Raw genomic sequence first — 72,089 nt, 5'->3', positions numbered from 1 at the left:
TGACTTCAAATTAACCATAAACATCAACATCTAAAGCTCTGTTATTTCTCAGTAAGAGCTTCAGTAGACGTCTGACAGAAATAGTCAAAGTGTCTCTTATGTCTGTGATTAAGGGCAGCACCAGTGTCTCAGTGGGAAACACTGTCTCCTCACAGCAAGAAGATCCTGGATTGAATCCCACGATTCTCTCACGATCCAAAGATGTGTGAATTACAGATGCTAAGTTGTCTAATGTGTCTAAAGGTGTGAGCTAAGTTTCTTTTATTTTCATGATTTCTGGACAAACACACACTGTCTGTGAGTTGCTTTGCAATTACAAATGGAAAATATGTCCACAATGAGCACATTACTTTTTAACTTTGAGGTTCCATGAACGTCTATATCGGACGTGCAGAACACGTCAAAAACAGACGTCATAAAAACTTTCATTCTGGCTCCTCAGTGGACGTCTTTTCAACGTACGCCTCTAGGGGCAAAGACATTGAAAAGACGTCTTTTGGACAAAACTTTGCTCAGTGGGATATTCTATATAAACCCATCACAGGTGATTCAGAGGAGAATGGACGGCAGTGTGAATTTCTATCGGGGGTGGGAAGAGTACAAGAGAGGATTTGGGAATGTGGAGGGCGAATACTGGCTGGGTAAGATCTCACAGTGTGTGTCCGTTTGTGTGGATGATCATGTGTTTGGCTGAACATGTTCTTCATGTGTGTGTGTGTGTGTGTGTGAACAGGGCTGGAGAACATGTACCAACTGACACGTAACAGGAAGTACATGTTGAGAGTGGATCTGGAGGACTTTAAAGGAAGGAAAGTTTTCGCTCAGTACTCGTCCTTCTCTGTGGGTCCTGGAAGTGACGGGTATACACTGCAAGTTTCAGGGTTCACTAATGGAGGAGCTGGTATGGCACTTTCATTCACATAAAAAAAAAAAAATCACACTCAGTTGAGTAAATGTGCACCTGATGTCCTCAGTGATGCTCTTCCTCTCTGCAGGCGACTCTTTATCATCTCGCCATAATGGACAGAAGTTCTCCACCTTTGACAATGATCAAGACACCTGGGAGAAGAACTGTGCCAAAGAGTTTCTCGGGGCATTTTGGTACAAAAGCTGTCATTACGCAAACCCTAATGGTTTGTATTTATGGGGAGAAGATAATACTCATAGGGGCATTGGAAATATTTGGGTCACCTGGAACAACAATTGGAATGTCGGTATGAAATCCATCAGCATGAAGATCAGACGTGTGTCTTAGACATTTGAAGAAACATTACAGTGTTTCTCAGAAGAAGAAAAATAAATCAAATTAAGGTTTTGGGTGTCCTTTCCTCTGTTAACTGTGTAACTTAGTAAATCATGGTATATTAAATTAACACTGCTGGTGTTTATATGAGTCCACTATGAGTCCACACTCAGAGTGTTAAAAGGTAACACTGAATCAGTGTTGAAGTTAATGAGATAATTAAGTGATGATTGAGCATTAGTGATGAACACCTGATGATAATAGAAACAACTCCACAAACAGCATTACCAGCTTCACACATTACTAATAGGGCTGGGCGATATATATCGTGAGATTAATTGATTAGTAGTAAATCGCCTTCACCTGCTTTCAGATGGAGCGGCATTTACTACAAAGCTAAAACTCCAGTGTTAAATTAAGAAAGAAGTTAGAGAAGTTAATGAGATAATTAAGTGATTAATTTAGTGATGATTGATCATTATTGAAGACACCTGATGATAACAAGCAGAATCTCTGAAGGAGAAAATCTCAAATTGTAAGCCACCGTTATGGGGATGGGTGTTTGCATTAGTTGGGCTCTTGACCCTTATATTATTAACTTTAGATTTTGTTTGTCTGCTGTTATTGATTTATAACTGTAAACTTAACAAAGAAAATTGTGATCTGATAGTGTTGGCTATGTTTTGACATAATCATGCTGTGATCAGAAAAATGAAACTTTTTGAGATAGTTTGGTTTTATATTGTTAGCAGCAGCGTTGTTATTTTACAGCATGTGATTATCATTTTTTCTTATAATCCAAAATATTTAATAAACATTGTTCTGATCAACAGACTTTCAAATAAATTAATTTAGAAACACAGACATCAATAATCAGCATGTGAGTCTCAACAATGGTGACAATAATAAAGCATGTTGCAGTGGCTACCACCAATCACAACTCATTAATGGATCCCATCATGCATTGCGGTATGAATAAATTATGATCTGAATTGTCTATGTAATTTTCTTTTCCTAATTGAATATTCTGCTCGTCACCATTGTTGAGATGCATAGACTGAATCTTGACGTCTGTGTGTGCCTAAAAGAAATACTTTTTTTAAAAAACAACTTTTAAGAAATCCTTTACGTTATATCTAAAAATTTGTATATTTATGTAGAATCAAAGTTATGCTGTAAACAACAACATAAATCAAAAACATAGTTAAAATGATGATTGTCATAATATAACCAAAAGATCACTTTTTATCTTTGTTCTTCTGGCAATTATAACTCAGATACATCAGCCAGACAAAATCTAAAGTTAATAACATAAGGGTCAAGAGCCCAACTAAAGCAAACACCCATCCCCATAACGGTGGCTTACAATTTGAGATTTTCTCCTTCAGAGATTCTGCTTGTTATCATCAGGTGTCTTCAATAATGATCAATCATCACTAAATTAATCACTTAATTATCTCATTACCTTCAACACTCTTGAGTGGACTCATATACACTCCCAGGAGTGTTAATTTAACACTGGAGTTTTTGCTGTGTACAAAGAGCCGTAGTTAACTGACAAGCTGAGCCATATCGCATTAATTATCGCTGGCGATACGTCCGCGATATTAATGCGATATGGCTCAGCTTGTCAGTTAACTACGGCTCTTTGTAGTAAATGCCGCTCCATCTGAAAGCAGGTGAAGGCGATTTACTACTAATCAATTAACCGGCTTTACTGATGAGATGCGCATAACAATCTCACGATATATATATCGCCCAGCCCTACTCCAGACCTCCAAACTTCTGTGGCCTTCAGATGAGCTCAAGAACAGTGTGTAGAACTTCATGGAATGGGTTTCCATGGCCGAGCAGCTCATCCAAGCCTTACATAACCAAGTGCAATGCAAAGTGTGGGATGCAGTGGGGTAAAGCGCGCCACCACTGGACTCTAGAGCAGTGGAGACGTGTTCTCTGAGTGACCAATCATGCTTCTCTGTCTGACAATCCCATGGACGAGTCTGGGTTTGGTGGTTGCCAGTTTGGGGACAGCCCCTTCCTGTCCCAGCATGACTGCGCACCAGTGCACAAAGCGTCGCTCTATAAAAACATGCATAGTAAATTCCCCGTTGTTGAATTAACACCGCTCGGTGTTCATATGGGAACCACCCGCAGGTTGTTAAAGTAACACTGAAGCAGTGTTAGAGTTAATTAGATACTTAAGTGATTAATTGAGTGATGATTGTTTGATTATTGAAGACACCTGATGATAATGAGCAGAATCACTGAAGTAAAGAGAAACACAAGGGCCCGGTTTTTCAAAAGGTTTAATCCGGATAAAATTGATCCGGATTTAGTAATCCTTTTTTTGCGATCCGTGATCACGTAATCCAGCTTACTTTTGGAGACAGTTTTTTAAAGCAACATCGGATTGGATCAATCTGATCCGGATAGGAACTTTTTAGGATCACCAAATCTGGATAACCAGTGCTGGATAACCAGTGCTCAAACAGGATAGGAAATCACAATGTAGAACTATAGATATGTAAAGAGCAACAAGTAGAATAGCCAGTGTGGGGTCAATATAAGTTTATTTTTATTTGAAATGAAAACACACACATTTAAAAAAAACTAAAAACAAGAAAAACCCTTGCCTGTATTGTCCTGCACAACATCGCTACTAAGCGCAATGTCCCTCTCTGTGCTGACAATGATGCACCTGAGCCCCTTGGAGACCCTAACCAACCTCCTGCATTCTGCCAGAACGAGCAAACAGGACGTGCAACAAGGGACGCAATAGTTAGTTGTTTTGGATTTCAAAAATCAGTGATTGCCATTCTTTGCATTTTTTTGGTTATTCTGTAATCATTGCATCACTAATAAATATTCTAAAAACAAAAATATTTTCGATTGTAATGAATATATATATCAATTAGTGACAGAATAAAATGTATTGTTTTTGCTCAATTTTGACAGCTGTTTGGGGGATTATTTTATGAGGCCAAACTCTTTCTACTTTGCTGTAGGCCTATACTGAGAGGCCGAATACGTTAAAGCCTACCTAATCACTGTAGCCTGACGGATGAACAAATAAAATTAAAACCTTATGAATAAATAGGATATCTTGTAAGATACTGCATGATCCAAATATAGTATTATTTGATACATTTTTAAAGTTTTCATTACATTTTGGGCATGAAATCCACGCTGAATCCACCCTTCTGATGGGATCAGTTTAATCCAGATTTTTTGGATCAAAGTGATCCAAATCCTACAAAAAAGTTCTGAAAAACCCAAACTAAAGGTTTGATCCGGATCAAAACCAAGATTGGATTACATGATCTAATCCGATTATGTAATCCGTTTTTTCTTTTGAAAAACACATTTTCAAGATTTGATCCAATCCGTTATCCAAAATCCTAGTGGATTACTTTTGAAAAACCGGGCCAAGAACTACAACTGACTTCAGCCTTAGATTAAATCAACTGAAGATCAAATAAGACATTCAATCTATCTTAATAAAACCAGATTGACTTTATTTCTGACATCTACAGAAGTTCTTATTGAGAATTAACAGAGGTTTAGAGCTTGGTTTTATTGAAAATATTTGGTCACCATTATGGTGATCAGTGTTTCGTTTAGTTGGGCAGTTTCACTCTTGGCTTTCGATGTTAGTTTGTGGTCTTTGTAACAGTGTTTATTCAAACACAATTTGTTGCAAAAGAAATCATGAACAGAAACAGTCTAGTGATTTATCTTTCAATAGCATAAAAGAGAATGATATTTGAAACATAAAAAATAAATCTGACCAATTGTTATTAATAGATAATTATCAGCAGTCCTTTCTTGCCCTATATCAAATATTCAGAAACTTGTTGTTTAAATACATTGTGAAGAAAACCACTTTATGCACAGCCACACAAACATCAAGAATCAGCATATTAATCTCAATGATGGTGACATGCTTCATGCTGCAATGCATGCTGGGATATATAATCATCATAGTATAACACTCATGACTCCTAGCATGCATTGCAGCATGTCACCATTGATGAGATTCATATGATGATTCTTGATGTCTGTTTGCGCAAACATTCTTAGTCCCCTTAGATGTATCTAAAAATCTACATTTAGACTGGTTTGTTATTGTTTGACCTCGTGCGAACTAACGCGTTTTTTATGGGCGTGGCCATAAGTCAGCGTGCTATATAGAGCGTTCATTGTTTACTTTGAGTCAGAGAGAAGCATCGAACATCAGGGAAAACAGCTAGTGTGTGAGTTCTGTTTACATTTTCCTCATTTGATCTGTAGTTCAGCTGTTCTTTAGAACGCTGTCTGTTTGCTGTAGTTGGCTGTTTGTTGTAGTCTGGTTTGTTATTGTTTGACCTCGTGCGAACTAACGCGTTTCACTGGGAGTAGCCAGCTGTATTCAATAACGACATTTAATGCGAGTATAAATTGAGTAGTACTCCGCGGCAGCGGAAGCGGCAGCCCTCGTGTGAAGACCGAAGAGTGTAAAGACCATTCGACTCTACTCTGCGCGACTCCACTCGAGCAAGGACACCGACAAGGCACTTGAGTATAGCTATATATATATATACTTTTTCCACTTTTGTGTTTTTGCTTGTTTTCATCTGCTAATTTCTCTGACCCGTATTCACAATGTGCTTCCAAATCTCTACTATTATCACACACACCCGTAAATCACGCTCTGTACATTCTAGACGCCGTAATCCTACTAATCTGCGTAGTGTACCCATTTCCTCTGCTTCATTAATGTCCATTCCAATTGGTCTCTGGAATTGCCAGTCTGCTGTAAACAAAGCAGACTTTATTTAATCTATTTCCACTCATTCACATCTCAGTCTCATGGCTCTAACTGAAACCTGGATCAAACCAGAAGACACTGCCACTCCTGCGGCCCTCTCAAATAATTTCTCTTTTTCACACACCCCACGCCCGATTGGGAGGGGTGGAGGTACTGGTCTGCTCATCTCAAAGGATTGGAAATTTGAGCCCATCCCTTCTCTATCTAGCAACTGCTCATTTGAATCGCACTCAATCACTGTCACTCACCCTGCTAAAATCCATGTTGTAGTTATTTATCGTCCTCCAGGTCAACTGGGTAACTTCCTGGAGGAATTGGATATGTTACTCTCTCACTTCCCTGAGGATGGCACTCCTCTGGTACTGCTCGGTGACTTCAACATTCACCTTGATAAACCCCAGGCTGCAGACTTCACCACTCTTCTGACCTAATTTGATCTTAAGCGAGTATCTACTACAGCTACTCATAAATCAGGTAACCATCTTGATCTTATCTACACACGCTACTGCTCCACAGACGTCACTTTAGTTACTCCTTTACACACCTCAGATCACTTTCTCATCACTCTTAACCTCCTACTAACTCCTAACACAACACACACTCCTCCGCTGATTACCTTTCGGCGTAATCTACGCTCGCTCTCTCCCTCCCGTCTATCCACTATGGTTTCCTCCTCACTCCCTCCACCTGCTCAGTTCTCAGCACTGGACACTAACAGTGCTACTGACACTCTTTGCTCCACTCTAACATCTTGCTTAGACAACTTCTGTCCCGTTTCATCCAGGCCAGCCCGCACCACTCCCTCTGCCCCCTGGCTGTCTGATGTTCTCCGCGAACATCACTCTGGGCTCCGGGCGGCAGAGAGGAAGTGGCGCAAAACTAAAAACACTACTGACCTGACCCTGTATCAGTCTCTTCTCGCTTCTTTCTCTAGTAACATCTCCACTGCTAAAACTACATACTATCACAACAAAATACACAACTGCTCTGACTCTCGTGCACTCTTCAGAACGTTCTCTTCGCTCCTCTGCCCCCCCCCCCCTCCTTCATCAACTCTTACAGCTGATGACTTTGCATCATTTTTCACACAAAAAACCTCCTCCATCAGCAGCCAATTCTCCGCACCACAAACCGACACGCACATCTCAACAACCATAACACATACACTACCCTCTTTTTCTCTGCTCTCTGAAGCTGAAGTCTCCAAACTCATCCTTTCCAACCACCCCACTACCTGTCCGCTTGACCCTATCCCCACTCACCTCCTTCAGGCCATTTCTTCTTCTGTTACTCCTGCACTCACTCACATTGTCAACACCTCTCTTCACACCGGGACCTTCCCCACAGCATTTAAGCAGGCTCGGGTAACCCCACTGCTTAAGAAACTCTCTATGAACCCAGCACTTTTAGAAAACTACAGACCGGTATCCCTTCTACCTTTCATTGCAAAGACACTCGAGCGAGTTGTTTTTAACCAGCTCTCTACGTTTCTTGAACAGAACAACCTCCTGGATATCAACCAATCAGGCTTCAAAAGCGGCCACTCAACTGAGACTGCCCTGCTCTCGGTTACGGAGGCACTGAGGCAGGCAAGAGCGGCTTCCAGATCCACAGTACTTATCTTACTGGATTTGTCTGCTGCTTTTGACACAGTTAACCACCAGATCCTCCTGTCAACTCTCATGAAGATGGGCATCTCAGGAACTGCTTTCCAGTGGCTCAAGTCTTACCTCTCAGGTAGGTCCTTCAGGGTGTCATGGAGAGGTGAAGTGTCTAAGTCACATCATCTAGCTACTGGAGTTCCCCAGGGCTCAGTGCTTGGACCACTTCTCTTCTCCATCTACATGTCATCACTGGGATCGGTCATTCAGAAACATGGCTTTTCCTATCACTGCTATGCAGACGACACTCAACTCTACTTCTCATTTCAACCAGATGATCCCACGGTTGGTGTTCGTATTGCTGCCTGCCTAACAGACATTTCTGCCTGGATGAAGGAGCATCACCTGCAACTCAACCTTGCAAAGACTGAACTGCTTGTGGTCTCAGCCAACCCAGCACTTCATCACAATCTCTCCATTCAGCTAGGATCATCAACCATAACTCCGTCCAGGACAGCCAGGAATCTTGGAGTTGTGATCGATGATCAGCTAAAATTCACTGACCACATTACTGCAACAACCCGGTCCTGCAGATTTGCATTATACAACATTAGGAAGATTAGAGCCTTCCTATCTGAGCAGACCACACAACTCTTGGTCCAAGCTCTTGTTCTCTCCAGACTGGACTACTGTAATGCTCTTCTAGCAGGCCTTCCGGCATGCACTATCAAACCCTTGCAACTGATCCAGAATGCAGCAGCGAGGGTGATCTTTAACGAGCCGAAGAGAGCGCACGTCACGCCTCTCTTCATCAGACTCCACTGGCTACCAATAGCCGCTCGCATCAAATTCAAGGCACTGGTACTCGCCTTCAAAGCAACCACTGGCTCTGCACCAATTTACCTTAACTCGCTTGTTCAGACATACACACCCTCCAGGAGTTTGCGTTCTACCAGTGAACGACGCCTTGTGGTGCCATACCAGAGAGGCATGAAATCACTGTCACGGACCTTTTCCTGGACTGCCCCCACCTGGTGGAATGACCTGCCTACTAGGGCTGGGCGATATATATTGTGAGATTGTTATGCGCATCTCATCAGTAAAGCCGGTTCCTTGATTAGTAGTAAATCGCCTTCACCTGCTTTCAGATGGAGCGGCATTTACTACAAAGCTAAAACTCCAGTGTTAAATTAAGAAAGAAGTTAGAGAAGTTAATGAGATAATTAAGTGATTCATTTAGTGATGATTGAGCATTATTGAAGACACCTGATGATAACAAGCAGAATCACTGAAGGAGAAAATCATAAATTGTAAGCCACCGTTATGGGGATGGGTGTGTGCATTAGTTGGGCTCTTGACCCTCATGTTATTAACTTTAGATTTTGTTTGTCTGCTGTTATTGATTTATAACAGTCAAATTGACAAAGAAAAGTGTGATCTGATAGTGTTGGCTATGTTTTGACATAATTATGCTGTGATCAGAAAAAGGAAACTTTTTGAGATAGTTTGGTTTAACTTGTTAGCAGCAGCTTTGTGATTTTACAGCATGTGATTATCATTTTTTTCTTATAATCCAAAATATTTAATAAACACTGTTCTGATCAAAAGACTATCAAATAAATTTATTTAGAAACACAGACATCAATAATCAGCCTGTGAGTCTCAACAATGGTGACAATAATAAAGCATGTTGCAGTGGCTACCACCTATCACAACTCATAAACAACAACATAAATCAAAAACATAGTTCAGATGTTGATTGTCATAACATAACCAACAGATCACTTTTTATCTTTGTTCTTCTGGCAGTTATAACTCAGATACAGCAGCCAGACAAAATCTAAAGTTAATAACATAAGGGTCAAGAGCCCAACTAAAGCAAACACCCATCCCCATAACGGTGGCTTACAATTTGAGATTTTCTCCTTCAGGGATTCTGCTTGTTATCATCAGGTGTCTTCAATAATGATCAATCATCACTAAATTAATCACTTAATTATCTCATTACCTTCAACACTCTTGAGTGGACTCATATACACTCCCAGGAGTGTTAATTTAACACTGGAGTTTTTGCTGTGTACAAAGAGCCGTAGTTAACTGACAAGCTGAGCCATATCGCATTAATTATCGCTGGCGATACGTCCTCGATATTAATGCGATATGGCTCAGCTTGTCAGTTAACTACGGCTCTTTGTAGTAAATGCCGCTCCATCTGAAAGCAGGTGAAGGCGATTTACTACTAATCAATTAACCGGCTTTACTGATGAGATGCGCATAACAATCTCACGATATATATCGCCCAGCCCTACTGCCTACCTCAATTCGAGCAGCCGAGTCTGTAGCCATTTTCAAAAAACATCTAAAGACGCATCTCTTCCAGCAGCACCTGACCAATCAAGAATAGCACTTAACATTCTATTCATTTTTCTGTCTGTCTAATTTATTAAAAAAAAAAAAAAAAAAAAAAAAATCCTGTGTGTTCTGTGTTAGATTAACTGAGACTTGTTACAGCACTTGCATACTGTAGCCTCTGACTGTTGTAGTTGCTTCTATTGCTCTCATTTGTAAGTCGCTTTGGATAAAAGCGTCTGCTAAATGACTAAATGTAAATGTAAATGTACATTTAAGATGACTGATCTGCGGCAGTGAAGCATTTATGGTGAAAATCTACAACAACAAAAAAACTTTTATTAACATTTCTTTTAACCACTTTTCTCAAAGATTAGTTTGGTAAAAAAAAAAAGATAACTATTTCACCTGATAATTTATGTTTATGGATTGCTTTGCAACAAAGTACACAGTAAAATCCCCAGAGTTAAATTAACACTGCTCAGAGAACATTTGGTCCCACTCTACAGAGTGTTAAAGTAACACTGAATCAGTGTTAAAGTTAATGAGATAATTGAGAGATTAATTAAGTGATGATTGGCCATTAGTGATGAAAACCTGATGATAATGAGTAGAATCACTGAAGGAAAGAGAAAAAGAAAAACACAAGAACTACGACAGACTATAAAAAAGACATTAAATCTCTGAAGATCTCAGCAGAGGAGGATTAAACAACTCCACAAACAGCATTACCAGCTTCACACACTACTAACCAGACTGACTTTATTTCTGTCAGACGTCTCTTATTGAGAATTAACAAATGTTTTGTTTGATTTTGTTGTGAAAATTGTTAGTTTTTAATGTGACCATCATGGTGATCAGTGTTTTCTTTAGTTGGGCAGTTTGATGACTTTTTAACATTAGTGTTTCTCTGGCTGCTGTAACTGAGTTTGCTATAGCAAGAGTAAACACAATCAGATGCTGTCGGCTGCTCGATGATGAGAATATGATCATTGTATAATGATTTAATTCATTGATTTTATGACTGAGTATGAGCAATATACTATTCACTTTTTTTATTGTGATTTTAGAAAAGATCCAACACTGTTTTAATCAGAAAAGCTGAATAAGTTTTGCAACCGATTGTACACTAATCGTTTCTAACTCCTGCGAGATGAACTCACACACATACATCAAGAATCTGCCTATGAATCTCAACAATGGTGACATGCTTCATGCCACAATGCATTCTGGGAGCCATAGATGAGTTTTGCGTGATACACCCAGAATGCATTGTGGCATGAAGCATGTCACCATTGTTGAGATTCATAGGCAGATTCTTGATATGTGTGTGTGAGTAAAAATCGCAGGAGTTAGAAGTGCTTATTGTGTGATGTGTTATTAAACCGCAGTACAAATCTTACGTAAAATTTTTTTGATAATTGTTTAGTTTCTCTGATGATAACATTGCTGGATTTTCTGCCCTAGAATCACAATGCTCCTATAATCAATGACTTTCAGGGGATCAGCAAATAAGGCACTATATGATGATAACAACTGTATCATAAACAACAAACGTCAAGATTTTCTTGCCATTTTCACCGTAACGAACAGTTACAGCAGCCAGAGATAAACTTATGTTGGCAAGTCAAGGGTCAAGAGCCCAATTAAAGCAAACACTAATCACAATAATGGTAACTTCAAACAACTTTAATTTTCAATAAAACAACATCTAAACCTCAATAAGAGCTTCTGTAGTCATCTGATAGAAATAAAGTCAGTCTGGTTAGTAATGTGTGAAGCTGGTAATGCTGTTTGTGGAGTTGTTTAATCCTCCTCTGCTGAGATCTTCAGAGATTGAATGTCTTTTTAATAGTCAGTCGTAGTTCTTGTGTTTTTCTTTTTCTCTTTCCTTCAGTGATTCTACTCATTATCATCAGGTGTTCACCACTAATGGTCAATTATCACTTAATTAATCTCTTAATTATCTCATTAACTTTAACACTGATTCAGTGTTACTTTAACACTCTGTAGAGTGGGACCAAATGTTCTCTGAGCAGTGTTAATTTAACTCTGGGGATTTTACTGTGTACACAGCAAAATCCCCAGTGTTAAATTAACACTCCTCAGTGTACATATGTGTCCACACTACAGGGTGTTAAAAGTAACACTTAAGAAGTGTTAAAGTTAATGAGATAATTAAGTGATTAATTAAGTTATGATTGACCATTAGTGATGAGAAACACAAGAACTACAACTTCAGCCACAGCTTTAGATGAAATCAACTGAAGATAAAAGAAGACATTAAATCTCTGAAGATCTCAGCAGAGGAGGATTAAACAACTCCACAAACAGCATTACCAGCTTCACACATTACTAACCAGACTGACTTTATTTCTGTCAGACGTCTACAGAAGCTCTTACTGAGGTTTAGATGTTGATGATTTATTGAAAATAATTGTTTTGTTTGACGCCACCATTATGGTGATCAGTGTTGCTTTAGTTGGGCTCTTGACCCTTGACTTGTCAGCATTTTCTCTCTGGCTGCTGTAACTGATTGTTACAGTGAGAACAGCAAGAGAAAATTGATGATGACAAGTTGATGACAGATGATGTTGGCTTGTTGTTGGTGATACAGTTGTTATCATATACTGGCCTTATTTGCAGATCTCCTGAGAGTCATTGATTATAGTAGCCTTATGACTCTACAGCAGGAGATCCAGCAGTGTTTTCATCAGATAAACTGATCAATGTTTAAAACATGTACATAAGTCTTGTTTTCCGGTTTAATAACACATCACACAATAAGCACTTCTAACTCCTGCGAGATTTACTCACACACAGACATCAAGAATCAGCCTATGAATCTCAACAATGGTGACATGCTTCATGCCGCAATGCATTCTGGGTGCATCATGCAAAACTCATCCATGGCTCCCAGAATGCATTGCGGCATGAAGCATGTCACCATTGTTGAGATTCATAGGCTGATTCTTTATGTCTGTGTGTGAGTTACTCTCGCAGGCGTTAGAAGTGATAAGTGCACAATCTGCTTTAAAACATATTCAGGTTTATTAATTAAAACCGATCTGGATCTTTCCTGGAATCACAGTAAAAACAGAGTTAATCAGTGATTTAAATCACTATACAATGATCATATTCTTATCACTAAGCAGCCAACAGCATCTGATTGTGTTTACTCTTGCTTTTCTTGCCATTGCAAACTCAGTTACAGCAGCCAGAGAAACACTAACATTAAAATGTCATCAAACTGGCCAACTAAAGAAAACACTGATCACCATGATGGTGACATTAAAAAAGTTTCAACACAAAATAAACAAAAAAGTAATTCTCAATAAGAGCTTCTGTAGTTGTCTGACAGAAATAAAGTCAGTCTGGTTAGTATTGTGTGAAGCTGGTAATGCTGTTTGTGGAGTTGTTTAATCCTCCTCTGCTGAGATCTTCAGAGATTTAATGTCTTCTTTTATCTTCAGTTGATTTCATCTAAAACTGTGGCTGAAGTCAATTGTAGTTCTTGTGTTTCTCATCACTAATGGTCAATCATAACTTAATTAATCACTTAATTATCTCATTAACTTTAACACTTCTTAAGTGTTACTTTTAACACCCTGTAGTGTGGACACATATGCACACTGAGTAGTGTTAATTTAACACTGGGGATTTTGCTGTGTAGAAGGCTGGAAAATCAGAAGGCGCTGTCACTGCCTTCTGCCATTTCTTCTCGTTCAAAAAACGATGTTGCGCATTGCATCTGTGTCAGACTGATGCTGGACAGGATTTACTGTGAGTTTACAAAATCACGATAATCAAACACGGTTTTAATGATAATTATATTTTAAACAATATTACTCACCTTCAGTAAATTGTATCGTGGTTTATCTAGAAACCGGTAACCGTCCCATCCCTAAACTTTAGAACGCATGCGCGCTACCTGACCTGTGACCGTGCATCAGTGTTTATAAGGAATAGATATATCTAATACTGCCAGCAAATGATAGAAATAAATAGGGAATGGCAGTAATGTTACAGCAGCATAATATAATTATGTGAACACCATTAACTGGATTCAGGCGGAATAGCGTTAGTTGAGAATGTTCAATAATTATGTTCAATAATTATGTGCTTACTTACAGTGTGATGCACGCACATGCACAGTCAATAAAACTCCTCTGATTTGGACTAATACACTTTATTTTACTCTACAAACTACACACAATATTCAGCCAATCTCCTTTTCCCATTATAATCTGTATGCTCTCTTCTCCGTCACTTCGCAAACTCTGGTGGAAAGTTTTGGAATAGTCTATTTCACACACTGAATGACAGATGTATTGTATCAGATTCTTCTGCTTCTGAGAAGGACTACATTATGTAAAACCGTTAATATGGCTTTAAATCATAATAACGATTGCCTCTGGCTGATTTTTGTTTACAATTATTGCACAATCCTCCCAATTGACTTTTGGCAATAATCCTGATTGGCTTAGGGTGGCCATGACTTTCCTCAAGCACTATTGTTGTGTTCTTCTGTGCATATTGGCCAGTAGGTGGCGGTAGTAGTTTTTGATTGTCTAATAAAGGAGTAAGATAGTCAGAACTGTACTGTTACTTAATTTGGTTAACCCCCTGGGGTCTGAAGTGTTTTCTGGGCCCTGGAGTTGTTTTGACATGCACTGACATTTTAGCTTATTTCTGTTACTTATAACATTTTCATGGCTAAAGTCTGATTACTCTGTATTCAGCACAAACTCTGCTACAATAATATGTGAGCAGCATGTTTTTTTTGTTGAGAAAAAAGTTTGTAGTTTTGAGAAAATTACGTTTATGCGTGGTTTGTGAAAAAAAAAATTGTCACTGAAATAAGGCCATAAACCCATACTGCATATTTGTTCACAAGACTTTTGATAAATGGTAGCCTGGATGCCAGCCGAACTTAGCCCCGCCCACAACATTTTTACTCGGGCAGTTCGGTCTGGACTTGATCCATAGAGAAGTAATTATGCCCGAACAGAAACTGTTCGGACCAATGAAATTGTCAGGGCGGGCTTTAGACGATGATGGACAGATGATCAACATTAACGTAATCATCCACGTCATCAAAGACGCTTGGATTGAGTTTGTTCTAATCCTAAACGGAGAACTTGTTCGTATATGCATTCACCTTTACTATTTCTCTCAGAAATGATGATCGTGTTGGTAAGTACTCTGTGTATCCTTAAATTCTTTTTTACAACACCGGCAAAGATCGTTTACACTCATCTTTTTCTTCTAACGTAACTTATTCCAGCGTGCGTGCAGTGACAGGGTTGCCAAGTTTTTACAACAAAACCCGCCAAATTGCTAACGTTCCTCAAAACTAGCCAAAAACAAGCCCAATAGCTTTCCAGGGGGGGTTCTCCGGGAAAAAGCATTTGGGGGGTAAAATATGTGTTATTTTGGCAGGGCTGGCAGCTAAAAATCGCATTGCTGGGTCTGTATGTCACATAATTGGGGTCACTTCAACCCGCGGACATGGCAACACAGTGTAGTTGAGTTCTGTTGACATTTGACAACTAACGTTATGCCTCGCTCCGTTGCTCTGATTGGTTGTAGGTCTATCCAATTGAGGTCTTTCCTGGTTCGGTTGAAACGCGCCCCATAATCACAGCCCAACGGAGCAGTATCAGACTCATATTCTGACTAGAATTGAGTATGACGACGTCAGGCTAGATAAATGGATCACGTAGGCTAGAATTTCTGCTTTAAAACAGGGATCTCCAAACTCAGTCCTGGAGGGCCACTGTCCTGCAGAGTTTAGCTCCAACACCCAATTAAACACACCTGAACCAGCTAATCAGTGTCTTACAAGGCCCTAGTAAAACACTAATTAACTGGTTCAGGTGTGTTTAATTGGGTGTTCGAGCTAAACTCTGCAGGACAGTGGCCCTCCAGGACCGAGTTTGGAGACCCCTGGTTTAAAACGATGTGAAATCATCCTGCTCACTCATTAACATAAAACAATATATTGATTTAAGACTGTGTGTAAGACATGTTTCGAGGAGAGAGTGAATCATCATGAATATCGATGTGTTTCACACCTTGAAAGACAAAGACACTCCCCTAATGGCCCTATATCAGCTGAAATGGGACTGAGAGGGAACTAGAACAAAGAATGTGACACAACACAATCCAAATATACATAACAAAGTGCAAAATTATTGAGCACATTGATCTAAACAGACAGACTTGAACAGTCACACACCTTTGCACCATTCCATAAATAGATCCTGTTAAACATGTCACTTCCAAGGTGTTTGCTTTTTCTTTTTACCAAGTTCATGTAGTAGCTTGCTGATGTTGCTACAGCATTCTCAGAGAAAAACAGTTTGAAGAGACACTCGTGAAAGTCAGGACTCATCAGTGGCATCTGGTCCAAAGGACAAAATTGTACCTTTTAAGGTCCAACTGGGGTGGGACCCTTAAAGGTACATTTTTGTACCTCTAAGTCAGGGGTAGGCAATTTCGGTCCTAGAGAGCTGATGTCCTGCAGAGTTTAGCTCCAACCCTACTAAGCCACCACAGTATAAAACTCATGGCTCCCAGCATGCATTGCAGCATTAAGTATGTCACCATTGTTGAGATTCATATGCTGATTCTTGATATCTGTGTGCATATGAAACTATAATAATTCATTAGAAAGGATCACTTCAGTACACTACACTAGAGAAAAGAATATGGATTATCATATGATACTTAAAATATTTTAATACGTTAAGAAGTAAGCTTTTTGCACAGCGCGTGGGTGTGTTCACATCACAGATAATGACCAGACGCTTGAGAAACTGAACCTTGCGTTGGTTTCATATGAATTACATAAACAGAGAATATTTATTTTTAATAATTTCTTAATTTAAAAGTAGACACTTCAAGCTTTCTAAAGACATATCTCTCATGTCTTTAGAAAGTGGCAAGTATTCACTGAGTAATGCTGCGTTCACACCAAACGCGAATTGAGCGTCAAAATCGCGTCTACCGCGTCTAGTTTCACGCGCGTACATTTTGAATGCATTCGCGCGTCAGCAGAGAATTGGACGCGCGTAGAAATCGAGCGTTGGAAGCGAAATTGACGCGCGTTCAAGGCACTCCAGGAGAAATATGTCATAAAACACCACTCTGCCTCTTTTCATTTTCATTAAACATATATATTAAGCATTAATAGCCACACAAATGTGGTCCAGGCAACTCCTACATCATCTTCAGTACATGTATATTTAAATATCCTTAAAACATAAAGTTATTAAACTTGTCTTTGCCCTCAGTCAAAACGATTTGGCAGACAACAAATTATAGATTCATGAGAGCAAAGCTCGGCCGTTAGATCTACACAAAACGAACCACTACAGGACATCAGAGCCAGCGGCAGACGCCAGAAGGACTGGCCGAGGAAAGGCTGCCTTCGCCGGGGTTATGAGCAGTGATTGCCCGGTGATCGCCTGGATCTCACAACTCCAAAAACACAAGATTATTTTTTTAAAATAGGCGCTCTCTTTATAAATAAACCACAGATTTGAGCTTTAAACAACTGAATTCCCACCTGAAAACGTCTTAAAACTACATTTTGTGACACAATAGTACTGTTTTTAATTTATGCAGGGTTTCTCATACACGTCACTTTACCACGTGACAGCAGCAAGCAGGCTCCTGATTGGTTAACGCGGCGCGAATTGACGCCAAAGTTCAAATTTTTCAACTCGGGCGTCAGACGCGAATTCGCTTCAAACGCGTGAATGCACAAAAGCACCATTCGCGTGTAACGCGCGTATCGCGCAAGACGCTCAATTCGCGTCCAATTCGCGCCATTCGCGCGAACTGGACGCGCGAATGAAGCGGATTCGCGTCCTTCGCGCCGCGCGTAACGCGCCTTCCGCGCCGCGGGACCTCCAGACGCGCGTCAACGCGCCTTTCCATTGACTTAACATTGAAATCACTCGCGCCTGACGCTCAATTCGCGTTTGGTGTGAACGCAGCATTACAGTTAATCTTCAGATGCGTTTCAAAATGGACTTCACTGAGAGTAGGCAGAATGGGCATCCTTTTTGATTTCTTTATTTTATGAAAAGCACGGCATTTTGTTTTTATGGTGAGTGTCCACAAATAGACACTTACCAGTTTTGAATGATATATCAAATTATGTACCAAAATCAAGTTATTCGAGTCTCTTTTGCACTGATACGGCCGAACCCTGGAGGGTTAACTACCATTAGCTTCCATATGAAATATTACATTTTGTCTGAAAAAATACTTTAAAGATGATCTAAATTAAATATGAGTTGTTTCTGGATATTGGTTTAGGTGTCAGAGGCAGAATTTTGCCATCTGCTGGTTAGAAGAAAACATAGGAATTACAGTTTTAGAAAAAGTGTTTTGGCCATATATATATATATATATTGTGAATACATATATTTGAATTTATGTGCGTGTGTGTGTGTGCATGTGTGTATGCGTACTTGCATGTGTGTGCGCGTGTATGCAAAAGTGTGTGTGTGTGCGTGTGTGTTAGGTCTCACCCCTTCAAATCTTCATTTGTGGCTGGTTTTGTTTGCCAAAATCTATACAAATGCTGTCATTTGCAGTCACACCTGTGTGTGTTTGTGTGTGTGTGAGCATGTTTATTCCACAATGCATTTGTGCTCTAGTACCAGGGGTCCGTTCTTCGTACCTCGCTTAATACATCTGAGATAATCATAATAACTGATCTCTGGCTAATTTGGTTCTAGTACCAGGTCTTCATTTCTGTGACAAAATCTTCAGACTTATGCCTTATTTATTTGTTTTAATTGATAAAAAAAAAAAAAAAAATCAATTCTTAATTATTTCACCTTTCCCATTTAATTTCAGAGTACCTTCAAAACAACCAAATTGTTGTCATGCCCATTTTATGTGCGTGTGTTTTAGAAAATTCGGTTACATTTATTTCGATTGTCCACTTTAAACATTCTACACAGTAAAATCCCCAGTGTTAAATTAACACTGCTCAGAGCACATATGGTCCCACTCTACAGAGTGTTAAAGTAACACTGAATCAGTGTTAAAGTTAATGAGATAATTAAGAGATTAATTAAGTGATGATTGGCCATTAGTGATGACACCTGATGATAATGAATAAAAAATCACTGAAGAAAAGAGAAAAAAAGAAAAACACAAGAACTACAACAGACTATTAAAAAGACATTAAATCTCTGAAGATCTCAGCAGAGGATGATTAAACAACTCCACAAACAGCATTACCAGCTTCACACATTACTAACCAGACTGACTTTATTTCTGTCAGACGTCTACAGAAGCTCTTATTGAGGTTTAGATGTTGATGTTTTATTGAAAATAAAAGTAGTTTGATACCATTATGGTGATCAGTGTTTGCTTTAGTTGGGCTCTTGACCCTTGACTTATTAATATAAATTTTTCTCTAGCTGCTGTAACTGTTCGTTATGGAGAGAACGGAGATACGGTTGTTATCATCATATAGTGCCTTATTTGCTGATCTCCTGAGATTAATTGATTATAGTAGCCTTGTGGCTCTAGGGCAGAAGATCCAGCAATGTTTTCATCAGATAAACTAAACGATTATCAAAAAATGTTTACATAAGTTTTGTACTGCGGTTTAATAACACATCACACAACAAGCACTTCTAACTCCTGCGAGTTTTACTCAACCATAGACATCAAGAATCAGCCTATGAATCTCAACAATGGTGACATGCCGCAATGCATTCTGGGTGCATCATGCAAAACTCATCTGTGGCTCCCAGAATGCATTGTGGCATGTAGCATGTCACCATTGTTGAGATTCATAGACAGATTCTTGATGACTGTGTGTGAGTTACTCTCGCAGGAGTAAGAAGTGATTAGTGTACAATCTATTTAAAAACTTATTCAGCTTTTCTGGTTAAAATGGTTGGATCTTTTCTAGAATCACAATAAAAAAAAAGTTAATAGAATATTGCTCATACTCAGTCATAAAATCGATGAATTCAATCACTATACAATGATCATATTCTCAACATCGAGCAGCCAACAGCATCTGATTGTGTTTTCTCTTGCTTTTCTTGCCATAGCAAACTCAGTTACAGCAGCCAGAGAAACACTAATGTTAAAAAGTCATCAAACTGCCCAACTAAAGAAAACACTGATCACCATGATGGTCAAATTAAAAACTAACAATTTTCACAACAAAATCAAACTAAAAATCTGTTAATTCTCAATAAGAGCTTCTGTAGACGTCTGACAGAAATAAAGTCAGTCTGGTTAGTAATGTGTGTACTGACTTTTTTATAGTCAGTCATAGTTCTTGTGTTTTCTTTTTCTCTTTCCTTCAGTGATTCTACTCATTATAATCAGGTGTTCATCACTAATGGCCAATCATCACTTAATTAATCTCTCAATCATCTCATTAACTTTAACACTGATTCAGTGTTTCTTTAACACTCTGTAGAGTGGGACCATATGTGCTCTGAGCAGTGTTAATTTAACACTGGGGATTTTACTGTGTACTAACTATAAGTAACTTTGCAACTACATGTCAACTAACTGTCATTAGAGTATTAGTTGACTGTTGGTAGACTGGTAGGTTATGGTTAGGTGTTAGGGTTCGGGTTTGTAGAATAAGTTGAATTGTAGTTGCCAAGTTACTTATAGTCAGTAGAATGCCTGTTGGGGGACCAACAAAATAAAGTTTTAGTAAATATTAATCAGACAGTCTACAAATACTCTAATGACAGTTAGTTGACATGTAGTTGCAAAGTTACTTATAGTTAGTAGAATGTCTAAAGTGGACTATCAAAATAAAGTGTTACCGAAAAGTCTCATGCCACTGAGATGAAGGTAACATCAAATGGGGAACTACTCCAAAGACCCTACGAAAGGTTAAAAAAGCCTTGACCAGTAGTTGGCGCAGTTCTGAAAATGAGCATAATTTGGGGGGATCGAACAAAATTTGTAGAAAAACATTTCGTCCTATGATTCAAATGTTATTAGCATAAACATCAGTGACTTTTTGACCCATTGGTGGCGCTAGAGGGTTTGAGATAGAGACTCCAAATTTGCTATGGTCAATGTTCAGACTCTCCTCTATCCATGTGCCATTTTCACAACCTTTGACCAAACGCTTCTATGTGCTGCCATAGACTTCAATTCAAGAAGAAGAAGAAGAAGAATATAACGGCAATAAGCAAATCTGAAATCTAAAATACCTTATGTTATAAAATTATAATTATAATTAATTATAATTAATTAAAATTATAATATATAAATCATAGCTATAAACTAAATCACCCAGATTCAGTCAGATTTACTGAACATATAAAACACAGTTGTGTCTGTCACTGCATGTTTAACTTACATTACAGATGCACAAGCCTTTTTTATTTGCATCCAAAATGTGTGTGTAAATTTGTTGTGTGACACAGAGGAGGAGTCTGAGAATCTGTCATATATAAAGAGTGTGTGTCAGACTGAACAACACAACACACAACACTAAAGGTGAGTTACTGTTTCATTCTTCATTTACCTCACAGAGCATACAGACATCTATACAACTTTCAGAAAACAGACATTATATGAAAATGTGTTTATTATTCTAATCTAGATAAAGCCGATCTCTGCTGTGAGAGATTGAGAAGATGGCAGTAAGTTCATCAATACGTCTACATTCATACAGAGGGCTTCAGCTTTAGTGATGTTCATCTCTTTCTCTCTCCGTCTCGTGTAGTTGATGCTGTTTTTGGCAGCTCTTCTCTCTGTTGTTCTGGTCAGTGACTGTACATCCAGGCCATCCGACTGTTCTGACATCTACAACTCAGGAGAAACAGACAGTGGGATTTACTCCATCTATCCAGCAGGAGATGATCCTGTCTTGGTTTACTGTCACATGATCTCAGATGGGGAAGATGAAGACGGATGGACGGTACGAATGTGACTTTAGATCATTAAAAACACATCAGAACACACATTATGAATTAAATATTCTATATAAACCCATCTCAGGTGATTCAGAGGAGAAAAGACGGCAGTGTGAATTTCTATCGGGGATGGGAAGAGTACAAGAGAGGATTTGGGAATGTGGAGGGCGAATACTGGCTGGGTAAGATCTCACAGTGTGTGTCCGTTTGTGTGGATGATCATGTGTTTGGATGAACATGTTCTTCGTGTGTGTGTGTGAACAGGGCTGGAGAACATGTACCAGCTGACACGTAACAGGAATTACATGCTGAGAGTGGATCTGGAGGACTTCACTGGAAGGAAAGATTGGGCTCTGTACTCGTACTTCTCTGTAGGTTGTGAAACTGGCGGGTATAAACTGCAAGTTTCAGGGGTCAGTGAAGGAGGAGCTGGTACGACCCTTTCATTCACATAAAAAAAAAAATCACACTCAGTTGAGTAAATGTGCACCTATGTCCTCAATGATGCTCTTCCTCTCTGCAGGCGACTCTCTGTTCATTCATAATGGTATGAAGTTCTCCACCTTTGACAACGACCAAGACACCTCGGGGAAGAACTGTGCCAAAAAGTTTCTCGGAGCATTTTGGTATGAAAACTGTCTTCACGCAAACCCCAACGGTGTGTATTTATGGGGAGAAGATGATACTCATGATGCCATTGGAAATGTTTGGTCAAGTTGGAACAACAATTGGAATGTCGGTATGAAATCCATCAGCATGATGATCAAACGTGTGTCTTAGACCTTTGAAGAAACATTACAGTGTTTCTCAGAAAGAAAAAAAAAACAATCAAATTAAGGTTTTTGGTGTCCTTTCCTCTTTTAGCTGTGTAACTTAGTATATCCTGGTATATATGGTACCAGAGCTCAACTGTGACACACAGATATCCCTGTTTATTTGCCAGTAAAAATCTGTTTTACATTACATTTTGCATCATCCAGCGTCTTTTGCTGACACACACTGATTATGCAAGAGGACCCAGATTCACTATATTAGTCTATAACCAGATAACAAAACAAAACAAAATTGTTCTAAGAACGTTTGTCTAATGTTCCCATTAAGTTATAAATCGTTCTTGTTTAATGTTCTCCAAACAGTTTTTTAAATGTTTCTTGGTTATGCATGCATTAAGGAAACATTCAATTATATCAAATTGCAAACATGGGAATGTTACGTTTAAATGTTCTCTGAGCATTCCAAAAAAAGTAGTAACATTTATATATATTTGAGGAAAAATGGTTCCTTAAGCGATGTATAAATAATGCCTCTGTGCTTTTTGTGTGAGAACATTACTGTGTCGAAGCAGCCGTAATCGTCACCGCTGGACAAGCGACACTGGCACACACATATACACGCACACACACACACACATACCGCATTCACACTCCATTTCCCCTGCCGTTCTGCGCTCCGGCGGCCGACTAAACCATTTTGTAATTTTAATAGGGGTACCCGTGTTTATATGTGTTGTAAAATTAAAACGTTAAATTTATTGTTTTTGTAATGAGTATGTTTATTTGTGGGTTATATGATTGAGTGTGTATAAATGTGTGAAAATGTGAACTGGGTGAGTTTATACACATGATACTTACCTGTTAAAGACTATATAACTTTGAACAAACTTTCTATTAACGTTACTGGAAGAAGTTTTAGAGCTGAAGATCTTAACCTGAACCCGACGGGACCCGACGGGACCCGTCAGGTTCGGTCGGGTTCGGTCTTAATTTCTATCATTTTACACAGGCTCGGGCCGGGCTCTGGCTTGCGCTCCGGGTTGCGCGGTAAATGAGCATTCAGATGATGTGTTTCGATTAGCACGAAAATGGATGCTGAGGAGGTGAAATGGAGGCTGGCCTCTGGCGATTACGTTTTGGTTGCACCGGCAAAGAAAGCAAAGTCCGAGGTGTGGAAAACGTTTGACCTTGTGCCTAATGAGAATAATGAGCCAGTGGGTTATGTGAAATGCAAAAGATGCGACATTCTGTTAAAGTACGACAGCAAAATGACATGTTGCTCGAAGCTGTTCAACACCTGCCAGTGCCCAGGATCAACCTACAACCCCAAATCAGAAAAAGTTGGGACAGTATGGAAAACGCACAAAAAAAAAGAAGTGATTTCTAAATTTACTTTGACTTGTATTTCATTGCAGACTATATGAACAAAAAATATTTAATGTTTTGTCTGGTCAACTTCATGTCATTTGTAAATATGCATCCTTTCCTGTCATTCAGACCTGCAACACATTTAAAAAAAAGTTGGGAAAGTAAGGCATTTACCACTTTGTAATGTTGCCGTTCCTTTTCACAACACTTAAAAGACGTTTAGGGACTGAAGACACCAAGTGATGAAGTGTTTCAGGTGTAATTTTGTCCCATTCTTCCTGCAAACAAGTCTTAAGGTGGGCAACAGTACGGGGTCTTCGTTGCCACACATTCTCTGTTGGAGACAGGTCGGGACTGAGGCAGGCCAGTCAAGTACCCGTACCCTCTTCCTCCGCAGCCAGGACTTTGTAATGTGTGCAGAATGTGGTTTTGCATTGTCTTGTTGAAATATGCACGGACGTCCCTGGAAAAGATGTCTTCTTGAAGGCAGCATATTATGCTCCAAAATCTCTATGTACTTTTCAGCATTAATGGTGCCTTCACAGAAGTCCAAGTTACCTTTGCCAAGGGCACTGACACAACCCCATACCATGACAGACCCTGGCTTTTGGACTTGTTGCTGGTAACAGTCTGGATGATCCTTTTCTTCTTTGGTCCGGAGCACACGGCGTCCATTCCTCCCAAAAAATACCTCAAATACTGATTCATCTGACCACAGTACACGTTTCCACTGTGTGATGGTCCATCACAGATGCCTCTGAGCCCAGAGAAGTCGACGGTGCTTCTGGACACTGTTAACATAGGGCTTCCTTTTAGCACAGTACAGTTTTAACTGGCATTTGTGGATGTAACTACGTATTGTGTTACTTGACAAAGGTTTGCCAAAGTAGTCCTGAGCCCATGTGGTGATATCGCTTATAGATGAATGACGATTCTTGATGCAGTGCCGCCTGAGGGATCGGAGATCACGGTTGTTCAGCTTAGGCTTGCGCCCTTGTCCTTTACGCACTGAAATTCCTCCAGATTCCTTGAATCTTTTAATTATGTTATGCACTGTTGAATGTGAAATATCCAAATCTCTTCCTATCTTTCTTTGAGGAACATTGTTTTTAAACATTTAATTTCAATTTTCTCACGTATTTGTTGGCAAACTGGCGATCCTCGGCCCATCTTTGCTCCTAAAGGATTAGACCTTTCTTGGATGCTGCTTTTGTACCAATCATAATTACAATCACCTGTTGACATCACCTGTTTCAAATCACATCATTATTTAACCATTTTACCTCATTACTAGCCCTAAATTGCTCCTGTCCCAACTTTGTTTGAAATGTGTTGCAGGTCTGAATGACAGGAAAGGATGCATATTTACAAAAGACATGAAGTTGACCAGACAAAACATGAAATATGTTGTGTTCATATTGTCTGCAATGAAATACAAGTCAAAGTAAATTTAGAAATCACTAATTTTTTTTTATTTGCGTTTTCCATACTGTCCCAACTTTTTCTGATTTGAGGTTGTACAATCACATAGTTCCTTACAGCATCAAAACCCATCCCTGCAAAGGTGAAACAAACGGTGACGGAGAAGTGTGTCAGCTTTTGCAGTAAAGACATTAGGCCTTTTAATATCGTAAATGGCAAGAGGTTTGAAGAGCTGGCACAAGAACAAATTAATGTCTGGGCTGCGTATGGGAGGGTTCCTGTAAACTCTGTTATTCCCCGCCATGTGACAATTGCGAAAAGGTGCACTGAGGTGGCAGAAGAAAAGAGGGAAGCTTCAGTACAAAAAACTTTTTTTTTTTTTTCAAAAGACTTTGTTGAAGGATGGCACAGTCGCAATGAACACAGACATGTGGACAGAGGATTATCGGAAAATTAGTTATTTGACAATCACATTTCATAAGTGAGGATATGGAACTGGTGAATAAAACCCTGACAACTACAATGTTCCCTTTGGAAGAGGCAAAGATGGGAGAAAATTTCAGAAGGGAGACACTGAAACTATGAGTGACAAAGTTTGTCCTTGACGCTTCCTCTCTCAGCAAAATTGTATGGGCAAACATTAAATTTGTTCTGCGGCCATACCAGAGATTGGACTGCATTGACCACATCATTAATACGGTACTGCGCCATGGACTCGACATCGCTGAGTTATCCAAAGCCGACTGTGCTCCAGACATAGGAGATACCATTTCTGCTGCTAAATCATTGGAGAGGTACGTTAAGCAGTCGGGGTTGGCTGTGCAACTGTCAACAACATTGCTGCTACTGGGAGACACTCGGTTCAGTACGGTGTACCTCACACTGACTTCTATACAGGCCATTTATCATGAGCTCCATGAAACGCTGGAGGCACGAGGGGGAACTTGAGGGAGACAAGTATCCAACATTAATAGTGTGTGTCTCTGGTGTGAGAAACTGAAACGCCACTGTCAGCCCAATGCCATGGACTCCCCTCAGCAAGCTGTCCTGCGTAAACTGTCACGGTTCATGGATTCACTGACTCAGTTTCTGTGTGTGAGTGTTGGTTGTTTTGGGGGCGTGGTCACTTATCGCAGCAATCGTCATCACCAGCTGCAACTCATTTCACCTGCCTATATCATGCCTCACTTCCATTCCGTGTTGTCGATCGCCGCAGTTTGTCCTTGGGTGTCCTTGTGTGCTGTTCATAGGCCGTGGTTGGACGTTTCCGGTGTCCTGGAGTTCCCGTTTGCCTGGTCCTGGCCCATTGCTTCCCTGTGTCACGCCTTGCATCTCCCAGCCTGGAGTTTCTTGAGTTTTCTGCCGGCTTCAGACATTCTCTCATCCTCTGTGACTTTATGTGTTTCACTGCTCTGGATATCACTGAGTTTGTGTCAGTCAAAAAAGACTTGAGCTGCACTCGCTCTTGGATCCTCGCCTTTTTCCTGCGCTGTCCGTGTGACATAAATGGCACGAAGACTGGCTTGCGCGTAAAGTGATAATACAGGACCTCCACAAGATCGCAACATTCCTCTGGCCAAAATTTAACCAGCTGAGAATGTTGTTACACTCAGACAGGGATGCCGTACATGCTCTTCTGCAAGTCATGGCTGCAGGTGCACCAGATGTGAAGATTCGAGACCCAGAGCTCTCCGGAGTCGAACCAAATTCTCCGACAAAAAGGGCGAAAATGTAAGGCAAGCTGATTGGGAAGATCATGAGGTCACTCGCTACATTGAAACGGCTGTCATGGAAAATGAAATGGATGTTCTTGGCTGGTGGATGACCAACAAACCATCCTTCCCAAAACTTGCAAAATTAGCCAGATCAGTATTATGGATCCCGGCCAGTAGCAGTAGCAGTTGACACACCATCAGTAATCATTTTCCTCCACAAAAAACATGAAGCCTAATCTAGGTGAGTAAAGTTTTTTTCAAATTATAATTAAATATTAACTGAGTCTTAAATGCATATTGTAGACAGAGTATAGGCTAATGTTGGCATTATTCTTTTATTAAATCCCGAGCACTTATCTTAAATTTAGTTATTACCAAATGCCCATCTTAATTTAGAATTTATGTTAATTTAATTTGTTAATAAATACTCCTTTTTATTGGCCTGTCCCAGCCAGCACAGTCATGTGGGGCCCATATGGGCGTCACCTGGGCTGTCTAACTGGGGCCCAGACAGTTTTGTCCTCAGTTTCCATGTAGGTCCCACATGGGCTAGCCCAGATGAACTGAACACTGCTCAGTGTGCACACTACAGGCTGTTAAATGTAACTGAATCAGTGTTGGAGTTAATGAGATAATTAAGTGATTAATAGAGTAATGACTGAATATTACTGAAGACTCCTGATGATAACAAGCAGAATCACTGAAGGACAGAGAAACACAACAGACTTCAGACACAACTTCACAAAAGCATTATCAGCTTCCCTTTTTACCTATTAGATTGACTTTCTGTCATCTTAGTTTTTATGGATAATTCCCACTGAGCAAAGGTGTTTGTTGAAAAGACGTCCACTGAGGAGCCAGAATGAAAGTTTTTATGACGTCTGTTTTTGACGTGTTCTGCACGTCCGATATAGACGTTCATGGAACCTCAAGGTTAAAAACTAGTTCAAATTGTGGACATATTTTCCATTTGTAATTGCAAAGCAACTCACAGAGAGTGTGTGTTTGTCCAGAAATCATGAAAATAAAAGAAACTTAGCTCACACCTTTAGACACTTTAGACAACTTAGCATCTGTAATTCACACATCTTTGGATCGTGAGAGAATCGTGGGATTCAATCCAGGATCTTCTTGCTGTGAGGAGACAGTGTTTAAAATAGCAGGGTGTCATACTTGCATTAAAGGAGCTGCCTGCGGGCAGAGCGGAAGGAAGAGGAGTATTAGGCCTGGCAGACGCGGAGTCCGGGGCGCGGCCCAAACTTGCTGACGGCCTACTGCCACGGCCAGAAGCGCGAGGAGGCCCTGGACTTGCGCATGAAGGAGACAGAATTTTTTGTGGACGTGAAGATGGAGCTTTGCGACTCATGCTCGCTTTACCCTTCTTGGAGAGAGAAGTCGATTTGGGAAGAGGGGTTGAAGATTGAAGAGACACGTACAAGGCATATAACTGTGCCTTGGTCATTTTTCGGGAGAAATGGACCTCTGCACTGATGAGCGCTTGTCTTAGGCTTAAGACGGTCCATTTCTCTATTGCTGGAATTGTCTGATGGGCTGAGGTGTAAGAAGATGCTGGAGATGCTGGTTGGTGTCTTGTTGGAGGAGGTGAAGGTAATCCTCTGCGTCGTGGAGTACGAGAAGCGCCCCGCATGGGCTGACGTCCACGTATTGGTTCCGGAGTTTGAGAAATGGCATCTGGTGGAGCATGGATGCTCATGACATCTGGTGTATGAGGTGAAAATTCCCTGGAGATGAGGGACTCATCGTCAGAGGGGTAGAGTTGGATTTCTGACATTTTGCAGACAACTAGAAGACCAAAAGCTGGGAACCTGTCCAATGCTGGGAAACTGTCAAAGAACTTTGGTGAGTTGACTGGGTATTTATGTAGTCCTTCCCTTGTGCTGATTGGGTAGACATGTTGATTGCTGATTGCTGACAGCTGGTTTAAATGATGTGATAATTGGATAGATCATTTGAATGTGTTCCTCCCGAACTTTGTTAGTAAAACTTCATATAATGATCTGAGATGTCATCGCTCCGCTGCAGAATTTCAATGGTATCAACATTTATTCCATGTGATTATGACGATGAGTGGGTCCTGACACGTGTTGCCTAACTCCAATAAATGCGTCTTTTGTCGTTGTCTACGTGGATATTAAAATCACCAACAATTAGTGCTTTATCTGCAGCCAGTACTAACTCTGATAAAAAATCAGCAAATTCTTTGGTAAAGTCTGTATTGTGCCCTGGTGGCCATTATACAGTAGCCAGCACAAATGTCAAATGGGATTTATCATTTACAGTAGATAATGTTACATTAAGCACCAACACGTCATAGGAATTATATTTGAAACTAGACTTTTGAGTAATACTGAATAAATGGTAAATGGACTGCATTTATATAGCACTTTTAACAGACCAATGGCCATCCAAAGCGCTTTACACATTGCCTCACATTCACCCATTCACACATCAATGGCGGTGTCTGCCATGCAAGGCGCCATCCAGCTCATCAGGAGCAGCTGGGGTTAGGTGTCTTGCACATGGACACCTCGACACTTGGTCAGGTGGAACCGGGGATCGAACCACCAACCTTCCGGTTTGTAGACAACCTACATGAAGCACTGAGCCACTGCCACCCCGACTTTTGAGTAATACTGAATATATTATTATAAATTACAGCATCCCCTCCCCCTTTACCTTTCAGACACGGCTCGTGTTTATAACAATGTTCTTGGGGGGTTGACTCATTTAAAGTAATGTAGTCGTCAGGTTTTAGCCAGGTTTCTGTCAAACACAGCACATCTAGATTATTATCTGTAATCATATCCTTAACAATAAGCGCTTTTGAGGGAAGGGATCGAATATTCAGCAATATACATTTTTACCATTAAATGGGTTTGAGAGTTTTTTTGTATTTAGTAATTCGGGAAACAGACACATCAGTCTCTATGTGATAATGTCTAGGTGTGAGAATCTCTGTGTTGGGATTTATCTGACTTCTGTGATGTGAGACAGCTAGTAGACGGTTGGTTAAGCCAGTCCGTCTGCTTCCTGACCTGGGCCCCAGTTAGTCAAGGTTTAGCTCTAAGACTATGTGCCAAATGACTAGAAAGAAGAGTGGCATCAAAATGACGGACAGGCCATATGGCAAACATGAAAAGTTTGGTTTCATTGTATTTGACATCTCCAGAGAAATGTAAGGAGACATGTTTCAGCCACTAAAAGGTCTATCAGAAGAAAAGTTTTTTTTTCTGAATTTTTTTTTAATTATGCTCTGAATTAAATATTAGTTGTTTCTGGATATTGATTTAGGTGTTAGATGCAGAATTCTATTAATAATAATTCTTAAATAGAAATATGTGTTTTGACCATATATATCCATATAGATCCATTATTTTTTCTGGATGTGACCAACTTTTATATATTTTATACAGTTAGAATTTGTTGTTGTTTGTTTGAAGTGTCTGTTTTTACAATAATGCAACATAAATTTTCAAAAATATAACTAAAATGCCACTAAAAAAATAAGAGTCAGATTGTATTCACAAATTATTTATTTCAATAAACCAAAAAACACTAACTTTAGAACAAGAAATTATTTAAAAAATGTGTAAATAAAACTAATAGTAATAAGCAGAAGTTAACAGGAGTTATGTGTGTGTGCGTGTGAGTACGTGTGTGTGTGTGTGTGTGTGTGTGTGTGTGTGTGTGTGTGTGTGTGTGTGTGTGTGTGTGTGTGTGTGTGTGTGTGTGTGTGTGTGTGTGTGTGTGTGTGTGTGTGTGTGTGCACATGCAAAAGTGTTTGTCTGTGTGTGTTAGGTCTCACCCCTTCAACTCTGCATTTGTGACTGGTTTTGTTTGCCAAAATTTATACAAATACTGTCATTTGCAGTCACATGTTTGTGAGTGTGTTTGTGTGAATGTATCTTAAGAGAGAGACCACATTTACACCCAAAATGATAATTAATCATGATGGAATTAATCCAAACTATAAATCATAGCTATAAACTAAATCACCCAGATTCAGTCAGATTTACTGAACATGTAAAACACAGTTGTGTCTGTCACTGCATGTTTAACTCACATCACGGATACACAAGCCTTTTTATTTGCATCCAAAATGTGTGTGTAAATTTCTTGTGTGACACAGAGGAGGAGTCTGAGAATCTGTCATATATAAAGAGTGTGTGTCAGACTGAACAACACAACACACAACACTAAAGGTGAGTTACTGTTTCATTCTTCATTTAACTCACAGAGCATTCAGACATCTATACAACTTTCAGAAAACAGACATTATATGCAAATGTGTTTATTATTTTAATCTAGATAAAGCCGATCTCTGCTGTGTGAGATTGAGAAGATGGCAGTAAGTTCATCAATACGTCTACATTCATACAGAGGGCTTCAGCTTTAGTGATGGTCATCTCTTTCTCTCTCTGTCTCATGTAGTTGATGCTGTTTTTGGCGGTTCTTCTCTCTGTTGTTCTGGTCAGTGACTGTACATCCAAGCCATCCGACTGTTCTGACATCTACAACTCAGGAGAAACAGACAGTGGGATTTACTCCATCTATCCAGCAGGAGACGATCCTGTCTGGGTTTACTGTCACATGATCAACAGAGGATGGACGGTACAAATGCGACTTTAAATCATCAAACACATCAAACATTTTTATCATAAAAAAAAAAGATGAATCAATCATATATTCTTCATAAACCCATCACAGATGAGTCAGAGGAAAATAGACGGCAATGTGAACTTCTATGACCCATTGAAAGAGGGAGACAACGGTGGATGGACGGTACAAATGTGACTTTAGATCATTAAACACACATCAGAACACACATTATGAATCATATATTCCATATAAACCCATCACAGGTGATTCAGAGGAGAATGGACGGCAGTGTGAATTTCTATCGGCGGTGGAATCAGTACAAGAGAGGATTTGGGAATGTGGAGGGCGAATACTGGCTGGGTAAGATCTCACAGTGTGTGTCCGTTTGTGTGGATGATCATGTGTTTGGTTGAACATGTTCTTCACGTGTGTGTGTGTGTGTGTGTGTGTGTGTGTGTGTGTGTGTGTGTGTGTGTGTGTGTGTGTGTGTGTGTGTGTGAACAGGGCTGGAGAACATGTACCAGCTGACACGTAACAGGAAGTACATGCTGAAAGTGGATCTGGAGGACTTTGAAGGAAAGAAAGTTTTCGCACAGTACTCGTCCTTCTCTGTGGGTCCTGAAAGTGACGGGTATAAACTGCAAGTTTCAGATTTCAAGGACGGAGGAGCAGGTACGACACTTTTCATATATATATATATATATATATATATATATATATATATATATATATATATATATATATATATATATATATATATATATATATATATATATATACAGGGCCAGCCCAAGCCTTTATGGGGCCCTAAGCAGATTTTTATTTGGGGCCCCTCTGTGCCATCAATACGATTGACTATTGTCAATTCTTGATAATTCACACAGCTATTATCAATGTCTGCCTGTCATGTTTTTACCCTTATACGGTTTTTACCAAACCCACAAGAGTGGTCAGGTGTTAATATTCAAAGCCTTACTACAGTTCAGACTGCATGTAGCCTACTTTTTTTTAAGTTGTCTCTTATGCTGAATATGCTCACTTTTCCCTAGGATTCTTTGATGAATATAAGGTTCAAAAGAACAGCATTTCTCTGAAATAGAAAGCTTTCAAAGAATCCTGAAAATGTTTTTTACACAACTGTTTTCAACACTGATAATAATCATAAATGTTTGTTGATCATCAGATCCTCATACGAGAATGATTTGTGAAGAATCACATTCATAGCTTTTATTTTATTCTAAAGAAGACCTTAGATTTATAAATTATTCTCATTATGAATTTGGGAAGATGTTTGACGCATGTTGCGTTCCCAAATGTTAATTGAAAGCGACTCAAATATATATATAAAAACAAAAAACAAAAAAACATTTAACTTACTGAGAAACTGAAAGCTATGCTGTACTCCAAAACATGCAGCACGTCAGATAAGAGCACTAAACCATATCACATTCTCAAATCCAGCCATTCATAAAAAGGTTGCAGAGCAACTAATGAGAAGTACACAGTAAAATCCCCAGTGTTAAATTAACACTGCTCAGAGCACATATGGTCCCACTCTACAGAGTGTTAAAGTAACACTGAATCAGTGTTAAAGTTAATGAGATAATTGAGAGATTAATTAAGTGATGATTGGCCATTAGTGATGAACACCTGATTATAATGAGTAGAATCACTGAAGGAAAGAGAAAAAGAAAACACAAGAACTACGACTGACTATAAAAAAGTCAGTACACACATTACTAACCAGACTGACTTTATTTCTGTCAGACGTCTACAGAAGCTCTTATTGAGAATTAACAGATTTTTAGTTTGATTTTGTTGTGAAAATTGTTAGTTTTTAATTTGACCATCATGGTGATCAGTGTTTTCTTTAGTTGGGCAGTTTGATGACATTTTAATGTTAGTGTTTCTCTGGCTGCTGTAACTGAGTTTGCTATGGCAAGAAAAGCAAGAGAAACACAATCAGATGCTGTTTGCTGCTCGATGTTGAGAATATGATCATTGTATAGTGATTTAATTCATCGATTTTATGACTGGGTATGAGCAATATTCTATTAACTTTTTTTTAATTGTGATTCTAGAAAAGATCCAACCATTTTAACCAGAAAAGCTGAATAAGTTTTGAAATAGATTGTACACTAATCACTTCTTACTCCTGCGAGATTAACACACACACAGACAACAAGAATCTGCCTATGAATCTCAACAATGGTGACATGCTTCATGCCACAATGCATTCTGGGAGCCATAGATGAGTTTTGCGTGATGCACCCAGAATGCATTGCGGCATGTCACCATTGTTGAGATTCATAGGCTGATTCTTGATGTCCATGTTTGAGTAAAACTCACAGGAGTTAGAAGTGCTTGTTGTGTGATGTGTTATTAAACCGGATTACAAAACTTATGTAAACATTTTTTGATAATCGTTTAGTTTATCTGATGAAAACATTGCAGGATCTTCTGCCCTAGAGCCACAAGGCTACTATAATCAATGAATCTCAGGAGATCAGCAAATAAGGCCATTATATGATGATAACAACCGTATCTCCGTTCTCTCCATAACATACAGTTACAGCAGCCAGAGAAAAATTTATATTAATAAGTCAAGGGTCAAGAGCCCAACTAAAGCAAACACTGATCACCATAATGGTATCAAACTACTTTTATTTTCAATAAAACATCAACATCTAAACCTCAATAAGAGCTTCTGTAGACGTCTGACAGAAATAAAGTCAGTCTGGTTAGTAATGTGTGAAGCTGGTAATGCTGTTTGTGGAGTTGTTTAATCCTCCTCTGCTGAGATCTTCAGAGATTTAATGTCTTTTTAATAGTCTGTTGTAGTTCTTGTGTTTTTCTTTTTTTCTCTTTTCTTCAGTGATTTTGCTCATTATCATCAGGTGTCATCACTAATGGTCAATCATAACTTAATTAATCTCTTAATTATCTCATTAACTTTAACACTGATTCAGTGTTACTTTAACACTCTGTAGAGTGGGACCATATGTGCTCTGAGCAGTGTTAATTTAACACTGGGGATTTTACTGTGAAGGATATTAGACAAGTTTTTTATGAAAAAAGGAAAGTTATTCCAAGAGGGAACATTTTTTAGAATTCTGTTTTAAAGGAAGTTAATTGGAATAAAGACATGGCTGTTACCATACATATTTTGTATTTCAAATAAATGTAGAGAAATTCACTTAAAGATCTTACATAAAATATATCCAACTAATATTTTATTATCTAAGTTTATGGATATGGGGAAAGAATGCTTTTTTGTAATAGTTTTGAAGAATCTCTAAGGATAATGTTTTTTGAGGGTCAAAATGTACAGAAATTTTGGAAAGACTGTTTTTACATTTTTTTCTACCAAAACTGGGGTAATAATAACATTGAATGTGAAATATATTATTTGTTATTATGAACACAAAGATAAAAATTCATTATCCTAAACGGCAAATTCTTTATTCATAAATGTAGATTATCTAAATCTTCCCCTTTATGCAAGGTTTTCTATAACAAACTTATTCTGTTAATGAAGTCTCTTAAAGTCGTGAAAAATGTAAAAGGTACTGCTATTGTCACATACTTTGAATGATGATATTTGGCGTCTTGTGAATGTCTTTGTTATTATTTATTTATTTTATTTTATTTTCCTTTATCTTTGGAATGTTTGTATTTGGTGCCTGTTTTTGTACTGTTGTTTAATGGTTCTATAATAATAAAAAAAAAAATCATCAACAATAAATGAAGAAAAATCCAGCTTAAAAAAAAAAAAAAAAAAAAAATCAATCCGTGCATATATTAGAAAACGTAACATTTTGCAGTTTATTTAGTAATTGTTTAAGGCTATTTCACAATTTCAATCATCATTAAATTACATGCAGCAAGAAGTCATTTAATGTGCTCTTGGGGGCAGCCACTGAGTTCGCTTATGCCGGCTCTGTGTGTGTGTGTGTGTGTGTGTGTATATATATATATATATATATTTTTTTTTTTTTTTTTTTTTTTTTTTTTTACTCAGTTGAGTAAATGTGCACCTGATGTCCTCAATGATGCTCTTCCTCTCTGCAGGCGACTCTTTATCACCTCGCCATAATGGTATGAAGTTCACCACCTATGACAAAGACCAAGACACCTGGGGGAAGAACTGTGCCAAAGTTTATCTCGGGGCATTTTGGTACGCAGACTGTCACAATGCAAACATCAACGGTGTTTATTTATGGGGAGAAGATAAGACCCATTTCGCCATTGGAAATGTTTGGTACACCTGGAAAATGAGTAAAACTGTCGGTATGAAATCCATCAGCATGAAGATCAGACGTGTGTCTTAGACCTTTGAAGAAACATCACAGTGTTTCCCAGAAACAAACAATAAAACAATACAATTAAGGGTTTCCTTTCCTCTATTAACTGTGTAACTTAGTAAATCTTGTAAGAATATATATGGCTGTTGTTTTGTATCTATCATCAATTAAATACTTCTTCTTTAATGTGGGTCACTTCTTTAAATTTGAAACAAATCAAAATAAACTCCTGTATGTAAAGGTAGTATGTGTCGATGTGGATTTGTTTGTTTTTTTCAATAAACATCAGAAACTCTAACCTCACATTGTCACAGCTGCTGGTCCAGTGAGGAGGCAAGAAGAAAGGGTGGTTTTATTTAAATTATAAAATAAACACAAACAAAATACCCATGGGGGGGGGGGGGGGGGGACTAAACAAACTGAAATACAAGGAATCAGGACTACAAGACATACCAATGATAACATGAAGTGAGGACGACAATGAACCAGCGCCGGACTGAAGACGCTAGGAGATTAAGCCTTGTGTTATGTTGCGGTCAATTTGACCCGTTTTGATTTTTAAGTTGTCAGAAATATCAGTTAACCTATCCCAGATAGCAGACCAACACTGAATCATCGTTGAATCAATGTTAATGCATCAACTAAAATATCATTGAATTAATGTTGAAATTTAACTTAGATTTTTCATCAGGTTTGCATTAGGGGTGCTCCGATTGATCGGCAACCGATCTCGATCGGTCGATAATCGCTTTGGGATGATTGATCGGCGGTCTCTAAAAAGGCCGATCTCATGAACCGATCGCATGCTGACGACACATAAACCCGCACCTGCCGTGAGAGCGAGGGCATGATATGCAGCGACACCGTCTCATTCTCTTTCCAGCGCGGGTAAAATAATTATAATGCTGAAGGTGAGGTACAATTCCTATTTCTATATTAAATAACTTACGTCTCACAGAAAGTTTTCAAATGACTGCGTAAGTTCACAAACAGCGTGAGTGAATCACCGCGTGCGCGCGCTCTCTCTCCCTTTCAAAATGCTCAAATGGCTTCATATCATCGCATCTGCACTAAAATCGAGCTGCACAGTTGACACAGGATTTGCCACTTGCACAATCGAGACAGTGTCGCATCATCACTAAAGTTTATCTTTTGCATTTATTTTTAAGTCTTGCCAGTGTTTAAACCGCTCAGCAAATTTGCAGTGAAATGGTCAGATACACACAAATGTATGTACTAAATTACCGTCTTGACGAGTTTGCACGTAAACCCCGTCGTGACTCGCGAGTGAACGTTTGTGCAACTGTAACCGTATCCGTGTTCGCTCTTAAAGTAACAGCTGTCGAATAAACTGCTGCTGTCTCTGAGTTTCTCTTTGTCTTGTGTTGTTTGATGAACCTTTATGACACTCACTGCTCTTGAATGACTAACTTTTGCAACCTTAAGAGTAAGGATTAATCTAATTTAATTTATTCAGGGAAGACCAATATTAATTTACATTTGATTTCTTATTAAATGTCTTTAGTATTTCTTACCTCAATACTAATGTTAGATCTACCTGAAAATGAATCTTTAAAAACTAAAATGCACTGCATGATCAAATATTTAGGTGAGATAATTATATACATTTATTATATACATTTATTTGGGAAAGATGGCCTACAGTAGCCTTAAGTTATCTCATTTTCTAAAATAAACACTTGGTGGTTCTTCAAAAGTTTAAGTTTAAGTTTATTATTTATTTGACAGGGACCATGTGCAAATACATTAATCTTACAAAAGAAAAGATGCTTTACACCAGATTTAGCCACAGCTAATTTCCATCCGCAGTCCCTGGGCAGATAAAACAATAAAATATATACATCTAAACATCAATAACTCACTATCTAATTACAACCTCATTTACATTTACACTTCAGCCTAAGCTAACCCTGTACATACTGTTTACAATCAACCTTTTAAAATTGCTATAGTCAATTATTACTAAACATTAACATAATCAGTGCTGACATAGTTGGTTTTCTAATAATACCTTTTTAACATTTTGAGAGAAGTCCCTCAGGTCAGAGGTTAATTTTAGACTATCTGGAAGCTTGTTCCATTCTTTAACAGCTTTGAATGAGAAGGCTGTCTGTGCAAAGGCAGAGCATCTTTTAGGTAATCTACAGTCATTTCGACTTGTGGACCTAGATGTCCTGGTAGTCTGTTCTGAGCAGAGCTGTACAAATCGCCTCAGTGGTGGAGGTGCATTATTATTAAGAATCTTAAAAATTAACCTAACATTTGAGTATACAATTAGATTTTCAAAATTTAATATATTTAACCGCCTAAAAATTTGGCAATGGTGATGTCTTAATGTTTTTTTATCTAATACTTTTACAGCCTGATTATAAAGTGATTTTAATGGTTTTAATCTTATTTTACTTGTTTGAGACCAACAGGAGATACAATAGTTAACATGAGAAATAATCATTGCATCCAGATATATTTTTGCTGCATCATAAGTGAGCATATTTCGAATAGGTTTAAAAACTGAGATATTGTATTTTAAAATATTAGAAAAAATTTTAATATGTTTTTTAAAACCGAATGTTGGTTCTAAAATGACCCCTAAGTATTTGAAATCATCTACTACTTTAATCTTTTTTCCTTTTACAAAAACACATGGAAAAGTCATTGGTTTTCTAATTTTAGTGAAATACATTGACACCGTTTTATTTACGTTAAGTGTAAGAGAAGCAGAAGTGAGCCAATCTGCAATGTTATTCATGACCTCAGTTAATTTATTAGCCACACTAGTGGCATCATTTCCATGTGCATAAATAATTGTATCATCCGCATACATTTGAACATCCACCTTTGTTCAAGATCTTGACTCTAGCCTATTTCTACAGTTTTTTTTTCTCAATACAGTTAATTTAGAGTTAGTTTCATTTCTACAAATGGTGCAAACTCTGCAAGATTATAGATAAAAGATTCCCATCCCCCTGCCATTCTGTGATCGGCAGTGATCGGCAATCGGCAGATCATGATCTTGGTGATCGGGTATCGGTGATCGGCCCCAAAAATGCTGATCGGAGCATCTCTAGTTTGCACCCTGAAAAAATGTTATTTCAATGATGAAAAATAGATCAAGGTGGGCTTAAAATCAATATTTTTTCAACTACAATTAAAGAACTTATTTAACACTGAATCAATATTGAATCAATGTTAATGCATTAATCAAATTATCATTGAAACGATGTTGATATTTAACATTGATTTTTCATCAGGTTTGCGCCTTGAAATGTTATTTCAACGATGAAAAATAAATCAAGATGGGCTTAAAATCTATATTTTTTCAACTTAAATTAAATCACTTATTTAACACTGAATCAACATAGAAACACTATAAAATCAATCTTGCTTTATGTACAGCAGGATTATATGCCAGTTAATTTTCATGTATGGCTGCAATTTATATGATTTTGTATCAAAAAGTCACTCAAAGTAAACAACATCCTTCAGTTTACATGCAAATGTATTTATTTATGCCCCCACAGTTTCAACAGGAAATCTCACATTGACTTAACCCTTAATCCTCCTCAAGTAGAGTTTACGTTTGAGTCCCTTGGGCTCAGATAGACCCCAAACTTTTACAGAGCGATTGCATAAGGAAATATAATTTTTTTACATGGAAAACTATATATCATTTTTTTTTATTTACTTCTTAACTATACATTTATGCTGTGTTTTTGTGGGTATTTGGTAGTTTTTTACCTATTTACTGCACAAATACTTAACTATGTCATAAATTGGCTCATTAAAAAATATTTTTTAATGAAAAAATCACTTGAATGATGATCTTAAATAAATATAAATAGTTTTTGGACATTGCTCTATGTGTTAGGGATAGAATACCGCCATCTGTAGGTTTGAGGAAAAACTTTAGGAATTATAGTTAAAGAGAGAGAGAGAGAGAGAGAGAGAGAGAGAGAGAGAGAGAGAGAGAGAGAGAGAGAGAGTGCAATGACCACATTATCCACTAGAGGTCCAGAGGGAAGTTATGCAAAAGTTAAGCTGCCTTTCATCTTTCTTTTATTTGCCCTTTTCCCTCTCTTTCTCATGATTGCTCCATGTTGCATTTGTGCTCCAGTATTTGTCCTTCATTTATGTATGGAATTTTTTCAGATTTATGCCAGTTTTGTTGATTTTATTTGCCAGTTTCTATAAAAATGCTCTCTCCCAGCCAGCACAGTCATGTGGGGCCCATATGGGCGTCACCTGGGCTGTCTAACTGGGGCCCAGCCAGTTTTGTCCTCAGTTTCCATGTAGGCCCCACATGGGCTAGCCCAGATGAACTGAACACTGCTCAGTGTGCACACTACAGGCTGTTAAATGTAACTGAATCAGTGTTGGAGTTAATGAGATAATTAAGTGATTAATAGAGTAAAGACTGAATATTACTGAAGACTCCTGATGATAACAAGCAGAATCACTGAAGGACAGAGAAACACAACAGACTTCAGACACAACTTCACAAAAGCATTATCAGCTTCCCTTTTTACCTATTAGATTGACTTTCTGTTATCTTAGTTTTTATGGATAATTCCCACTGAGCAAAGGTGTACGTTGAAAAGACGTCCACTGAGGAGCCAGAATGAAAGTTTTTATGACGTCTGTTTTTGACGTGTTCTGCATGTCCGATATAGACGTTCATGGAACCTTAAGGTTAAAAACTAGTTCAAATTGTGGACATATTTTCCATTTGTAATTGCAAAGCAACTCACAGAGAGTGTGTGTTTGTCCAGAAATCATGAAAATAAAAGAAACTTAGCTCACACCTTTAGACACTTTAGACAACTTAGCATCTGTAATTCACACATCTTTGGATCGTGAGAGAATCGTGGGATTCATTCCAGGATCTTCTTGCTGTGAGGAGACAGTGTTTCCCACTGAGACACTGGTGCTGCCCTTAATCACAGACATAAGACACACTTTGACTATTTCTGTCAGACGTCTACAGAAGCTCTTACTGAGAATTAACAGAGCTTTAGATGTTGATATTTATGGTTAATTTGAAGTCACCATTGTGGTGGGAAGCGTTTGCTTTAGTTGGGCTCTTGGTCCCCGTAGTTGTGTTAGCTTTTCTTTGTCTGCTGTAACTGTGTGTGTGAAACACATTAGTTATGGCTGAGAAAGTAAAGATAAAGTGACTTCAGGTGTTGTCAACTCCTTGTTGATGACTAATTCATCAGAAGTCTAGAATCTGATGTTATGCTTTTGAGTTTTGTGTTCTTGTTTGGCAAATAATAATGTGTTTATATACTATAACCTTGTGAATCCACTGTATCGGGACTAATAGCAATAAAATAATCACTTATCCTGAAAGATGATAAAACAGCATGTGCACATTGTTTTTGAGAAAATATTTCACAAAGTCACACGCAGACATCAAGATTTTGCATATGATTCACAACAACGGTGACAATCATAACAAAAAAACGTCATGCTGCAATGCATGATGGGTAGCTTCAAAGTACAAAACTCATGCTTGATTGTCACCGTTGTTGTGAATCATATGCAAAATCTTGATGTCTGCGTGTGACAATGTGAAATATTTTCTCAAAACAATGTGCACCTGCTGTTTTATCATCTTTCAGGATGAGTGATTTGTTTATTGCTATTGGTGTCAATACAGCAGATTCACAAGGTTATAGTATATAAACAAATTATTATTTGCCGAACATGAACCTAAAACTCAAAAGCACAACATCAGATTCTAGACTTCTGATGATTTAGTCATCAACAAGGAGCTGACAACACCTGAAGTCACTTTATCTTTGCTTTCTCAGCCATAAGTATTGTGTTTCACACACACAGTTATAACATCCAAAGAAAAGCTAACACAAATACAGGGACCAAGAGCCCAACTAAAGCAAACGCTTCCCACCACAATGGTGACTTCAAATTCACCATAAACATCAACATCTAAAGCTCTGTTAATTCTCAGTAAGAGCTTCTGTAGACGTCTGACAGAAATAGTCAAAGTGTGTCTTATGTCTGTGATTAAGGGCAGCACCAGTGTCTCAGTGGGAAACACTGTCTCCTCACAGCAAGAAGATCCTGGATTGAATCCCACGATTCTCTCACGATCCAAAGATGTGTGAATTACAGATGCTAAATTGTCTAAAGTGTCCAAAGGTGTGTGGTAAATTTCTTTTATTTTCATGATTTCTGGACAAACACACACTGTCTGTGAGTTGCTTTGCAATTACAAATGGAAAATATGTCCACAATGAGCACATTTGAACTAGTTTTTAACCTTGAGGTTCCATGAACGTCTATATCGGACGTGCAGAACACGTCAAAAACAGACGTCATAAAAACTTTCATTCTGGCTCCTCAGTGGACGTCTTTTCAACGTACACCTTTGCTCAGTGGGAATTATCAATAAAAACTAAGATAACAGAAAGTCAATCTAATAGGTAAAAAGGGAAGCTGATAATACTTTTGTGAAGTTGTGTCTGAAGTCTGTTGTGTTTCTCTGTCCTTCAGTGATTCTGCTTGTTATCATCAGGAGTCTTCAGTAATATTCAGTCATTACTCTATTAATCACTTAATTATCTCATTAACTCCAACACTGATTCAGTTACATTTAACAGCCTGTAGTGTGCACACTGAGCAGTGTTCAGTTCATCTGGGCTAGCCCATGTGGGGCCTACATGGAAACTGAGGACAAAACTGGCTGGGCCCCAGTTAGACAGCCCAGGTGACGCCCATATGGGTCCCACATGACTGTGCTGGCTGGGCTGTTGCAGTCACACACATGTGTGTGTTTGTGTGTGTGTGTGTGTGTGTGTGTGTGTGTGTGTGTGTGTGTGTGTGTGTGTGTGTGTGTGTGTGTGTGTGTGTGTGTGTGTGTGTGTGTGTGTGTGTGTGTGTGTTGTGTGTGTGTGTGTGTGTGTGTGTGTGTGTGCGTGTGTGTATGAGACAGAAAGTTCGTTCCACTTTGTGTTTATGCTCTAGGACCAGATCTTGATATAAATGTAGACATTTTCAGATTTATACTAGATTTAGTAGATTTTTTTTTTTACAAACAAAGTGAAAAAAAAGCATTTTTTCATTGCCAAAATCCAAGAAAATGCTCCAGACACCTGTGTTTGTGTTTGTGTGTGTGTGTGTGCGTGTGAGTGAACATGCTTGTTCCATATTGCATTTGTGCTCTAGTATTAGTACTTCATTTATGTATGAAAATCTTTCAGATTTATGCCAGTTTTGTCGATTTTATTTGCCAGTTTCTTTGCAGTCACACACATGTGTGTGTTGTGTGTGTGTGTGTGTGTGTGTGTGTGTGTGTGTGTGTGTGTGTGTGTGTGTGTGTGTGTGTGTGTGTGTGTGTGTGTGTGTGTGTGTGTGTGTGTGTGTGTGTGTGTGTGTGTGCGTGTGTGTGTGTGTGTATGAGACAGAAAGTTCGTTCTACTTTGTGTTTATGCTCTAGGACCAGACCTTGATATAAATGTGGAAATTTTCAGATTTATACTGGATTTAGTAAAAAAAAATTGACAAAAAAAGTGAAAAAAAATGTATTTTTTACACATTCCCATTCATTTTCAATGTGGGGTCAATCTGACCCCGAGGGACTTAAACGGTAAAAAAATTTTTACACACCTTTAGAACAACCAAATCAAGCCCAGATTTTTTGTGCATGTTTAGATAGATTATTTAGGAAAAGTCACAGAGTCTCATGGCCCTGAGATGAAGGGAACACTTTTAAAAAATGGAGGAAAAGTCCAGTGGGGTCAGCTGGACCCCAAGGGACGATTAAGAGTTAAAACAATTACATCTGAATTTATAACACAAGTGAAAAACATGACAACCTGCATCTGCAAAATGGAAGTAAATACAAATGGAAACTCACCAATAAAGACAGAAATGGGACAGTACTACTGAAAGAAAAAAGGTAGAAGAAAGAATGAAATACTCTGAATACTCTAAACTCAGGGGTTTCCACCACGAGTAATTCCCCCAAGCCTTTCAGGGCGTAACGGAGCCATTTTTACACCATCTCAGCAAAGATGAACTCTGATGCTTCCTTTTTATCAGCATTCACTTGTAATGCACCTAAAACAACAAGAAGTTAGTAAATATTTGGAAATGTGACTAATTATACATTACAGATACAAAATGAAGTGAAACTTGAAATGTGATCAAAATCTTTACATTCCAGTTAAAACACGCTGAATTTAAATTCGAGACTATTTAATTAATGTTAGTATAGACTTTTCCCTTTACAGCACCTGCAGACACACAGGAGGAATGAATGGAAAAGCAAGGTGAAAATATCTTCAATATCTTGTTTTATCTAATATTAATACTGTATTTAATAGTAAATAAACAAATAGTGTAAAAAGTAAAACAAGTAAATCAATAATCAAGTAGCTAAATTAATAAAAGAGGAGCTGGATTGGCTACACAGTGGTTTGGAAGAGATTATCCATTTTACAACCCGAACTGGAGGTGCAGCAGTTTGCTAAATTTCTGCAGTTTGATATAACATTAGCTGCCTACAGAACTTAAAGATCTCACACTTCTTTCGTATTCTTTCTTGCTGCAGTGAAGATTAAATTGGAATTCTGTAATTGTGGTCGCGCCTCGTGAGCTAATCGCACAGCTGAAGCAGAGCTACGAACTGATTGTCCTATTCCCCCCTCACTGCGCCAACAGGGCGATCAGTTCATGGCTCTGCTTCAGCTGTGCGATACGAGGGCCGACCACAATTACTGACATGCCAGAAATTCATCTGATCGCCTCTCGTTTCACTGGACAAATATAGGATGTTTGTACTATCAAAATTATTAATAAACGCACGCACAATTATCCATGAACTTGATATATTTTGTAGATATTTTTACTGTCCACAAACAAATGCCTTTCAACTTGTGTGTGCTAAATACAGAATTACATGAATGTGCAGCATTTTGTACAAATAAAGACATAATTGTGAATACAAAACTTCGATTTTTTGTTTTTCTGTTGGTCAGAATCTGTGCGTGCAACGAGTAAGATGTGCATTTGTGGGTCCAGTTCTGCGCATGCATTCATTGACTCGTTTGTGAGTCGATCCTATTGTCTCAAAATCCAAATGAATCAAATAGGATCAACTCACAAACGAGGCAATGAATGTATGCGCGGCACCGGATCCACAAAAGCTCATCTTCTTACTCGTTGCACGCACAGATTAATCATTTTGACCCAAATTGATTAATAAAAAAACTGACCCAAATAAGAGTTGCACAATTCAGAATTCGGCTCGAAATTGGACGAAATTCGCACCGTGTATGCCCAGCTTAAGAAATAAAGATGAATAAAAATATGATAGGGTTTGGTGTAAAACAAACTGAAATTCAATATATCCTGGCCGTTGGTTGTGTATAGAGGGCGTTCACCTGACTTTGTTAACTTCGCAGTTCACTCTGACTCGCCCAGGAGAAGCTGTAAGAAATAAAGATAAATAAAAACACAAAATGAAACTGAGAAGAATTGTATTAATCTTTTTGTACTTACTTCTAAAAAAAAAACACTGCTGCTGTGCTGTCTCTATCTTTTTCGTGCTTGAAGTCTGTTAAGCCGTGCTTTGATCTGAAGTTACCGCCACCTACTGGATTGTGTCGCATTCGATCGGTAGGGGAAAATATTCTAAATTCTTTATTAACCCTGTATTCTTTAGATAAATAATTAAATGTATGTAAATTATACATGATTTAAATAATAATAATAATAATAATAATAGCCTACATTTTATAAATTTAAAACAGGCTATGATTTATATAAATGGATGACCACAAGAATTAAGGACTCTGTGACAGTCATTATCTCACTGTACGTGCTGTAGCTAGCAGATGTTACGTCTATGACGTATTGTATGCTGTGTATATGTTCCTGTGTCCTCTCTGACAGGATTGGCCCAAGGCTTAGCGAGAGACCGTCGATGGTTGGACCAGAGATGAGGCCTGGACTATAAATTCCTCCAAGTCTCCCTGGAGGGCGCTCTCACCTTGGCTCTCACCTTTTACCTGTTTGCACTCTCTTTGTTACTTGTCATGATCTCTGCTGTGTGTCTCTCTCCTTGATCCTTACTGCTCATGTGTTTGCCTTGGTGTTCAGCTTTAGTGAAAATGCTGTTTAACTAAGTTACAGAGTGCTGTTAACCATTGTGAGAGCTTTATGTCCTGAACGTCCATGTCCCATGAACCTGTTTGTAAATCACGTGTGAAGCTGTAGGGGGTGAGTGCCTTATTTATTTTTGTTGGCCACTTGGCCACCCTTTTTCTCCTGTTTTGTTGGATAGATAGGGAGGTAGGTTATGTTGTTGTATTTTGGTTTCTTTATTTTGATGCACAGGGAAGTTAGTTTATTAATGGGAAGTTAGAGTGTTGTTTGTTTATTATTTTGGCATTTGCTCACCCCTGATCATTTGCTTCAGTTCTTTTGTTTATTTATTTTGTTCTTGGTTGGGGTTCTCCAATGGCTGCCGCACAAAAGAACTAATCAGAAAGATCTAAGAAACTGAGAAAATAAAATGAGTACTTGAACAGCCATTTCGTGTTGTCTAATTTATGTTGCGGTCCTGACCTAGACCGGGGCCGTAACACAGATAACACTAGAGGATTGGAGATGTTTTCCATGATGGAGGAGATTTTAAAACAATAATTAAAACAGTAATATTAACAATATGCCTTCAAATAACAATCAACTGGTTCGTCCCATTGAGTTCAATTTATGGCAGTGGTTCTTTGTTAATCCACACACTCGGTGGAGATTGCTCACATTTCACAGAAATGTGCCCAAATGATTTGGATTTGCTTTAACATGTTGAATGATGGGACAGATAGATTGACAGTAAGCATCACCAGTGGAGAATTAAGCTGACCAAAAATCAACATTGATTCAATGTTTGTCTTTTCAACACTGAACAGCATGGAATTATCAACATTGATCCAATATTATTTAGCATTGCATTTTCAACATTGGTCCACATTTTTTTTTTTTAGCATAAAATGTTCAACATTGATCCAATATTACTTTGCATTGACATTTCAACCTCAACCAAATTGATGATTCTGATGGAATTTCAACATTGACTCAATGTCACAATGCTATCTGGGATGTTTTTTTTTCTTTAAATTTTGTGACTTTTTCTCATTTAGGGTCATGAATAAAGTTTCAACACGCTGATGTGTTTTGACATATACACTCACATTTACTGTTACGTTCGTGATGTTCACGGGTCAATTTGACCCGCATATTTTAATGTTCTAAGGCAATTGTAGAGACCCAAAATAATAACATTTCTTGATTATATTTTGTTATTTTAGTTTTTTACTAACCTATTAAGCTAAAAAAATTAGCTTGTCCCCATTTTTCAATACAGAAATATTTTTTGTATGCCACAAATGGTAAAAATGAGCTATAATATCTTTTTTCAACCTATCTGAAATACTATCTAACTTACATTGTTGTTCTTGAAATTGTGTGACCTTTTCTCATTTAGGGTCATTAACATGCATGCACAGTTTCAACATGTTGATGCGTTGTGAAATGTGCATATTAAAATTGCATACACTCTTGCTGTTTGTAGGTCAATTTGACCCATATAGGACAGCTATTCAAAAGCAACTGTACAGACACAAAATACAAAACATTTTGTTGTATCTCAGAGCTCTTCAACTCTAGTCCTGAAGTGCCAGTGTCTTGCTGAGATTAACAACTGCATGAAGCAGTGTTTTGAAATCGGCCATCACTGTATAAGTTGTAAAAGTATAGTTTAAAACAAGTTATAGAAGTTTATGAACATGTAAAATATATAATATATATTTTTATATATATATTTTATATAAAATATACATTTTACAAAACATGTTCAATTCTAAAACTTCAATAAAATCAAAGCTAAATATCTGAACAAATTCTGTACCAAATTTTAGGTTGATTTCTCAAAAAGAAATTAGTTTTGTGCGCAGTACCAACGTTTTCCACTAGATGACATGTAGACTCTTCGATTTCCATATATGGGTTGAGTGATCTGAATGTTGTATTTTCATACTTTTCAAAATATCTATGAAGTAGACATCCTATTCAGAAGTAGTTTGGGCAGTAATGTTAATATTTGATTTGAATTCAATCTCTAAAATGCATATAAAAAAATGATATGGAAAGAGTCAGAGCGCGTGTTATAGTTTGGCACTGCATCACAAATGACGAATCTATCTTTATTTAACTCCTGCTCTGTCATCTCTTTTGAAAATCAGTCACCAAATGTGAAAATTATAGTCTGAAAGCTTTAAAATGTTATATAGTTGGTCAAGATTACTTTAGGTTTAGACTAAGATATTATTGTTCTAAATATATAAAGGCAAGTGTCCTAAGGGCCAATCTTAAAAATAGTGGTTAAAAGTATTTTTATAAATCGTAAATTCAGATATTTATTCTTTGTAATGTGTGAAAAGTATTGAAGTAGTTATTATTCTACACCGAATGTCAAAAATAATGATTGATGGTGACCCCGTGACCTTTGTCTTTGAAGTTTTTGACCTCTGACCCTGGGCCCCACCCCTAGGCGTGAACCTTTGACCTTGAGTTATGGGTTATGAATGGGTTATTGTTATGAAATGTGTTGTCCATTGTCTTTTGACAATCTGGAATTGATCAGCCCTCCGGCATGGGGAAATACCAACATTGACCTTTGTACATCCAAATTGGATATGATTAATTTAGTGGTGAGGTCATGTTAAATTGACGGTTAAGGGGTAGCGGATGTGCAGACAATGTGACGGCTTCCGCATTCCAACAGAGTGGTATATAAACAGAGGGAGCCTGATGCTGAAGCAGAGAAAAAGAAACGTGAAATTCATAGACATGGACCGTTTAAATGGACCTAAAACCCCAGGGAATGGCTACTACAGCGATGATGGGATGGAGAGTCCACCTATGGCCCCGAGAAAGCCTCGTGGTCATGTTAGTCTGACAAAGTTTCTCCATGAGAATACGGGGGTAGTCAGCGATGAATTTTTGATGTCTAGTAACCGGGTATTTGGTTACATATTTCATAAAGTATCTCAAATGGTCACTCTCTACACGGCTGACAGCGCAAATGAATTTATGCAGGGCGAGGATCCCTGTCTGGTGTTTCATGCTAGAGACTGGACGTTGTTTTACGATCGTGTCTGGAGGGATCTGAACGATCGTGGGAGTGAACCGTTGTACGTCGGTGAATGGACCGCGGCGGTCCCGACCACCCGGTTCCGTGTGGTCGGTAATCATTCTAAAAAGAATCAGGAGGATTTTGTTTTCATATTCAGCTGTAAAGACAAGGACGGGGATTTTGACCGCATCGACGGTGGTCATCGCGACGAACAGGAGATGTACAAGCTGAGCTTTTTGTTCAAGTGGCGTGATACGTCTTTGTTGAATGAAATTTTTTCAACCATAAACAAGATGTACAAGTGGTGTGACGTGCATGCGGGGTACAACAAAATTAAAGTACAGCTTTTCCACCCTGAGAGATGTCCACGCCGTGATTTGCATGATCTACCGTCCCCGCCCATTCACTACGCCCATAAAAGCAAGTAGCCAGACCCACTCAGCAGCTCATTCATATAAAATGTCTCAAGACTACACTTCAGAACCCGTATCCATCTGTGACTACGGGGCTTCTCTCAGCCCCGGACTCGAACCCCCCGACGATAACGCTACCGATCATATGCTGACAGACATCCCTGGACCATCGGACCAGCGCAAAGAGTGGGAATCACATTTAGAAAATGACTGGGGCGGTGGGGCTAACATCGTACCCCCAACCAATGGATGGTTAGATAAATTCTGTACAGAGCTGGGATATCGAAACCTGAGTTTCCTAACAGGGGTGTGCAATTCTGCTACCCCCTCTAACGGGTTAGACGCTACAGACGGCTGCTTCACGGACATTGGTTTCAAAATCATAAAAGCGACCCTTGCTGTGATGCTGCAGTATCTCATCGATGGTAAGCTGAAGGAGACCTGTGAGGGCTGCGCTACGAATCATCCTAGCCAGCTACAACATTCCTGCCTGTTTGAACCGCCCGCATACTTTTTCGATACCCACTATGATGACCTGATCCGCAAACTGTTTAAACCTGATCTCCGTTCCATTATAGCCAATGCTCTACACCGTTGTGGTTTAAAATCCAATCCGGACCAGATTCAGGGAACCGTCTGTGCAATTCTACATGAATTGCGAGACGAACCATTCATCTCTGCGAAACTAGAGGAAATCAGGGGCAAGCTCGCGGACAAGGCCCGTAAGCAAATTGTCTCCGACGCTGTTGATCTCTGGCAAGGCACCCCCATCGTGCATGACTGGTAACCAAGAAACCGTCAGCAGCGGCAACATGGGATCTGTATGCAGTCAAAAGAGCATCATAGAAAGTTTGTTTAAAGGACATTACAGAAGACAACTCGAAATATTGCTGTTAGAGGTGATCAGTGACGCATGCCATCCTGATGATGTCGACGATGTGGAATACGTGCCTGCAACAAATCTCAAGAAACAAATGGAAAATATAAGAGGAATGGCCGCGACATGGGATAAATTGCATGACGTGTGTGTTAATACCCCCGACCCATTTTCTGTAATAAGAGATGTTCTCGATGTAATGTGTGAATCTGAGTTACGTATCGCCGACATTGTCTGTATCTGTGCATTTGTAACGGATCTTTGCATGTTAAAATATGACGATGATGGCTTCAATGTTGATGCCGTTATAAAAACAACAGTTGACCATATCGTAGACCATGATTTAAAGATATGCCGTGAATTTCTTTTCTGGTTAGACCACTTAGCGTGATATCAAAGTAATGTTTTACTAGGTTGAGTATGTGATCATCATCTATTCTTTTTTTTATTACTTTGAACATTTATTCATCATATATTTTTCTTTTAATGTCTGTAACATTATCATCTGTTTTTTAATAAAAGTTTAACGCACTGTTGGTGTACGTCTTATTCTTTTGCATAGGCTGACACGATAACATGGCTGAGCTTATGAAGGAGACTTATTATACGCCATCCAACCCTGGCTCTTTAGGGGGTAAAAAGCGGCTAAAAGATGGTGTCTTTAAGGCTAGCGGTGTCCGTCTAAGCGATAAACAGGTTGCAGATTGGCTGGCCGGGGAGGATGCTTACACATTACATAGGACAGCTCCTGTAAAATACAAACGTAACAGAGTAATGGTGTATGGTATTGATGCGCAGTTCCAAGCGGATCTTGTGGACATGTCGATGTATTCCAAGGATAATGATAATAATAAATATTTGCTGACGTGCATCGATGTATTTAGCAAGTATGCATGGTGCCGAGTGTTAAAGAATAAGAGCGGCGTTGTGGTTACTAAGGCGTTTGAGTCTATACTCGAAGAGGGTCGGGTCCCACAGAAATTACAAACGGACCAGGGAAAGGAATTTTTTAACAGACAATTTCAAGACTTGATGAAAAAACATGATATTAACCATTTCGCCACGGCTACCGATTTGAAAGCTAGCGTCGTGGAACGTTTTAATAGAACATTAAAAAGTCGCATGTGGCGATTTTTAACCGCTACAAATTCGCATCGATACATAGATGTTTTACAAGATATTATGGATGGTTACAACAGCAGTTATCATCGCAGTATTAGGATGAGACCATTGGACGTTAACAAAGAAAATCAGTCGGACGTGTTTCAAAACCTGTACGGTAATATAAAAAAGAATGAAGTGACCGTATTCAAATATAAAGTCGGAGACGTTGTTAGGATATCTAAAGTTAGAGGCCCGTTCGCCAAAGGATATGAACAGAACTACACAGAGGAATTTTTCACCATATCCGCATGCATCCCGCGTCAACCTCCGGTATACAGGCTGTCTGATTATGACGGGGAGCTCATCGACGGGGTTTTTTATGAAAAAGAATTGCAAAAGATTATTGTGAGCAAAAACAAATCTTTTAAGGTGGAAAAGATTTTAGGCCAGAAAAAACAAGGGCGATCTACACTGTTGTTAGTGAAATGGGTAGGATGGCCTTCAAAATTTAATAGCTACGTCGATAAAAAAACTCTGGTGGATTTGCAAAAACCCTTTAAACCCACAGACGCATAACAAAGCGGGGCAATCGCGTAAAGGACTATCATGGATGACAACGGGTTCTACGTGACATTACCATGCAATGCTTCACAGGGTGTCTATCCTGAAAACCGTATATCAAGTTACAGAACAAGACTATCTACATCCATCAACTTGAAAGGGAAATGGGAAGTAGGCCTCGCCGAAATCGAATATCCTAGAAGTTGGTACACCGTTAATGACGAAGATGCTGCATTCAGCCTACACATGGCGCCACTACCTACCGAGAAGGACTTAAATAAACACGTGGAGATCAAATTTAAAGAATTCATCCTATCCACTGCCCCACCACCTAGCGAGAAGGACTTAAATAAACCCAGGGAAAACAAATTTATAGTAACGAGGAAACTGGAAATAACCAGCGGATACTACGCAACCATTCGTGATGTAACCCGGGCAGTAAATGTAGCTCTCGGTCAGACGGGGGTAATGAATTATGATCATATGCAAAACAAAGTGTTTCTGCTAGCGAAACCTAATGTATCGGTAAGCTTCCGCGGGAAACTTGCCACTATTTTTGGGTTGGCCGCGAATGAACCTCTTGGACGTTCAGCTTACCATGAAAAAGCAGATTTTACAACAAACGTCATTACGTACTCCCCTCATCAAGCTGATATCAACGCGGGGGTCTATACGCTCTACGTATACACAGACATTATCCAATATCAAGCCGTCGGGGATTCGTATGTACCCCTTTTGAGATGTGTACATATAACGGGTGAAAACAGGGATACGGTTAGTATTAGATACGACAAACCTCATTACGCATCGATCAACAAGGAGCTCATCACAGACATAACTATAGAACTGAAGGACGACCGGAACTGTGAAATACCATTTTCATACGGGAAAGTTGTTGTAAAACTTCACTTTAAACCGTCGAAACATACTATTATTTAAAAATGTCTTATCATTATAACCCCCGCCAGACGCATGCCTCGGAATATGTTAATTATTATAGAAACCAAGCAGGGGGCGGTCTTCCAGGGTACTCTGGAGGCGGGGTTATGTATGGGGCCGGCCTAGGAGGGTTGTTCAGAGGCTTGTTTAGGATGGCCATACCGTTTCTAAAAAGAGGATTCAGCATCGCTAAACCGCACCTAAAATCGGCCGCTAAAAATATAGTAACGGACGTGGTCTCAAGCGCATTATCGAGACCGTATAACAGCAACAACTCAAATACTCAAGAGGGTTCAGGTCTGATGGTGATGTCCCGTAAGAGAGTGTCTAAACCACCGGGTGTGAGGAGGCGTGGTCACCCGTTAAAGAAGAAGAAGAAAACAACACGTGGACCCAAGAAGTTCTCAGTCGCTCGCAGAAAGCGTAAGACTGTGAAACGAAACGTATCGGTTAAGAGATCCATAAAATCCATATTCTAACATGGCGTTACTGCATCGCATGTCAGGAGAGTGTATCAAGTCTGAGCTGGATTTATTCACAGTCCCGCTGACACAGACGGTCATTGAGAAAAACTGCTATTTAGAAGTACCCCCTTTATCCGCTATATCGGACTCTGCACCATTGGAGTTCTTTATAGCGGGGACCGGTGAGGATTATGTGGACCTAAATAACACATTACTGTATCTACGGCTTAAAATCACACTTCCCGATGGTGGCGACCTCCCGGACGACGCAAAGGTCGGTCTAATAAATTACCCCGGAGCTACTATATTTTCACAAGTTGACGTGAGTCTCGGTGACCGTTTGATATCACAGAGTTCCAACACATATCCTTATCGATGCATCATCGAGAGTCTCATCAACTACAGTAAAGATACTCTGGAATCGCAATTTTCGGCCGGTCTGTTTTATAAGGACACCGCCGGGGAAATGGACATTGCTGACCCCACGGGTAGTAACACCGGATTGGGGAAGAGAGCGTCATACACAAACAAGAGCAAAACACTGGAGCTGCTGGCACCCATTCACAGCGACATCTTCTTTCAAGAAAAATTAATGCTGAATGGGGTTGACATCAAAATACGCATGATCAGAGGTAAAGACGAATTCTGCCTGATGAGAACCGGGGCTGTTGCTTACAAATTAAAAATCGAGACAGCATCGCTGTTTGTCAAAAAAGTGAGCGTGTCGCCATCCGTGAGACTGGCCCATGCCCAGGCACTGCTCTCGGCAACAGCCAAGTACCCTATTGATAGGGTGTGCTTAAAAAATTTCTCCATACCTGCGGGGTCGAGGGTGTCAAATCAAGAAAATTTGTTCTTAGGAACACTGCCAAAATCTGTCGTTCTTGCTATGGTAGATAACGACTCGTTCACCGGCACCTACGGTAAAAACCCCTTTGCGTTCCGTCACTATGACGTGGAATACTTGGCCCTACATGTGGACGGCCAGCAGTTTCCTGCGAAGCCTCTACAACCGAACTTCGAAGCGGGGTTGGCGGTGCGTGAATTTTACCAACTAGCTATGGCGTCAGGAAGACATCTTAAAAACCAAGCGCTCTCTATCGACAGGAGTGATTTTCTCAACGGATACTCGCTTTACGCCTTTAATCTCACCCCCGACGAAGACTGCGGCCAACATATATCCCTCATCAAGTCAGGGAATATGCGGCTTGAAGTGCGGTTCAAAAACGCGCTAACGAGCACTATTAATTTGATCGTTTACTCTGTTTTTGACAGCATTATTGAAGTGTCTAACCGACGTCAGGTTCTGGTAGATTACTATTGAAATGAATACGTTACAACTCACAGCCATCATGGATAAAATTAAGTGTAACACCTATTTTATCGGTGTCCTACCGTGTGATCAACTCCCCGAAAGTCCTATAAGGACCTATCCATCAATGACGATAATTAACACCCACCCCACACACATGCCGGGTGAACATTGGACGGCCGTTTACTTAACTGAAGACGGGGCCGCGTGTTTTTTCGATAGTTACGGCAATCCTCCTGACAGCCCCCTATTCCCACCGGACATAAATAAGTTTCTAACAGCCAATGCTGTCGATACAGTATATTCAGACACACGTGTCCAGGATTTTACATCGGACACTTGCGGTCAGCACTGCGTGTTTTTTCTGTACCATTTATCCAGGGGACTCGACTACAACCACGTAATGAGACTCTATAGTGCCGATTATATTAGAAATGATAAAATGGTTGCGCTCTTTGTGAAAAGATTAAGACCTAATGTCTGTAATGAGAAATTGTTTCAATGTATTCATTGTGTTCAGGCGTGTAATGCCTCAAATGTGACATGTTGAGAACTTGCAATATATTTGTATGGTCTATAAATAAAATAAAAAACTCTTTAAACCATCATCTTTTTTTTTTTGTTGTCTTTTATTTCAAAATTAAATATGTACTACATGTACAGAACAAAGTTATGACAAAAATATGAAAAAGTCTTAAAATTCTAACCATTGAGTCCGATCGATTTTCGGTGACTTAAACGGTGGGTCTTCTGACCGGGGTGATGAAGAGCGGGGTTTTCTCATCTTTTTAGAACGACGACTTTGTTCCAATGGTCGAGTATCAGGCTTGCTCTTTAAAGTAGTAATCAAACGTCTAACATGAAGGTTCGGGACCGTAGAAAACGGTATGTTTAATTCACCAAACGCCTGTAGAAACTCTGACCATCCTTGAGGCCTTCTGTCATCGCGTACCTTTTGAGGGGCTGTGACATTTTTTAACAAATCGACCATGTGTGAACCCTGTATAGTTCTTCCCTTGAACACAAACTCCCCGGACTCGTTCCATGCGCTGACCCCTTTAGCTTTAGACATTTTGTCTAATATGTACCGACTGTTTTTTGTGCTCCTCGATGGTACATTCTTCAGAACTTCGGTCACGACATCTTCTAGACCCCCGGTGTCGACGTTATTAGTCGGGGTGGTTTCGTCTTTATGATCAGGGTCGGAATGTGGTAGCGACAGCGTTAAAACGCTACTTTCACGGTCGCCTTGTTTTACGATCGTCAAAAACCTGCTCAGGGTATTTGTATAAAGTTTGGCCTTCTCGTATTGATTCAAATCGGTCCTGTGTAAAATATTTCTTATGGCAGAATCCAGATCATTCTCTACGGCCTGTTGAATATTCTCACGGACATTTTCATTTTTTAGCTTTTCCAGCTGATTTCGCGGTACTAAATACATCTTCTCAGCATACTCCATTACCTCTGTCTAGAGGCTATTAAGCTTGAAATAAAGGGCACTGCGATGCTCAGCAGCGGTAAAAGAAATCCACCAGTTTGGTTGAAGACCCGCTTCTTGGCCAATATACCAATTTTTTTATTGGTGACAAGTTTAATTTCCGATTTCCTCCTTTTCAGTTTTTGGTATTGCTGACGATTGATAGGAATCGTTCCATAGAGTATGTTAAGGGCTACTTCGCACAAAGTTAAAATGAGCTCGTCGGATGCTGAATGTAAAATAAGACGGCGTTGTTTTGGTGTGGATTTATGTAACAGTTTTAACAGCGGGAGATGCTTACAAAGTCTGGTCGACATGACGATGATCACGTTCTTCTTTTATTTTTCGGGATATAAACCACTTGACGGTCGGAAAGCAATCCTGTTCTGAGGCGGTACTGCTCAGGAGTTTTTGCTTTATAGTCTATCATTATGTAGCCAAAAGGTTGGTTGACCGCGTCGTGATAACACTCCATAAAGTATTTTGTGTTTCCGGGGTACATCTGGCGTCCCAGCATCGCTACTTGATTGACGTCCCGAGGATTTTTAAACAGAATTATATAATTGGCGTTTAAGCTAATGGTCCGGCTGGATTTACCCTGTACAAATAAATTTTGCACTATATAAATAGCGCTGAGATTACGGTGGTGCACGTACTGCGTAAAAACCCTTTGAAGCTCCAAATTAGCGCTAGCCTGCTGCATCAAATCATCCACGATGAGAAGATTTGTTTTAGTGACAGGTAGTAAATCATCATCATTCAGACTCTCTGGTATTCCTTGCACAAATTTAATGTCATACAATTTAAGTACATCATCGTACAAAGGTTGCCAACAATCATACAACCAAACAATGTTTTCAATTTTCTTGGAAATTACATTCAAACCTTTTCCCAACAAAAGTTTTACAAAATAAGACTTTCCAGAACTGGACGGTCCACTGATAACACAACTGAAAGGGAATTGAAGTCTGAAATCAAAATCAGAGACATCACGCGACCCCCTGTGCAACATCGGATCAGTAGCCATAAGGAAGGGTGGTGAAATCAGGCAAAAGCCTCCGTTTATTATACACCACCTTAAACCTTTTAACGACTGATTTGTTGTGCAGTGTGAGAGTCTTTTTATTCCTCACAATGTTTTCAGTGTGTGCCAGGATGTATTGCGAATCATCAGACAAAGTCACATAACCATCAACCAGACCAATAAGACTGTCCAAACAGATGGCTTTGGAATTTTTAGAGTTCAGTGTTATACCCTTAGCTTTCATGCACGCTTTACCTTTGGCGGTGCGATACCCATAAGATTTCGGGCCACTGGAACAAAACTCTGTGATATAATCGCCATCGTCTACTTCACTCGTCAACTCGCCCAAATGATCCCCCAGAGGAGGGATCCAATCTCCCTCCCTAGACACAAAAATGACGCTGTCCGTGTCTGAATATAATAGCCGATCGCCGAGACGGTCCATGAGATCGTACAACTCTAGCCGCGCGTGAGCGGTTGTAAATGCCCCTACGAATACGTTAATGTCACGAGTCTCAACAACATCCCCTTTTGCAGGTAGATGTTGTACGAGCGCCACGTCTTCCGAGACAAATGTGAAATATGACAGCGCGGACGTATCACCAAATACAATTCTGGTGAAATGTTCGCAGTCTTTCACGAGGGTTGTTTGTGGCAACACGTCTCTCATCGAGAACCGGCCCCAAAGAGAATTTAAGAGCAATTTGTTGATAGCTCTCTGTGCGGGGTTGTAGGTAATCGTTTCAGGGTCAAGTTGAACCCCCTCTTTTTCAAAATACTCCCGAATGTAAGACTCTTTGTCAGAGTCCGTGATGACATTCGAAGGGTACCCCGATGCCTGTTGTTTCAATCGCAGAAACGTCTTTACGTATTCACTAAACAGACTGTCTGACCGCTGTGGAAAGTGCCACACCTCATCTATTTTCGCAACAACATAACCCTTCTCGATTGCTTTTAAAAGTTCGAGACTGACCCAGCAGCCGGCGAGAGCCCGCTCCTCATCATTATGAACGCAGTTAGTTGTCTGGTTTTGAGCTTGGGCGCATGTGCGACATAACGGGAACATGAGTTTCCCGTTGCACCTGTAAGGGAGAACGGGGTGTAGTAATTTACGGGGAGGATAGACGGTCGCTTTTATCAATCCGTAATAATTTTCGATCGGTTCGAAATCTTTGAAAAAAATTTGTGGGTGGCCGATCGGATAGCTTTTCCGAGCTTGACAAAAGGGGTACAAGCTGGTGAAATCTAGGTAGCTTATCTGCTCAGCATCATCCACTTTGTGATAGAGTTTATAAGCATTAGTACGCCCTCCAAACAACGCCTCTCGGGGTTTCAGTCTCTCTGGGGCCACATAAGTGCTCATAAATTCCATCACAGCGGGGTCTGTCTTTTTCATTTGGCCCCACTCACATTCCCATAGCACCTCGATTTGTAACCCGTACGCGTTCTGTAAAATTTCGACCTTGTCGTCAAACTGAGTCCTTAGAACACCATAGGCTACCCCCGACATGGGGTGACTCTGATGGGGTTCAAAGCGACACGAATGACCATGGTGGACGCATCCGTTATATTCCAGTCCATGTCTCACCCCGCCCTGTTCGTAGTATCCGTCTAAAAAGTAACGACCGACAGACACTTCGCCATGGTTTAGCGCATGTTGAATGTCTACGTTTCGAGTCTTTTTTACATACTCTAGCCATTCGATCGACGCGTTTGAGTATGTCTTACTTTGACGTATGTATGCGTTATTGTGCGTTAGCGCTATCGTATCGCTGTCGAGGTAAAACGTTTTGAATACTCCCATACTCACTCCGGCTAACGTCGTAAATGAGAATGGATCAAGTTTAGTACACTCTATGAATGCATCACGGTATTTAATGCATGCCTCGCGTAATAAAACCACATCATTCACGCCGTACTCGTACAACTCACGCTTGAAGTCAAACACTTTACCCCTAGTTGTGGCGTACCAGGTGTCAAACTTTTCCATATCCTTATCGGACATGTTACCATAGTTGTAGTACTTTTTGTCGGGGTAGGGACCGACATACCGCTCGTTCTCGACTGTGTTAAAGACATGTGGAAAGTAACCTTTCTCGCACGTGGATAACGATAACGCCGCGGGCATCTTCGACAACGCCATTGGCGCAAAAGCATAGCTGTCAATATAACGCTGCTCAAAAGTATCATCATACATGAAGATTAATTTACAACCCTGCAATATGACGTCGAGTGTGAGGCCTGCTTTGCAAAAATACTCCAGAATTAGAAACGAGTCAAACCTGGAAGCGTAATGGGCTATGAAACAGTAGCCTTTATATCGCGGCTGTCTGAAGCGCGTGATCAGCTTTGCAATGCAGTCGGTACCTTCGGCTACGAATTTCACCCCTTTAAAAGTGATCGCGCATACAAAATTGGCGACATGTTTTCCATTTTCATAACGAGTTTCGAAATCGTAGAAAATGTATTTTGTATTGGGTTCCTTGGGTTTAAGGGGCTGTATGAAGCACTGATGTACAGCGAGACTCGGAAGAACTTCGTGGCAATGATCACATTTGTGCGGAGCACATTTGTGCGGTTGCTTTGCTACTGTGTACCGTCTGTTACATAGTTTGCAATATTTTATAATATCGCATGGTACATACCCCCGGTCTGGGGTCGATTTTTTATGAATCTCAAAGCAATAGGCTGACTTGCAGAAACGTAGACAGTCAGTGCAATGTACGGGGCTTTTAGGAAATTTGGAACATTCAGTATCAAAACATACGTTACAAACGTGATTACAATGATGAATTCTACGATTTGTGTAACCTTTATAACAGAATTCACAGACATACGGAGCGCCGACGAACCCTGTCAGATTTTGTATCATGTAGTAATGTTCCCCATGCAAATAGAGGCATACTGTTTTCGGATGAAGCTCATCATGATTTTTGTACACTTCTATCGCCCCCGCATTTGATCTGTAAAAAACAACAATTTTGATGCCTAATAGGCTTTCGAACGTACCTATGTTATCAAGAGCGATTTTGTCATCGTTTGTGAAACCGGCGTTGTTGTGGATAATGGTCGCTAATCTTTCTAGCTCGCTGTCAAGTAATTTTGGGTTGAGAAAATGCGCTAAACAGATAGAGAAACATAATTCATTGGTCATATTTACAGGGCAAAATAACGTTGTCTTTTTACGTTTAACCACTTGATCAATCGCTATGTCAGTGAGTTTGCGACGCTGCCCGCCGCCGCGCCTGTTCATGGCTATGTTCACATCGATCTCGACCGCCTCGTCTGCTAATATCCGATCGTCGCTCTGTAAAACTTTTTCAAATTGATCAAGAACCATGCCAACGTCGTAATTATTCCCTGTTGATAAAACTGAAATAATCGGGGACTTCAAAGATGCCGCGGACATCGATAAACTGATAACGCATCTATCGCCCCCGATATCTCTAGCGACCGACACTACATCGCTAAAGGTATCGTGTAAAAAATTATGATACGTGGCCAGATCAGTGGTGTTGATTTCTCTCAGATTCATGGATCTACGCAATTGCACGCTGTTAAAACGAGGTCTCGGTAAAACATGATAACCACCAACAACCCCACCCTCGCGAATTAACGTATCAATGTCCGCGCGGGTTAGTGCCGACGTGCTTGTAGGAATGTCTGGGTCACTATTTGCTGTATGGTTAGTACTATCATTACCTGCTGATGGTTCTGGAATGGTGGCTGTCGATCGTACAGTACTGGAATTACCTGCTAGGGAAGATGTGTTAGAGGATGCCTGATGTTCAACATTATTACCCTGATTACCTATATCAGCGTATACCGTCTTGGGGGTATTATTTAAACCATCACCGTCTTGTACGTCATACATGTTTAATATTTCAGCCAATCTTTCGGAGGGGTTGATATTTGGAAAATACCCGATAGCGGTTTCCAATTGAGGTAAATCAACATTTGATGGAGGGTCTGTGTTAGCGATTTCTTCAAAATCTGAATACATATTTAACAATGTCTGTAATCTATCACCCAACTGCTGACCGTTTTGTATTTCATGAAGACTTTGTAACAGGTCTGAAAGTGTTTGGTCTGGCTGGTGGTCGTGTACCGCGTCTGCGGGAAAAGACATCTCTGTTTCCATTTCTATTTTTATTTAGTGTTATAGACAATATTACCAACAAATTGTGAAAAATAAAAAAACAACAAACAGTATTCAAAGGATCAATCAATCACATGTATAAAAAGACATATAATTAAAAAAGCAGTCATAACATGGGTAATCTATCTAGTTATGGAGTAGACGATTCGTAATAGCACCAAGAAGACTGACTTGTAGATGTCTCTCTCTCTGAATATCATTTGATTCTCTATGGACTCGTGCAAAATTATCATCAATACTTGACTCCAATCTGCGGAGTCGGTTCTCAACTGCTGGCAATTCGCGTCGTAAAATAGACAACAACTCCTGCAACCATGTATCGTAGTCATCGAATCTGTAATGACCGGTAGCAAACTGTGCTTCTACATCATTATGGAACACGTTCAATCTGTTGTGAATACCTACAGACAACGCAGCTACATGATTATTGGTTGCTATCACTGCGTTATGAAGAACAACATACCGCTCGTCACTTAAATTTTGTCTTCTATGAAGATGAGCAAAATGTTCATCTATTCTGGCCATGTATGGATCGACATTCTGACCATAATCTCCTGCTTCTTCTTCTTCTTCCTCTTCGTACAAATCGGCAGGCTCCTCCAATAACTCCCCCTCCTCCGCCTCCTCTACTGCCTCCAGTTCGCGATAGGGGTATGGTGTGTCTCTACCTTGTACTGATGAGTCTCTGTCATTATCATTTTCCTCACTTGTCCATGATGAGCGGTCCCACGCATCGACCTGAGAATTTGTCCAGCTCTCAATGTCGCCAGCCACCTGTACCCCGTTATCTGTAATTTATAATAAATACAATTACAATAGAGTGGGTATCTGTAGATCAAATAAATCTATTTAAATGTTGCAATAACCCAGAATATATAATCAATTTTAAGTGGGTCTTACCACGATTTAGTTCTCTGTCGGGTTGGGTCAGGTTAGAAGCTGAATCGGATCCGCTGTTATAGCGTCGCTTCTTTGGAGGTACAGCGATACGACCCCCCTCGTATTCCTCAACTTTAACATCCGAATCGGACAGCTCGGTGCTGGTGATTATCTGGTCCTGATAATGTGACGATGGACTAGTACCGGTACTTCTCTGCCGTGATTTGCGGGGTGCGGATGGTGGCTCTTGCGTCAAATCGGCGGAGATTATTTCTATATAAAAATAACAATAACGGTTTAAAACATTTTTAATAACCAGTCAACAGGTAAAAATAAAAATAAAAAATATATTTTTACCGTTGGGGTCTATTGAGTCAGCAGTGCCGGGGTGGCTCATCTGAGAATGGTGAATAGGTTTTGTCTCTTCATCGCCAGTTAAATCGACACATATTATTTCTACATATATAAATGAAAAAAGAATAGTTTAAAGCATTTTAAATAAACTGGCAATGTGAAAGAAGGGCAAAAAGAAAGCATATATATTTACCATCAGAGACGTCCGATTCCCCGGTTAAATCAATGCTCCTTATTTCTATATAAAAATAAAAAAAGTTTAGTTTAAAACATTTTAAATCATTTTAAATCGTCTGTGTGCAAAGAGAGAAAAAAGCGTTTATTCACCATCAGAATCGGTCGAATGGGACGCGTGGGTTACTGCTTGTGTTAATTCGAACCCTGGTTGTGTCACTAGGTCTGCTAATTCTAAAGACATTGTTTTAAAAAGATTATGACGATCTCTGTTTTAAAGAATAGTTTATAAAGATTTAGAATATTAAATCAGACGTAAGCATTATATTACCTTCGGCCACGTGTTGTGTACTGTCTGGTGTGCTGAACACTGTAAAATAAAATAAAATCACATGCATAATGAGAATGATAATTAAAATATGTGAAATAAGAAAATAAAAATATTAAAACATACTTACAATTGTCTATGGCTCGAAACGTTGCATTTAAGGCCTCATCAAGCCCTGTGGTTGCACCTAGAACATAAATAGACCTGTTTATGAAGGAAATATTCAGTGAATATATAATTAATAATAATAAATAAAAACAGTAATTACATATTGCCATATATGGATATTAAGAGCATAATGATAGTGGACATATAGTACAATAATAATATAATGAATGAATAAAATATCGTATTTACATTTTAAATTGAAAAAATAAATTGAAAGGTTTATAAATAAAGCAATAAATAAAGCAATAAATAAAATATCACATTTACAATATTAATACATTAATAACGTCATTCTGTCGATCGATTTATAATTTAAACAAATCAGCAATAAATAAAATAGATTGGCAATATTAAAAACAATGAGGTTTTCCTGAAAATAAATAGCCGTTAATAGAATTTAACAGTATAACAAATAGAGCCTCAACTCCCAGGGTAAAACAATATTTAGAAGCCACTGCTGTAATTTAATATCGAAACGCACAGCGGTGAGAACGTAACATACCCAATTCATCTCGCAACATCCGCTTTCCAATATCACAATAAAAGCTGGCGCCACCGGAAACATGATATCTCGGAACATCCTCTTTCCAATTTCAAAATAAAAGCTGGCGCTCCCGGAAACATGATATCTCGGAACATCCTCTTTCCAATTTCAAAATAAAAGCTGGCGCTCCCGGAAACATGTTACAACAAAAACGCATCGAATAGAAACAAACGTCTTACTCGTGAAGAATGAAAAACATAAATTAAATAATGGATAGCCACATCAGCCCCGCGGAGTCGTGGCCAAATAGAAAAATAGGACAATAGCTATTCTGAGCATCACCCATGTAACATCCGTAAATATCGACTTAAAAGTCCTACACCTCAGGGGAACAGAATAAAAGCCGTACGTAATAGATATTATCTCAGAATGATTTAAAAACCAAATAAATGTATCACCGATAACCATAACTGGGTGAATAGAATAAAACAAAGAGATATTAGTTACTCGACAGCCAGTGAAACAAATTATAATCTAATTATGCTCAATGATCAATAAATTCTCATATTTTATTTCATGTAATGTTAAAATTAACATAATACCATCGCTCCAATGTATGATCAATATAGAATGACGTTTAAATACAACATAAGTTAAAACACCCGTTCACAGAGGGAAAATCACAGCCTGATTGCAGTGGAGTGAACAATAAAATCTCATATTTAAAACGCCCGGAATATCACCAAATCGATGAATAATCAATGCAATTAACCAATATAGAATATCCACTAAAGCATATAACTAAGCATAAATACAAATGAATAATTACCACTTGCTCATAACTTGTCCCAATGATTACTGGTGGTATGGAAAAAAGACAATCATATTTTAACGCTAATGACAATAAAAACCATTCCGAATAATAACTCCGCCATCCCATGACAGAGCGTTTAAACAGCATACATTAATTTCACAGAATAAGACATGACAAAATAACGTAGTTTAAAGCATGCCACAATATCAATATCATACCACAATATTTTTTAACAAACTAACCCAAATAACACCACAGCAAATAACAGAATAAAAAAATATCAATAGACTTACCAATAAATTCAGCCATGATGTTGATGAAAGACACGTGTGGATATCAGTTTTTCACAAGTTAAAAATGAATAGGTCCGGAACACTCCGGACTCGAATATTTAAACATGCGCGGGTATGCCCCACGCAGTGCATGGGCGTTCCTCTCTAGCTATGAACTTGGCTTTTCAATAGAACTATTGTGGATAGAATATATACTTATAAGAGACGCTAACGATTTGCTCTCGTATACTCATAATGATAGGAATTACTTTTCAAACTGATTTTAAGTAGAATATTTTTTAATTATTATAGTATATAAAGCGGATTCTACACGGTGAGTGTTTATAATTATATTTTACACGTATGGTATATTGATTTAAATTGTATAAATCAGATCTATGGTTTAAATTATATAAAGCATGTCTATGTTGATATTTTACCCATATGGTATAATGAATTAAATTGTATAAATCAGATCTACGATTTAAATGATATAAAGTACATCTATGTTGATATTTTACCCATATGGTATAATTATGCTACATGAACTACGGATTGTGAAACCACAAATATTTTTCCACGAAACTATATCAACGAATTAAAGTGTAAAGATAGCCCGTGTAAATATATTAATATACTTATTTTCTTGCAACCCGCTATACCACCAGTGTCCAGCTGATGTCGTCAATGGTCTATTATTTGTCAACGCCTGCAGGGTCTTGGGAGACAGCATGAGTGATCGATTGCTGTGATCTGAGCTGATACCCAGAGGTACAAGCGTCTGTATGAATGGATCTTATGTGTTTAAAAGCATTTTTTAGAATCATTACCATTTTCTGAGCCTTTTTTAACGATGACTGGCTCCAGCACCCCACTGCTAGATGAAGACCCGTTTGTTGTCTCAGGTCGTCGCTAATCCATGGGTTCACGGTACAGCATTCTCGATTGTCCCGTGAATGGCTGATGTGCGGAAACTTAAAGCGTCGTAAGGTTCTGCGACAAACAGTACATTGTCATACTATGAATAGACGGTGTGTGTGTGTGTGTGTGTGTGTGTGTGTGTGTGTGTGTGTGTGTGTGTGTGTGTGTGTGTGTGTGTGTGTGTGTGTGTGTGTGTGTGTGTGTGTGTGTGTGTGTGTGTGTGTGACACCCTGACTCCCTGCGTCCTGAGAGAGACTCCTCTGTGAGGTTTCATACAGTTTGAAATCTTTTTAAAACATACAAAGTTCATTTAAAAACATGTCGAATTATTTGTTTGAATCTTAATGGGTATAAATTATATCTAGAACAGTTAAAGTATTAGTATATTTATAGTAATGGTTTAAGCTGTGTTGGTTTATTCAACAGTCTTATAGGGAGATAAATATACAAATTTATTCAAACTTTAAAGATATGTTTACACCCAATTTAACCTTTTAAGATTAGACTTTGAATCATTTTAACATTATAATGTATTTGGGAAAAGTTAGAAAGAAAGTCAGACTGCTCTGACATTTTAAAGCATGTCATTTTCTGTGTTTCAGTGATTTAGTATGAGGACAATCATAGCGTAATATATATATATATATATATATATATATAGTAAATTAATTTAAAATATAATTCACTCAATCGTTTGAAACACACATGCATCTGCGTGAGAGAGAGAGAGAGTGACATGTTGAGTTTCCCCCTTATGATATGCTATGTTAAAACATATTTTTATCTCTTTTACTTACTTAGTTTCATCCCCCGATCACTTACTTGTGGCACTGGTGTGGACCCTCTGTTTATATACCACTCTGTTGGAATGCGGAAGCCGTCACATTGTCTGCACATCCGCTACCCCTTAACCGTCAATTTAACATGACCTCACCACTAAATTAATCATATCCAATTTGGATGTACAAAGGTCAATGTTGGTATTTCCCCATGCCGGAGGGCTGATCAATTCCAGATTGTCAAAAGACAATGGACAACACATTTCATAACAATAACCCATTCATAACCCATAACTCAAGGTCAAAGGTTCACGCCTAGGGGTGGGGCCCAGGGTCAGAGGTCAAAAACTTCAAAGACAAAGGTCACGGGGTCACCATCAATCATTATTTTTGACATTCGGTGTAGAATAATAACTACTTATTGATATTAAAAGTGAATTGTTTGTAACTGATTGTATGTGTTTTTTCATAGTGTGATTTTTGGGGAATTATATTGAATCCAATTAGGGTCAATTTGACCCGGACCATAAGGGGTGTAAGCAGAAATCTAACAGTGCACGAGGGTTAAATAGAGAACAAACAAGGCAGGTAATGGGGAACAACAGGTGGGGCAAGTTAATCAATAATCAGATAAGAAGGGGGGTGGGGTCAAGACTGAAGACAGGAACGCACATGACAGAAATAAACCAAAACACCACATGTGCAGCACAGGACGAGACAGACATGTGACACACATATACTTGTTCAACCTCACAAAAACTTTCCCTACAAATATAACCCTTATTCGAAATGAACAATGTATACTTATTAGTCAGTATTTCACATCAAGTTTTGCATAATCCAGCAGTCTTTTGCTGACACAGTCTTTTGTCAGTGACACATACATGCTGACACATGTAACTATTGTTTAGTATGCAAGAGGATTCGGGCTCACTATATTAGTTTATGCCCAACTTTTAAAAAATAGTTATAATAATGTTATGCTAACATTCCCATTAGGTTATACATTTTTTTTTAATGTTTTCTGAACGAAACAAACAAAAAAATTATTATATATATATTAAATAGCAACACTGGCATACATACGCACACACACACAGTCACACATACACTCACCCACTACACACACTACTAATATTAAAATCACCAACAATTAGTACTTTATCTACGGCCAGTACTAACTCTGATAGAAAATCAGCAAATTCTTTGATAAAGTCTGTATTATGCCCTGGTGGCCTGTATACAGTAGCTAACACAAATGTTGAACGGGTTTTATCATTTACACTACATAGCGTTACATAAAGCACCAAAACTTCGAAGGAATTATATTTGAAACTAGACTTCTGAGTAATACTGAAGATATTATTATAAATTACAGCAACCCCTCCCCCTTTACCTTTCAGACGCGGCTCATGTTTATTAGATTAGATTAGATTCAACTTTATTGTCATTACACAAGTACAAGTACAAGCCCACATAGCAACATTGTGTAGGCCCAGATCCTGCCCAAATCTGGCACTTGTGGCATACTGATCTGGCCCACATGCTGCATTGAATGACGGCCCTTGAGTGGACCACTCCTGTTTGCCATATCTGGGCCACAAGCAGGCCAGAGCAATGCCACATGTCAGCCAAGAGCAAAGAAATAAGCCAGAACTGGACCTTATCTGAGCCACAAAATCTGTGTATAATAAATATGGAGTCATCTCAGCTTTAATAAACCTGTTAACAAGCAGATTCACTGAAGGAGAGAAGAAAACAGAGAAAATAGATTAGCAGAAACACAAGAACTACAACTGACTTCAGCCATAGATGAAATCAACTGAAGTTAAAAGAAGACATTAAATCTCTGAAGATCTCAGCATTAAACAACTCCACAAACAGCATTACCAGCTTCACACATTACTAACCAGACTGACTTTATTTCTGTCAGACGTCTAAGAAGCTCATATTGAGAATTAACAGAGGTTTAACTCTGTTTCATCTGAAGTCACCATAATGGCGATCAGTGTTTCCATTCGTTGAGCTCTAATTATGAGTCTGCCTCTTTTGACTTCTGTAAATGTGTGTTGGTAAAACACATTTGAAGTAGCAAAAGATGTTAAAGAGAAGTGACAACAGGTGAATATGGTTTCATGGTGATGGTTTTGTAATCATCATGAAGCTGCCTGGTGTTATTTGAGTCTAACCAGTGTGTTTTATTATTAATACATTTGCACTACAAACCCTGTGTTACTAAAGCATGAGATCCTGCAGTATTATAATAATCAGTTAGAAGATTTTAAATAAAGCACAAAAAGTTAATCTATGACATTAACCAGATACACACAGATATCAAGAATCGGCGTATGAATCTCATCAATGGTGACAAACAAAATAATAGGAAAATTCAGCTTCATAATATATTTATGCTGCAATGCATGCTGGGAGTTCTGTACTATTCAGGTACCCAGCATGCATTTCAGCATGGCATTTTTGATTGTCACCATTGTTGAGAATCATGTGCTGATTGTTGATGTCTGTGAGTGTCGGCATGGCATCATAGGTCATTTATTTTAAATGCTCATGTTTATTAAAATCTTCTAACTGATTGTTAAAACACTGCAGAATATGGGGCTTCAGTAACACAGGGCTTGTAATGTAAATGCGTTAACAAATATATTGTAAAAGCCAAATGACATCCTGGAATTCATGATGATTTCAAAACCATGACCATGTAATCACAACCACCTGATGTCACTTCTCTTTAGCTTCTTTTGCTACTTCAAATGTGTTTTACCAACACACATTTACCAACTGCTCTTTAGTCTGCTGGTTCTGGTCCGGTGGATCCTGAAACGCCTGCCGGAGGGCAGGAGAGAAAACAGTCTGTGGGCTGGGTGAGAGGAGTCCTTGAGGATGCTGCGAGCTCGATGCAGGCAGCGTTTCCTCTGGATGTGCTCGATGGCAGGTAGTGGAGTCCCTGTGATGCGCTGGGCAGTTTTCACCACCCGCTGCAGTGCCTTGCGCTCCGCAACAGAGCAGCTCCCATACCACACTGCCACACAGTTGGTCAGGATGCTTTCTATTGCGCAGCGATAGAAGTTCACCAGGATAGCCAAGGAGAGCTGATTCTTCCTCAGTGTCCTCAGGAAGAAGAGGCGCTGGTGAGCCTTCTTGACCAGGCTGGAGGTGTTGGTCGTCCACGACATGTCCGCCGAGATGTGGATCCCCAGGAACTTGAAACTGGAGACACGCTCAACAGCCATTCCATTGATGTGGATGGTGTCGTGTGTGCCTCTTGACTCTTTCCTGAAGTCCACGATGAGCTCCTTTGTTTTGGTGGTGTTGAGGAGCAGGTTATTTTCGGTGCACCATGTGGCCAGGTGCTGGATCTCCTCCCTATAGGCAGTCTCATCGTTGTTGCTGATGAGACCAATCACCGTTGTGTCGTCCGCAAACTTGACGATAGAATTAGATCCATACACAGGCTTGCAGTGTGCGGTGAAGAGGGATTAGAGAAACGGGTTTAGCACACAGCCCTGTGGTACACCAGTGTAAAGAGTGATGGATGTGGAGCAGGTGAATCCTGAACGAACATTCTGGGGTCTGTCAGTTAGGAAGTCCAAAATCCAGTTGCACATTGAAGTGTTGATGCCCAGGTCTCCAAGTTTGGCAATTAACTTGGATGGGATTACAGTGGGATTACAGTCAACAAACAGCATGCGTGCGTAAGTGTTCTTATTGTCCAGGTGAGTGAGCACAGAGTGCAGTGCCATGGAAACGGCATCCTCTGTGCTCCTATTGCTGCGGTAGGCAAACTGGTGTGAGTCCAATGTGGATGGTAGAGAGTCTTTTAGGTGTTCCAGGACCAGCCGCTCAAAGCACTTCATGACGATGGGTGTGAGTGCTACAGGGCGGTAGTCATTAGGGCACCTCGGGTTAGAGTGTTTTGGCACTGGCACAATGGAAGTGCGTTTAAAGCATGATGGTACAGCTGCTTGGGCAAGAGACAGGTTGAAAATGTCTGTAAAAACCCCAGCGAGCTGCTCCGCACATGCCCTGAGAACACGACCAGGGATGTTGTCTGGTCCAGCAGCCTTGTGCGTGCTGATAGTGCTCAGTGACTTGCAGACATCTGTGGTGGAGAGTGTGATTGGTGGGTCAGCTGAGGGTTTGAGCTTGGTGGCAGTTTCTCTGTTGTCTCTTTCAAAGCGAGCATAAAAGTGATTTAGCTCGTTCAGGAGGTTGACATCAGTGGCTGCGGGGGTGGAGTGGGGGGGTTTGTAGTCACTGATGGCCTGAATGCCCTGCCACATGCGTCGAGGGTCAGAGTTGGAAAAGTGACCCTCTATCTTTAGCTTGTAGCAGTGCTTGGCCTTTTTGATCCCCCTCTTCAGGTTTGCCCTGGACGTACTGTAGGCTTGTGCATCTCCTGATCTGAAGGCAGTATTGCGTGACTTCAGCAGGAGTCGCACTTCCCTGTTCATCCATGGCTTCTGATTTGGGTATGTGGTGATCTGTTTCTGGGTTGTAACACTGTCAATGGTGGTGTTGATATGATCCAATACAGAGGAGGTGTAGGAGTCAATGTCTGTGTGAGCGCCACTGGTGGCTTGAGAAGCAAACACACTCCAGTCTGTGTGTAGAAACCTTTCCTGGAGTGTGGAATCAACCCCCGCAGGCCACACCTTGATGGTCTTCACTGATGGCTTCACACGGTTGATGAGGGGTGCATATTTGGGGATGAGGAACAAAGAAAGGTGATCTGACTGTCCCAGGTGGGGGAGGGGTGTCGCAACGTAAGCGCCAGCCATGTTTGTGTAAACATGGTCTAAGGTTTTGTTTCCTCTGGTGTGGCAGGAAACATGCTGGTGAAACTTGGGTAGCACTGACTTTAAGTTTGAATGATTAAAGTCACCTGCAACAATAAAAGCAGCTTCCGGGTGATCAGTCTGTTGTTTACTGATGGCTGCATGAAGTTCTTTCATAGCAAGCTTGGCATCAGCATCCGGGGGAATATAGGCTGCAGTTATAATGGTGGAAGTGAACTCCCGCGGTAGATAAAACGGTCTACATTTAACCATGAGAAACTCGAGGTTAGCTGAACAATGACTCCCAACAATAGCAGAGTTTGTGCACCAGGCTTTGTTAATGTAAATGCACAATCCACCACCTCTGGTCTTAGCGGAGCCATCTAATGTTCTATCCGCCCGGAGCGTGTGGCATCCCGCTAGCTCAATAGCGGTGTCCGGTATTCCGCCGTTTAGCCAGGTTTCCGTGAAG

General features: G+C 39.4%; 4 protein-coding genes across 5 annotated transcripts in view; 3 read left to right on the top strand and 1 right to left on the bottom strand.

The window, feature by feature from the left end:
* The window catches only part of LOC307124264 (microfibril-associated glycoprotein 4-like), a gene marked incomplete at both ends in the record, with an annotated part of 3,067 nt that extends 1,812 nt beyond the window's left edge, over positions 1-1,255 (top strand). Inside the window, 3 exons of the mRNA XM_079813310.1 lie at positions 545-641; positions 734-901; positions 996-1,255. Coding sequence (XP_079669436.1) covers positions 545-641; positions 734-901; positions 996-1,255 — 525 coding nt within the window. The remainder of the gene's footprint in view (positions 1-544; positions 642-733; positions 902-995) is intronic.
* A 20,402-nt stretch (positions 1,256-21,657) lies between these two features.
* LOC307124263 (uncharacterized protein) lies at positions 21,658-36,165 on the top strand (the record flags this gene model as incomplete). The annotated part of the gene is made up of 14 exons (XM_079813309.1): positions 21,658-21,663; positions 21,747-21,941; positions 22,022-22,118; positions 22,201-22,368; positions 22,460-22,646; positions 23,791-23,964; positions 26,120-26,293; positions 26,397-26,487; positions 26,750-27,028; positions 31,667-31,846; positions 31,943-32,017; positions 32,098-32,194; positions 32,339-32,506; positions 35,906-36,165. The coding sequence occupies 14 exons, from the start codon at positions 21,658-21,660 to the stop codon at positions 36,163-36,165; spliced, it is 2,151 nt and encodes a 716-aa protein (XP_079669435.1).
* Positions 36,166-53,695: 17,530 nt separating this feature from the next.
* Positions 53,696-55,003, top strand: LOC307124262 (uncharacterized protein F54H12.2-like; the record flags this gene model as incomplete). The annotated part of the gene is made up of 1 exon (XM_079813308.1): positions 53,696-55,003. One exon carries the CDS (start codon positions 53,696-53,698, stop codon positions 55,001-55,003), a length of 1,308 nt encoding a protein of 435 aa, XP_079669434.1.
* Positions 55,004-57,244: 2,241 nt separating this feature from the next.
* On the bottom strand, positions 57,245-64,140 carry LOC307123835 (uncharacterized protein). 2 transcript variants are annotated; one of them, XM_079812576.1, is made up of 8 exons: positions 64,057-64,140; positions 63,517-63,573; positions 63,390-63,428; positions 63,212-63,292; positions 63,078-63,122; positions 62,888-62,986; positions 62,552-62,803; positions 57,245-62,439 (listed from the first exon to the last, which is right to left on the bottom strand). In XM_079812576.1, the coding sequence occupies exons 1-8, from the start codon at positions 64,073-64,075 to the stop codon at positions 61,778-61,780; spliced, it is 1,254 nt and encodes a 417-aa protein (XP_079668702.1). In that variant the 5' UTR covers positions 64,076-64,140; the 3' UTR covers positions 57,245-61,777. The 2 variants fall into 2 exon arrangements, with proteins under 2 accessions (XP_079668702.1, XP_079668703.1); XM_079812577.1 differs by having other exon boundaries at positions 61,589-62,439; positions 63,655-64,058.
* Between the last annotated feature and the right edge of the window lie 7,949 nt (positions 64,141-72,089).

The sequence above is a fragment of the Gobio gobio genome (assembly GCF_949357685.1).
Source record: "Gobio gobio genome assembly, chromosome: 3".
Classification (NCBI taxonomy): Eukaryota; Metazoa; Chordata; class Actinopteri; order Cypriniformes; family Gobionidae; genus Gobio; species Gobio gobio.
This window is presented reverse-complemented; position numbering and strand designations above follow the sequence as displayed.

What these genes read in the sequence shown, in the direction of transcription:
- LOC307123835 (XM_079812576.1), bottom strand. An exon ending in GTTTCGAGCCATAGACAATT is followed by an intron (nt 63,429 to 63,516) that starts GTAAGTATGTTT and finishes TTTATTTTACAG; the next exon opens with TGTTCAGCACACCAGACAGT. An exon ending in CCATTCGACCGATTCTGATG is followed by an intron (nt 63,123 to 63,211) that starts GTGAATAAACGC and finishes ATTTTTATATAG; the next exon opens with AAATAAGGAGCATTGATTTA.